Raw genomic sequence first — 72,089 nt, forward strand, 5'->3', positions numbered from 1 at the left:
GTTATTTTTTATCATTATTTTCCTTTTATGGATCATGCTTTTGGTGTTAAAACCAAGAATGTGTTGCCTAACCAAGATCTCAAAAATATTTTCCCATGATTTATTCTAGAATTTATACTTTTAGATTTAATATTTTGTTCTATGACCCCTTTTGCTCTGATGATTACATATGCTGCTTGACATTTCATGGTTCTTCTTGTTTACTCTGAATTCCTTTGGATCTTTCTTGAAAAGTAGTTAATGCATAAATAAATATGCAATACATATCTATGCAAATATGTGTAGTAAATAGAGATAGCATGTAGTGTATATATTTATAATACGTAAATGCATATATTTATATAGAGAATATGTGTCTCTCTCTGTATATATATATTTACATATTTCTGGACTTTCTATTCTGTTACTTCGTTTAGGCCAATACCATGTTGTCTTGATTACTTTAGTTTTATCATAGTCTTAAATCAGATTGTGTAAGTCCTCCGATTTTATACTTTTTAAAAGTTGTTGTGGCTATTCTAGGTCCAGCTGGAAATTTAATGTGGATTGTATCGAAGCACAAACACACAATTAAGGCAAAAGTGATATCTTAATAATTTTGATTCTTCCAATCTATGAACTTGCATATTTCTACAGCGTTTTAGATTTTTAAAAATTTTTCTCATCTCTGTTCATAGTTTTCAGTGTACATATTTTGAAAACATTTTTCCTTATTGTTATTTCAAAATTTTGGTGTTTTAATACATATGTTTCTGTAATTTCAGTTTCTGATTTTTCTTTGCTAGTATATAAATGCAATTGATGCTTTTATATTGATTTTATATCCTCAAACTATGCTAAACTTTCTAATTTCTTGTAGATTCCTAGGACATAATACATAGATTATGTTTTCTGCATGGAACAGTTCCTTATTCTTTCTTTTTTGTGTGTATCATTTAAAATATTTGCTTCCTAGCCTTTTAGCACTATTAATCGCCTCCAGCAAAATATTGACACACAGAGACTTCCTATCGTTTCTCCTGATGTCCTGGGCAGGGGAAAGGGCATTCAGTGCTTTCATCTGTTGATGAAGTTAGCTGTAGGTCTTGCTTAGGTGTTCCCTATGAGGTTAAAGAAGTCTCTTCTAATTCTAGCTTGCATTACCAAAATATTGGCCTTTGTCCCATGAATTCTCTACATTTATTGAGCGGGTCATATGATTTTTCGTCCACATGAGTGTGAATAAGGTGAATTAATTGATTAGCTTTCAAATCTTTAATCAGACATTTCTGGATTAGCATACATTTGATCATGATGTATAATTCTTTTTATATAGTATGGGATTCTGTTAAATTTTTGTCTAGAATATTCACATATAGGTTCATAAGGGTGTTGTAGTTTTTTAACAAATATACGTCTTGGATATTTTTGTCTGGTTCAGTTATAAAATTAATTGAACATAGAAACTTTTCAAATTTCTGGAAATGATTTTGGAGAATTGGTATTATATCTCCTTTAAGTGATTATTAAAGTCACTAGTGAAGCCATCTGGGCCTGGAGTTATTTTTGTATGAAATTTTTGAACTATAAATTCAATTTATTTAATATTAGCTATTCAGGCTCTCTTCTTGAGGAAGCTTTGCTAGTTTGTTTCTTCAAAGTAACTGAATCATTCTATCTTGGTTGTAGAATTTATTGACATAAGCTGTCCACAGTATGCTCTTATTGTAGGCTAAGGTTAATGATATGTGTAATCTTTAGTGATGCCACTCTTGATATTTTTAGTTTATGTCACCTCTTATTTTTTTCCTGATCATTCTGTCTATAGATTTATCAGTTTTATTTCCTTACAGAATAACTTTTTGTTCCTTAATTTACCTTATTCTTTTTGTTTTCTATTCCACTGATTTACCCTACTTTTTTGTTTGTGTCCTGTTCCATTGCTATCTTTATTACCATTTTATCTTTATTACCATTCTCCGGTTACTTTGTTTTTAATTTGCTCTACTGTTTTTATTTTCTAAGGGGGAAACAGAGTACTTCAATTAAAGCCATATCTTCTATCCCATTACAGGTGTTTAGAGCTCTAAATTCCTCTCTAAGAACTTCTGTAGATACAGCCCACACATTTTAAATTCTTGTGCCTTCACTTTCAATCAGATGAAAATAATTTATATTTCACTTAAGACTTCTATACTTTCCTCCTAGGTTATTTGAAAATGTATTATTTTGTAATATTTTTTGATAGTGCTGTTTAAGCATGCTATATCCTCTTTGATATTTTAATTTTCAAAATACCCTTCAGCAGGTAGTTACAAAATAGATTTCAGAGTTCTTTATGGACTACCATTCCACTATTTCAGATTTTCTTTCTAGCTGCTCCAAAACTCAGGAGGCTAAAAGAAATATCGATATAGTGATTCAGCAGTTAGACTTGTTTGTTAAATTCTATTTTCTCTAACTCCTCCTTCTCTTTTGATCCTTCTCCCAATCTATAGGGATCTTTAGGCAATGCCTAAAGATCATTTTGAGAGGTGGTGTTAATAGGAAGGATAGGAAGATGTAATTAATTGATAACCTTGGAGAGACTAGTCTTCTGGACCACATCTGAGCAACAAAAGAGGTTTCCTGGAAGCAGCTCTTAGGTCTTCTTATAGGTAGTCTTAGCTTCTCCACTACAGAAATAATTTTCACAAGGGCAAGCCTTAAATCAAGGGCTTGGTCTATTTTCTTTGGTGTCCCCAATTTTTGAGACAGCACCCAGGGTTTCCCAGATGGGAAAGCTTAATAGTTACATCTTTTTTTCCTTTAGACCTTCAAGGGTCTCTACCAATACTTATTAATTATCAGCCCGCCATAGTCTGAGAAGTATCTGGGTATTACATTAAGCTATATAAAATTACAAGGCCATGTTCCAGTTCTGGTCTCCAGAGTTTGGGTTGCTTAAATGAGCTATCCACACAGGTTTAGATTGGATTATACAGGAAATTTAGGTTCTAGACATCATAAACCTTTCTTTGATCTCAGGCAGTGGGTGAAGGTCTAGAGTACATACACTACCACCTTTTACTCTGTTTTCTGGTTTACCTTAATCCCAGCCAGATTAGCTTTGCTTTTTTCTCTAATTGAGGCTTGATCTCATTTTTGGTTAACTGTTATTATATATAGCTATGCTAACTTTCAGGGCTGCAGAACTCTATTTCCAGGATGGGAACTACCCAAAGTTCCAGAGAAATACCTGCTGATATACATATAGCTCAGTGTCTCAGAATCTAGAAATATACTTACAACTTCAGACTAAGTGTGGCTACTATAAGGGTTTACATTCTAGGCTCCAATCTTCTTATAAGTATTTTCTGAAAGAGATTTAGCATATTTATTACATTGTTTCTGGATTATTTTGCACACCACATTGTCTCCAAAGTTTATTTAGTTTGTTGTGTGCCCTTTAATGTCCTTTCTTTTTGCAGATGCACCATATTCCATCCTGTAAATGTGTCACCATTAGCCAGTCTGCTTTTCAATCAGTGTACCATCTTGCTCCTTCTATCTATTGGGCATCATGGATAATGTCCAAAACAAATAAACCATGATTTACAGTACCCTCACTTGGTTGTAGAGAAAAGGGTATTGAAAACAATTGTGGATTTGTCTATTTCTCCTGCAGGTTTATCAGTTTTTCCTTCATATATAATGATGGGCTGTGGTGCTCTGCGTAAAGATTGAGGTTGGTATATTCTCTTGATGAATTAATCTCTATTAAAATAAGAAATTACTTGGTAGTATTCATTCTCTGAAATCTACTTTGCTGTTCATATACCCATTCTACCTTTATTTTTATTAATATTAGCAGGATATATCTTTTCTGATGCTTCTCCTGCTGGAATTTGCTGATTCTTCCTTAGCCACTGAAGACTCAGAAGGGTCCTTTTTACATGTCTCTGGAGTCTCTGAGGAGTTTTCTATCCTCAGATTTCTGCCTTGCAGTCTGCAGCTGCTGTGGCCTCACCATATGCACAGCTTTGTTACCTTGACTCAGGCAGCCCACTGGACTCTGCAAGGTTGTCTATCACTTTGATGTAGCCTCGAGGCCCAACTCATATTATTATTTGTCTCTGAGACCATTCTTCTTCCTTGCCAGATATCAAGTATCTGGAAGCTTTTTATTTTTTTCATATATTTTGTCCGTATTTTTGTTGTTTCCAGGTAAATCTGGTTCTTGTTACTCCTATTCATTAATAAACAGACATCCCTCCTTAGCTCTGTGATAACAAATTCATTGTATATTGATTATAGAATATTTAAAAGATATGTAATTGTTATTTTTGCTTTCACTTTTCTAATATTGTGCCAACAATGGTGTCATTGGACAGACCCTTGGTCACATGGATAATCCCAGATGCAAGCCTGTCTCATATAGTATTTTGTCACATAAATGAAGTTACTGACACTCTAAGATAGTTAAAAATTTGTTAGAAAGAGGGGGAGAGAAATTCATGCTAGAAAAGAAATAATTAGATCTTCAGCACTCCAAAAATTACCTATGCATATATAATAGCACTTTGATGACTGCACAGATTTTCATCATGTGGCTATTATATAATGTATTGTAAGAATATTCTGTGGTTCTACATCAGGCTTTAAATAATGCTTTAAAAATAAAAAAATAAATTTCTGTCAATATTTTTATTTCAATGATATGAAGGCATACAGTAATTCGTTTTATCTTCACAAGCATTCACCTTAGACATAAAATCAAATTACCTTGTTTGTTTGTTTTGTTTTTTTTGCTTTTAGTCCCCTATAGTCTCTCTTGATCAAAGTTTTCACCTGCTTTCTGCCTCTGATGTCTTCCTGTTTTCTTAGGTAACTATAAACCTTAATTCAATCTAATACTCAAGATACTGGCAAAAGATTTCAGTTATAAGAATGGAGGGAAAAATGAACAGCCAGATCAAAAATATACTTCTACCAATTTGGAGTTTTTATTTCCATTTGAGTGCTTCTCATTTTAAGACTATACCAAACTGAGAATAAATCGGTTTGTTAAAATGATAATATCAAGCAATTAAAATGTTTGAGTAAACTCAAAAGAATGAAAACAATTTAACATTTTAATTATTTAACCAATTCATAATAAGCAGTTTGATTATAGAAACAATTTAACTGCAAGACAGAAACTTGGTAACATTGACAAAAAAAGTCATACATACATATTTCAAACAGACTAAGTATTTTGACTAATTTCCTCTGCTTTTCTGTTAATTTGTTTTACTCCTGTCACATGGCTGCAATCATTATCCAAGTATCTTTGTACATATATAGTATATAATTTTGAATCCTGCATGTCATTTATCATGACATTTCCAAGTGTTTTTTAAATAAAGTATTCAGAACAATCATTTATAATTGTCTATAAATATTGAGTAAGACTTTGAAATGTCACGCACAAACTAGATAATTGCATATCCTATGAAATTCTAGGTATTGTTAGAGAACCATTTCAAAATATTTTATTGTATATTTGTCTGAGTTTTTCATCCCTTTTAAGTTACTTTACAACTCTGTCAGCTTTAGAATACTGATATTTATTCTTTATTTTTTCTGATGGGAGATTCTTTCCATCCCCAACACCATGGAAGAAACTAGTGTTGTATGTATTAACAAATATAGCATTTGTGATAACCTGTTCATGTCTATTCCTATAATTGAATTTTTTTAATATTCTACTATTTTCACTTATTAATTAATGAGTCAAATCAAATCATTGATCTGTGGTCATTTTTATTTGTATGGGTCATTATTTTGCCAGTTTATCCACCAATTAAAATTGTTCAACTACATAATTCTATATTGACAGCAATCTGGATATTTGATATTTGCCATTATAAATTTATTGGGATATTATATCTTCAGGCATACCACTTTTTTTGTTCTGCAATTTCAAAAATGTTATTTAGGAAAGATTTAAAAGTAATGCAATGAGCCAAGAAGATAATTTTTTTATGGGACATGACACAAATTCTTAATTGCTTAATTGGGACTTTAGTTCTGAGAACTTAGTTTACCAGTACAACTGATCAACTCTAATGGAGAATATTAGTTGCAGAAATTTTGACTGTAAAATATTATTTCAAAAGTGGTTCTGCTATGGGGCTACTATGATAAAGCCTTTTTAGCTGCATAACAGATATTTTAATTCCAAATTTTGATAAATATGCTATGCATACTAGCTGGAAATTGAACATAATTTCAAGCGTGCTCAGCTAATATGTTTGAAACCTGTGTTTCTCCAGGCTCTATTTGCACTAATTCTTAGGCTCAAACTGTAAATACTTTCTTTATGGCCTCAATTAATGAGATAAAAGGATGTCAAGGGCATGTAGCATAAGACTCATTTCTGAAGTTAAAAATAAATATTAGGTACCACCAAGTGAGTTCTCTTGCATATGTGTTTGAATGTATGTGTTTTAGATTTAGCAGAGAAAAGTTTCCTTAAGCAAGAAGTAATTATTTAGCTTTTTCCCCCTAGTACTTGGTCTGAAAAATCAGCCTTTTAACATAAACTTAAGCACTTGGTGATGAGCCACAGTGGCTCAGCAGGCAGAGTTCTCATCTGCCATGCCGGAGACCCAGGTTCAATTCCCAGTTTCTGCCTGTGCAAAAAAAAAAGGTTGGTAGTATTCTAATGTTCAGGAATTAGATTTACTTACAGACTGAGAAAAATAGAAATTCTATATTCATATTTTTATTTTTTTCTTATATTTTTTATTCAAGCAAATTGTAAAGTTTCTATTGTTTGTCAGACTAAATATTGTTAGTTGGAAATCGAAGTACAAGTATTATGTTGCCCTTGCCTTGAAGACATTTTAGAAAAATTGTATTAAATAAAAAGTACCACGGAATCAGGAAATGGAGGAGCCAACTCTCTGGAGACATTAGAGAAGGATTCATAATCAGGTACATGTTTGAGTTGGTCTAGAAAATGTGTAGCTGTGTTGACATTTCTGAAGTGAAGGAAGTGGAGAGAAATTAAGGAGTCATAAGAGTTGAAGCAGGAGAGTAATGCTGGACATAAATAAGACCAGCTTTGTTTGGGATATTTAGGTAATTTGATCTTTCTTCATTTTAGATATGTAGAGAGTTGAGGGATATAATTAAATTGGAAAGAATGATGGCAGAGAAGAAACTGGAACAGGAAGGTGAGTTAGCTGGTGTTTACAATGACATTAATAAAAATTGCTGTTGTTTAAATTAAGATAGCCAGATGTATCAAATTGTTTTCACAGATGATATTTTAGAATGAAATGGAGAGAACAATGTTATAAAAATTTGATGATCAATATCAGGTGCCAACTCTCATCTTGTATTATCAAACAAGGCTTCAAAAAAAGATCAATTCCAGCTTTATTATTTTTAGTATTGTGATGGGAAATACTTGAAGGTTTTTAGGCAGATGTAAATATTTGCCTCGGTTGGGTAAGTATCTAAGAATAAAATGACTTGATCATATGTAAAGATGGTCTAGATTCATAAGAAACTGACAAACTGTATTCCAAAGTAGCTGTACCATTTTGCATTTCCACCAGTGATTAATGAGAGCTCCTGATACTCTGCATTCATGTCAGCATTTGAGATTTTTATTTTTTAGCCTTTCTAATAGGTCTCCTTTGTTATAAATTACAATTTCATAATAGCGTACAAAGTTGCCACATGTATATGTATATGCTCTGGTGACGTGTCTGTTCAGATCATTGGTCCACTTTTAAATTAAGATGTTGACTTTAAATATTCCTTTGCGTATCTGGATGAAAGTCCTTTATCAGCTGTCATTTTGAACAGACTAACTACACTCATCTGGAAGAGTTTTCTGACAATTCTTGAATTCCCTAGGATCGATTTCCTACCAGGCTTTTCTGCCCCTGTGCCACATTATTAAAATGCCTAGCAGAGTCCTGTGATAGGTTGAATCCTGCTCTCTGCAAAGACATGCTCAAGTTCTAACCCCCAGTCCTGCACAATCATTATCAAAGATCAACAGTTACAGTTCAACAATTTCAGGTATTTCTTTCTAGCTGTTCAAATACACTAGAAATTAAAAATAAATATCTATGTAATGATTCAGGAGTAATAACCAATTTTAAAATCCTAACTTCTCTGATGCAACTCCTCCCTCTCATTTGATCAATCAATCTTCGGCATTCTGGAGCAATGACCATTCTAACTTCTTCATGCTGTAAAGGGATGTAGACATTATGGGGTAGAGGAATGCTAGTGGTTAATAATCTTGGGGAGACTGATAACTCTGGGTTTCAGGGTTTATCTGGGATAGGAACAATCTGCAGGTTTTAAGTTCCTGAAAGCACAAACATTAATAAGTAAAACTTTTATAGATTCTTAGGTTTTAGGGTCTTAGGTCTTGGAATATCACAGCAATTTGCAATATCTGGCTGAAGCTTACTTGAGAGTAACCTCCAGAATGACCTCTCAACTTTATTTGAAATCTCTTAGCCACTGATACCTTATTTTGTTTAATTTATTTTTCCCCTTTTGGTCAAGAAGGCATTGTCAATCACATGACGCCAGGATCAGGCTCATTGCTGGGAGCCATATCTCACATTGCCAGGGAGACTTGCACTCCTGGGACACATGTCCCACGTAGGGTGCAGGGTGGTGTGTTTCTCTGCAGCATTTGGTTTAGAGGGTGAGAGGTGACATCTGAGCCACAAAAGTGGTGCTCTGAGAGTGACTCTTAGGCGTAATTATTGGTAGGCTTAGCTTTATCATTACAGAAATAACTTTCACAGGGGCAAGCCTCAAGATCAAGAACTTGGCTTATTAAATGGAGAGACAATAATGCTTGAGAGAATATTAGGCATTTCCCAGGTGGGGAAGTTTAGTAGCTCCATATTTTCTCCAGTCCCTCAAACATTTTTTAAAAATTTTCTGCCCCAAATGCTCTGGAATATATAAGTGTATTACATTAAGATATACTGAATAACAAGATCGTATCCCCTACTCCAGTCTAAATGTAGTTAGGATGTAAATAAATGGAACAAACCAAATAAACATCTTTTCCTTTGTCTCACACAGAAGCTGACCTTTTAAAATACAGACAATATAATCTTTTACCCAGTATTCTCATTTATCTTAGTCCTGTCCAAATCAGCTTCATTCATATCTCTAGATGTAGTCTGATAGTTTTTTTAAACAATTGCTGAGGAGGTAATGCTGACTTTCATAGCTTCAGTGCTCTAACTCTTAGTACCCTAAGTTTCGGGGAATGACCAGGTTACACACAAAATGCTCAGTATCTCAGAATTTAGAAATATCAGGTACATCTCCTAAATATGTGTGGCTGCTGCAAGAGCTTACAATCTAGGATCCTTTACAATAGGCCCCAACCTGATAACCCGTGCTCGTGACTTCAGTTCAATGAGCTTTTATATTATAGCTAATCCATATGATTGAGACATAATAATACTTGTCTTTTTGTTCCTGACATTTCATTCAACATAACAGTCCTTAAGGTTCATATACCTAGTGGCATGCCTCTCACAGCTTCATTCCTCCTTGTGGCTACTCAGTGGCCCATTGTATGTATACACCATAGTTCCCCCTTCCAATCTTCTGTCATTGTACTTTTAGGCCACCTCCATTCATTGTGAGTCTTAAGTGTCATACAGGTACCAAAGTTCCAGGGAAATACCAGGTTATACACATAAAGAACAGCACCTTAGAACTTAGAAATAATTAAAACTCAGGAATAAATGTGACTGCTGTAAGAGCAGTCTAAATGAGACCATACAGTATTTGTCCTTTTGTTTCTGGCTTATTTCACTCAAGATTCATTCTTCTCATTGAAGACCTCATGAATGCATTCCTACAATATTCCATCATATGTATACAGCACAGTTCACCCTCCTGCTCATCAGTCGATGAACCCTTTGGCCACTTCCATCCAATGGCAATCATTAGTAACAGTGTCATAAATATCAGGGGCAAATATGTATTTATGGCCCTGTTTCCAGTTCTTCTGGGTATATTCCTAGTAACAGGACTGCATCATCATATGGTGACCTTATATTTAGCCTCCTGTGGATCTGCCACTCTACACTTCATAATGACTACACCTTTCTACTTTCCTTATGAGTATCTTTCTGTTTATTTGTTTAATTTTTTTGAATCAGCAAATTTATTGAGATATTTTTGCATACCATATATTTTACCCAACATATACAATCAGTGTCTCACGGTATCCTCACATAGTTGTGCAATCATCACTCTCAATTTTAGAAAATTTTCATTGTTCCAAAGAGAAAAATAACAGCTAGACACCCACACATAAAAAAACAAAACACAATACACCCCGTATCCCTTATCCCCTGCAATTATTTAACCCTAGTATTTGTGTGGTACAAGTAAGGTATTACAAGTTAAATATAGTCTAATGCATGCAATAGGCAATTTCCCCCCGTTTAGTACTCTATTAACAAATCTTTATACAAGTCTAATACATTTTAGTAGTTCATGAATGAACTTATTTATATTTGTAGTGTTAATTGGTGAGATACACGACTTTAAACAATGCCTTTCAATAAAAATCATCTTCGACACAGCACTATTACTTATACTACCAATAGTGAACTGCCATCACCTCTGTCCATTCCCTAACATTATTAGCCTTGTAAACAATTGTGTATGTTTTTTGGTAATTGCTCCTGTTTTTAACTTTGATCTTTAGGTCCAAATAATCACATTTTAAGATTTTCAGTTTACATTTTTTAAGTGATTCATATTAGTGAAATCATTCAATACCTGTCCCTTTGTGTCTGACTTATTTCACTCAGCATTATGTCCTGAAGGGTCATTCATCTTATCACGTGCTTCAGGACAACATTTTGTCTTACTGCTGCATAATATCCCATTGTCTGTATATACCACATTTTGTTAATTCATTCGTCTGCTGATAGGCATTTGTGTTGTTTCCATCTTTTGGCAATTGTGAATAATGCTGTTATGAACATTGGTTTGCAAATGTCTGTTCATGTCATTGTTTTCAGATCTTCTGGGAATGTATTGAATAGTAGAATTGCCATGTGATAGGGCAACTCAATATTTAATTCAGTTTTCTGAGGAGTGACCAGAGTATATTCCACAGTTGCTGTACCATTTTACATTCCCATCAACAGTTAATAAGTGTTCCAATTTCTCCACATCCTCTCTAATATCTGTAGTTTTCTGTTTGTCTAATAGCAACCATTCTTATTGGTGTGTGTTGATATCTCATTATAATCTTGATTTGCATTTCCCTTATAGCTAATGAAAATGAACATCTCTTCCTGTGCTTTATAGCCGTCTGTATTTACCCTTCAAAAAAGTACCTATTCATATCCTATGCCCATTTCATAATTGGATTGTTTGCTTTTTTGTTGTTGTTGTTGTTGTTGAGCTGTAGGATTTCATTGTATATAGTGGATATAAAACTTTTTTTTTAATCAGATATATGGTTAACAAATATTTTCTCCCATTGAATTGGCTTCCTCTTCACTTATGTAACAAAGTGCTTTGGAATACTGAAGTGTTCAATTTTGAGAAGTTCCCACTTATCTATTTTTTCTTTGGTTACTCAAGCTTTGAGTTTAAGGTCTAAGAAGCTACCTCCTCTCACCAGGTCTTGAAAACTTTTCCCTACATTTTCTTCCAGGAGTTTTATAGTATCAGCTCTTATATTTAAGTTGTTGATCCACTTAGAATTAATTTTTGTATAGGGTGTGAGGTAGGGATCCTCTTTCATTTCTTTGGATAGGGATATCCAGTTCTCCTGGCCCCATTTATTGAAGACACTGTTCTGTCCCAATTCAGTGGATTTGGGGGTTTTGCTAAAAATCCATTGAACATAGATCTAAGGGTTTATTTCCTAAATATCAGTTTGGTTTCATTGGTCAATATGTCTGTCTTTGTGCCAATACCATACTGTTTTGACCACTGTGACTTTGTAATAAACTTTAAAGTCAGTCCCAAATAAATTTGATAACTAGGTTTTTGAAGTCTGCAGTGTGGGTTGTTGGAATTTTTGGGTACAGCATTTTGCAGATCAACTGAGGTAGGAATGACATCTTAGCAACATTTAGCCTTCCTAGCCATGAACACAGAATGTTTTCCATTTCCTTAAGTCTTCTTTGCTTTCTCTCAGCAAAGTTTTTTAGATTTCAGTGTGCAAGTCTTTTACATCCTTGGTTAAGTTTATTCATAGATAATTGATTCTTTTCATTGCTATTGTGAGTGGAATTTTTTTTTCTTAATTGTCTTCTCAGTTAGGTTATAACTAGTATACAGAATCAATACTGATTTTTGTGCCACTTTGCCTAATTTGTTATAAACTCAAGTAGTTTTATTATAGATTTCTCAGTATTTTCCAAGTATAGAATCATGGCATCTGCAAGTAATGAGTTTTACTTCTTCTTTTCTGATTTGGATGGCTTTTATTTCTTTTTCTTGACTAATTGCTCTAGCTACAACTACTAGCATAATGTTGAATAACGGTAGTGACATTGGGCATCCTTGTCTTATTCCTGATTTTAGGGGGAAGACTTTCAGTCTTTCCCTGTTGATGCTTGCTTTGGGTTTTTCATTTAATCCCTTTATCATATTGAGGAACTTTCCTTCAATTCCTACCTACTGAAGTGTTTTCAACAGAAAAAGGATACTGAATTCTGTCGAATGCCTTTACAGTGTCAGTTAAGATGATCATGTGATTTTTTTCAGTTTTAATTTGTTAATGTTTGGATTAACAATGTATTTTCTTGTGTGAATCATCCTTGCATGCTTGGAATAAACCCCACTTGTTCATGATGTATGATTCTTTTAATGTGCCATGCATTATATTTGCGCATATTTTGTTGGTAATTTTTGCCTCTATATAAATTTTGCATCTATATATCATTAGGGAGATTGGCCAGCTATTTTCCCTTGTAGATTCTTTACCAGGATTTGGTATTAGAATGATGTTAGTTTCACAGAATGAATAAGGTAGTGTTCTCTTTTCTTCAATTTCTTGGAAGAGTTTGAGCAGGTATGTTGTTAGATTTTTTTGGAATGTTTGGTAAAATTCCTCTGTGAAGTCATCTGGTCCTGGGATTTTCTTTGAAGAAGGGTTTTTGATGACTGAATCTCTTTAGTAGTGATGTGTTTATTGATTTCTTCTATTTTGTCTGTATCAGTACAGGTAGTTTGTGTGTTCCTAGGAAATTCGTTTAGTTTGTTGGCATACAGCTGTTCATAGTGTCCTCTTATAATTTTTTTTTTATTTTTCAGCATCCATGGTAATGATCCCTCTCATTTCTGATTTTGTTTACTGCTCAATCTTGTTTATCTTCTCAAAGAACCAAATTTTGGTTTTGTGTTTTTATTGTTTTTTTTTTCTCCAATTCATCTATTTCTCTTTTAATCTTCTGTAATTTCTTTTCTTCTACTTGCTTTAGGGTTAGTTTACCATTCTTTATCTAGTTCCTCCAGGTTAGCAGTTAAATCCTATTTTTGTCCTTCCTTTTTTTAATATAGGCATTTAGGACAATAAATTTCCCTCTCAGGACTACCTTTGCCAAATCTCATAGGCTTTGTATGTTGTTTAGTCTTGTTTTCATTTGTCTCCAGATATTCACCAGTTTCTCTTGCAATTTCTTCTTTTACCCACTGTTGTTTAAGAGTATGTTATTTTTTAAAGTTCTGGTTCATTGGTGGATATTGATTGCCAGCTTCATTCCATTGTGGTTAGAGAAAGTGCTTTGAATAATTTGAGTCTCTTTAAATTTATCAAGACCTATTTTGTGCCCCAGCATATGCTCTATCATGGAGAATGTTCCATGGGCACTGGTGTTTGGGTGTGTAATGGTCTGTATTTGTCTGTTAGGTCTAATTCATTTATCAAATTGTTTAGGTTCTCTGTTTACTTATTGATCTCTGTCTGGTTGTTCTGTCTATAAAGAGAGTAGTGTATTGATTTCTCCCACTATTATTATAGAATATCTGTCTATTGCTCACTTTAGTTTTCCCTGTAGTTTGCCTCTTGTACTTTGGAGTGCATTTATTGAGTGCATAAACATCTAAGATCTTTTTCTTCATGGTGAATTTTCCCTTTTATTAATATGTAGTGTCTTTCCTTGTCTCTTCATGATGTCTTTGCATTTAAAGTTCATTTTGGCTGATATTAGTATAGCTACCCCTTCATTCTTTTGGTGTGAAATATCTTTCTCCATCCTTTCATTTTCATGACTTAAGTATTTCTTGCAGGGAAGGTCTCTTGTTATCAAATTCTCAAAGCATTTGGTTGTCTGTGAAAATTTTAAACTCTCCCTCACTATTGAAGGATAGCTTTGCTGGATAATGAGTTATTAACTAGTAATGTTTCTCTTTCAGATTTTTAAATATATCATACCATAGCCTTCTTTCCTCCATGATGCCTTTTTGTGGTGAGTTGCTTTTCTCTTGCTGCTTTGAGGACTCAGTCCTTCTCTTAAGCATTTGACAGTCTGAGTAGTATGTGGTATGTGGAGTTCATTTCTTTCTTTTTTTTTTTTTAGGTAATTTGCTCAAGGTGATCTAACTAGCAAGTGGTAGAGTCAGGAGTCAAACCTGAATTTTTAACCCCCATGCTATGCTGCAGCTCCAGCTGCATTTTCATGTATATTACACAATAACTTTGAGTACACAGAATCAAATTATAAGTGAATAATGAATAATAAAATCATTAATGTGACAATCCATCAATATTGAGCATATGAGGCTACAATTCCACATAACCCATGGATCAAAGAAAACATCACAAAGAAAATTGAAGAATATTTTGAAATGGTGATCAAAAAGCCACAGGTATCAAACTTTGTGGAGCACCAATACAGCAATGTTAGGAGGTAAATTCATAGTTTTAAGGCTTATGCAATAAAAAAGAACAAAGCCAAAGGCAAAACATAGCTTTAGTTGATGGAAATCCTTCTAGATCGTATCAGTACCCTGGGGCTGAGCACAAACTCAACCGCACAGGGACTGGATTCTTTCTTCTTGCTCTTGTCTGTGGTGGGGCTCTTCATTCTCTTGCTCCACTAAAGGCAGAGGAAATTAAACAGAGAGTCAGTGAGGTAAGAGACCCTGGTACCAGCCTACAGTGAGAAGTTTCCCATGTAATTGTAGTCATTGGAATGTATTGGACACTTAAAATTGGTTTAAAATCAAAGTTCATGCCATTTATATGTTACCCCCATATAACATAAAAAAAATTGGTGAACCCCCTCCAGAACTACTCTTTACATTATTCAAAGTTGAATACATGGAAATTAATTTATTCATTCAAATATGAATTTCAGGCAAAGAAAATAGATTAATTATTCAGTAGATTGCTGAGAAAAAGGATATCAAGAATTTGATCCCATGCATTCCTTATTTTCTTATTTTTTAAGCACCAGTGCAGAGAAAAGAAGGAAATGAAAAACATGCATTGACAGGTAAGGTTCTGTACTCCTAACACACCTGCTCCAAGGGTGAATCCACATCTCACAATCCTTGAGGGCTCACACCTCCTGTATAGTCAGGTAAGTCAGCCTTTGATTGCCAACCTTAAGATGGAACATGGGGGACCTGTCAGTTTCCCAGCTTGTGGGAGCCTATAGGAGGCAGAGGGTACAAACTATGTTTGTGGGAACTCACTTAGCTCCTCAAAGAGAAAATCCACACCCTCACCAAATGGAAAAGAGGTCATATATTAAGGCAGGCTCTGGAATAGAAGAAAGATTATAGGTCAGAAAGGACCTTTGAAACCAGGCAAAAGAGGCCCAGCCCCTGGGCAACCTGGCTCTGGCTTCCTCAACTTGGAAAATGCAGGCAGAGGCACAGGGCAGTCCCAGTGGGGATGGGGGTGTCAGGTAACCACAAAGGCATCCGTGAAAATGAGTTTAATCTAAAGATAACTGGAAATGCCTGGTTTATTCTCCTGCTGTACTCTCCAGAAAGCTATTTCCAGAAGCCTCGGGCAGATTCTTAAAATGGTCAAGACTGTGTGTGGAGGGTGCAAAACCCGAGTGCATCCTGCTTCTCACCAAGGAAAACATTTAAAATACACTACTTGCTTGAAGCTACTGAATTTTGTGGAAAGTTGTTAATCATCAAATAACTAATACACCAAACACTCAAACAATGAAATAAACAATACATCTCACAACTGTCTTATTTCCATTTTGCTATATAATCAAAGAATTTAACTTTTCCTCTATGAATTTTAAATTTTACTTTGTGAGCAGGTAAAGTCAATACTCAGGTTTTTCTTAAATTGTGTCCATTGTAAATCATATTTAAAAGTAATTTCTCAGAGTTTTGACAGGTTATTAATATTTTTACAGAGTATCTATAGAATGCTTTATCTCCCAAGTTTTTTACAGATAGATCATTACAGTTTGGGGATTTTTTTTAATGAGAGGAGAGTTGGACATTGGGCTTAAGGTATATTTGTTCCTAAATTGTTGGGAAACATTCTTCGAGATTCTCAACTAATCTGACCTTTAGACCTAAAGTCACCTGGGATTCATATAACGACATTATGTTTTGTATGAGCAAGTACACAAATACATGAGTGAAACAAAAATTTAAAAAATCACAACCTCCCAGGTCGATAACATAAATTCCTATATCTATTTCTAAACACCATCATCCCTTTCTTTGGAGGAGAGGCCAGATGACCTTATGACCTTGGATCTAGCTACTTCCTTATTAGCTTATTTACACACTGACCAGAGGAGGACAGAGAGAAGGGGGAATATAGAAAGCTCTTATTTGCAAAACCAAGAAGGGAAGGAACATATGCTATATGAAGCCATTGCAGAGGGAACCTACCTCAAAGCTAGCAAGAAATTATGATTCCTCTCCATGAGGCCACATCTCCCTTTGGACCCCCACCCAACAGTATGAAGCAGGAACAGAAACAAGTATACAATATCATGTAGATGCCAAGTGGGTTGGGCATTGAGTGGGGGTGATTTGAGCAGTATTCCTATGGTGGACCCTGTGTTGAATGCTGTGAGGCCACATGTCCCAGGTTTAACTTTGAACTTGACAATGAGGTCTCCCCACTAAGTGGTACCTTGCAGAAAGGAAGGGCCTCTCCATGGAGATTCTTCACATTAACTGGCTTGATAATATTGTCACTGGATGAATGGATCACCCATTTGGCACTGGTGAAAATACTCTGCATTCACATAGGTCACCTTGGAAAGAGTAAAGGAGAGAGAGGATAAAATTGGAGATAGCATGGTAAAAAGAAAAAGAAAAATATAGTAGGAAGGATTATAAATGCCTCCATAAACAATCATTAGTGTACACACACACCCTTCATTCCATGATCCAACCAGGCCTTGAAGAGAAACTCTCAAGTGTACTGTGGTGCCATCTCTGCAGAGTTTGCATGGGCTTTTGATTTGAGCTCATGCCTTAGCATGCCTAGCATCAGCCAGCATTGCTCTCCCTGTGAAAGGGAGCTTTAATTCTTGCTTCTGATACACTTGATGACATGCATGTGCCAGATCTCCATAGCACTCTGTGCAATGCCCTTGATGGGGCTGAGTGGCCACATTGTGTTTAGTGCATATTTGGTGGAAACACGTAAATATCCTTCAGCTATACCCACAATAAAAGCCTGCCTTGAACTATCCTTCACAGAATGGTTTGGGCGTTCATATTTCATTGCTACAGGCAGTATGAATCCAAAAGGATTAGGGATGCCAGATGGATCTTCAACTTCTTCCACAGAAGAAGTTGTGTGTCTGTCGGGCTGGAGGGGCAGATGCGAGAGAAGAAAATCTCTAAGGAAATAGCATCAACAAAGAAGGGGGAAAATTTAGTGCCGCATCCCCATGAAAAGAGCTCCTAATTCCATCTGACATGCTTCCATTGGAATTCGCCCCAGAAGGAAAGAGAATTTGGGGTGTCCTGTCTCTTGTAATTTTCATGAGGCTTTCTTTAGTCTTTGCTTTTCTTCATTTTTCTATTCCATTTGTAGCTATTGACAACTCACTTTTTATTTCCTCTTCCTTTTATTACTAAGAGGCTACACTTACCTGTTTTCTCCTTTTTTTCATTAGAGAAGTTATGACTTTACAGAAAAATTATACATAAAATACAGGGTTCCCACATACCCCCCTATTATTAACATCTTGCATTGTTGTACATTTGTAGCAATTGATCAGTGCACATTATAATTGTACTAACTATCCAAATGAACTCTTAACTAGTACATGGTTTAACATAGAGTTCACTGTTGGTGTTGTGCAGTTATTTGGGTTTTCTCCCATATTTTTTAATATGTCTGCAGGTTAGGAAGATTAAAGCAATATCTACAGGCTAGGATACTATATAAAATATTGGCCATCAACCTTTTTATTTATCACAACTTTAAATACATCGAGCATGAGTCATTCAGTACATGAAAAATCCAGAACTAGAGAACACAAGGAATTTGTGCCCCAGTCTGTTAACCTTCTCCATATGTTCAGTGGTTAAAGACTCCCAATAATGTGTTAAATTTTGAGTCTGGAGTCATGAAGCAATACATAATTGGCTTCCAGATCTTTGCTTATCTTCAGGGATGCACAGGAGATGACACAATCAGACAGGATTTCAACAGAGAGAGGGTAATATATAATTTTTCAAAGATAAGGTAACAGCAAAGCCAAGATGTAATCATGTATTTTGCTCCATTTTTACCACTGAACTTTCCCTTTACCAGACTCTTGCCCATATAGACAAGTCAGAGGGCTACAAAGGAAGGAAAAATCAATGGCTGAATAATGAATAATGGTAGCAAGATGAACTGCTGTTGCACACACAAAAAAAATTCTAAAATATGTTGTTTCCCATTGTGACCTTACAGTATATACAACTGAAGGCATCAAGAAAGTTTTTCAAACATGGACTATGACAAGAACAGATATTTCTGGAGTTACTGAACTTAACATGCCTAATACGAGATGTACTAAATGCATGCATAAGCAGGCATCTTCCGATGAGACTACATTTCTCCCTGGATCACAAATTTCTCTCTGGAATCAGTCCTTTTCTAAGGCAACCTTTTTGGTGTGGTCTAACACAGATATGAAATGGTATCTGCAGTTTAAGAGGCCAAAGTCATGATTTTGGAGCACTTTGCAGCTTTCATATAGAAATTCCAGTTGCCCTGGGAGCCTGAACATAACTAAGCCTAGAGTAAAAAGCAAAGTTAAGGGTTTCCTTAGTGAGGTCATGCAGAAAAGGGTTAACTCAGCAGGCCTGGGTTTGTCAAGCCCTGCATATTGCAAAGAAAAGACTGTCTTCAAGACGGATCCTTGGCCAGCTCTTGAGAAATATTCTGATCTCTTAGAATGTTCCACCGGATACGAGTGTTTTTGTATGCCTGAGACCTTGGGTCATGCTGTACCATGTGACCCGTTAAGCTTAGGCAAACTTTCTTATTTATAGTGAATGTCTATATTTGCTTTCTGAGGCTGAAGTCTGAGTACCTGCCTGCTTACATAAAGGACCTCCAATAACAATCGTGAACGCCAAGGCTTTTCATTGGTTTTCAACACGTCACAGATGTTTTCCCACGATGTTCATAGGAGAATTAAATGCAACTCCATTCAGCTCCACTGGGAAGTTTGCATCTTGTTTCTCCTGGACTTTGCCTATGCACCTTTTCTCTTTGCTGATGAAAACCTGTATCCATTCACTGTAATAAGCATAAAGGTGAGTTTACAGCTTCTGAGCTATGGGAGTTCTTCTAGCAAATCACCAAGCCTGAGGGTTGTTTTAAAGACCCCCAGTACAGGAAGTTTGAATTGGTGTTCTTGTTAGGCAGCACAGGAAAAAAAAAAAAAAAAAGATTACAAATACCATCATCATAAAAGTAAGTTGTGTTTATTAAGATTCCTTAAATAAAACAAAAATCCACAAATTCACTATATATATATATATATATATATGAAAAGAAATACAGTTTGAAAAATACGAAATCATCACAATGAATCTAAAAGAAAAATTTGAATATGAAGATGATTATAACATTTTATTGAAAGACCTTACAAATTAAATATATGGAGAGATGCAGCTTATCCTTGGATAAGGACAAATATAAATTTTCATATTTCCCATAAACTGATCAATAGCCATGAAATTATCATTAAAATATCATCATATGTCATCAAGGAAAAGAAAGCTCATTCTAAAGTTTCAATGGAAGGGCACTTGAGCAAAAACTGACAGCAACCCAAATGCCTATTTGACAAGATAACAAAAAAGTTTATCCACGTAACAGAATAATATGCAGCAGTGAAAATTAATCCATTATAACTATAAGCAAAACATAAATAGATATAAGGAATATTTTAGCAAAGAAAAAAGTGTTTCTCAGAACACTTTTTGTATACTCTATGTTTTTAAAACTAAAGCACAAAAACATCAAAACTAAACACTGTTTAGTCTAAAGATGTCTATGTGGGTAAGGAAATCATAAACATATGGAAGAGAACAGTAAACAGAAAATAAGGCTAGTGATTCTGTCAAAATACTTTCAAGGCTGAAACGCCAATAAGTTTATTTCTTGCTCATGTAAAATCCAAAGAACGTGTTTCTAATCAGTATGCACCCCTCCTGTAAGTGGCAAAGCTCCTTCCAACTGGTATCTGTCATCTTTCACATATGGTATCCATGGTTGAGAGTTCATCTGCATCAAGATACAGCACAGGAAAAACCATTCCTGTGAGTGTGAGGTTGTATGGGCTTCGACTTGAAGTTGTCCACATTACTTATACTCATATCAAAGATAGGTGTTAAATATAAGGGATAGTTAGGTTCTTCAAAAAAAAAAAATTGGTAACATTCACTGAGAGCTGCTGAATTCATTATGTGTCCATGGAGATAGAAGGAGCTGACAGGCTCCATCAAAAGCATAATCTCCACTTATAATTTTTTTCAAATGCCAAAGCACTTGGTTTCGGTATTATCGTTTTAATGATCCCTTACCGTTTAGAATGTATGAGTTCAATTTTATTCTCTATTGACTTGTTGGAATGTAAAGAAATCACCATTACAAAGTCAGAGATTTATTGCTCTTAATCAGAAAGTTAAAATGCTACAAGAAATACCCCTTGGTCTTAATAAGGATGTTCCCAGATTCCACTCTACTTATGGGGGTCTTCTCTGAGAAATTTCTTTTCTGTTCTTCACAGTCTGGATCCCAAGTTCAGCCAAGAAAGTCAAGATGACATATGGATATATTGAACACGCCATGCAATTTTTAGTGTATTAACTTGTACAAAATATGTTTGCAGTTTCTAAGCAATGCAATTGTCAAGGTGATTTCAAAATCACTTGTTTAATGAGTGAACTCAAACCTGGACTAAAGATTAGTATTTAAAGAGACAGAACAGTCATTTCTATAATTATCTCAAATGCCTACAAAGTAAGTTTAAGACATACATGATAATTCTAATAACTTATAATTAAGAAATAGCAAGATTTTAACTATTTTTATTATTCATCCAGTTATTGCTCAAAAAAGTCTAAATTTGATAAATACTTTAAAAATCATCATAAATGCATATGGGTGCCTTTCAGACTTCAGACATTCTTGAGAATCATAGAAGCAGTTTTTAAATGAAATGTATGTTCCACACACACATGGAAAATTTCCCAAAATATGTATGAAGCAGAAACACTGTCAAAAACTCAACTTCTGAAGGTCCTGTGAATTAAATGGAAGAACATTTCTAATGTTAATTATCAGTCTTAAGAGAATACAGCCATTGTTATCAGGTATTTATAAAATGTCAGCTGTGAGATAGTGGAAAGATACAATACATGTAATCAATCCTTGCTTTAAACCATGGTTTTGATTTTTAAATATTTGTTCTGATTCATCAAGATATTACTCAAAAAAAAAGGGTTAAACTTTGATAAATACCTTAAAAATCATCCTAAATGTATATGATACCTTTTCAGACTTCAAAAGCAGAAGCACTGTGAAAAAAAAAAATCAGCTTCTAAAAGTCCTGTGAATGCAATGGAAGAACATTTCTACTGTTAATTATCAGTTTTAAGGGGATACAGCCAACGTGAGGAATACCTGAAGGACATGAACCAGGTAGTCAAACCATACTTTAAACCATGGCTCTGATCTGTAAATATATGTTCATTTAACAAATATACTCTGTCTACCAGTCATTGTGCTGCGTAACTACAGGCAGATTGCTTGACTTCTCCGAGCTTTTTTTTTTTTTTTTTTTTGTATGTTGTATGGCAGGGTCACATTTCATTATTTTTCCATGTGATAATCCCGTTATTGTAGCACCATTTGTTGAATTTTTGTTTGTTTGTCTGTCTGTTTTTTGGGAATTGCATGAACGAGGAATTGAATCTGAGTCTCCCTCATGGCAGGCAAGAATTCTACCACTGAACTATCCTTGCACCCCCTCCAAGCTTTTTTGTTACATACAAAGTAAGGTTAATATTTTCTTGCAGGATATTGTGAAACCTGTACTAATGCTCAAGGATAAGAGTGAGCAAAGTGAATACAAGATTCTTACTTCTCTTTGAACATGAGACCAAATGTCCAAATCTGAGATTGAGAAGTCACACACTTCTCTCTAAAGTAGGCTAAGTAAGGTATTGATTATTCTAAATAGTTTTATATTAGCAGATTTCTTTCATAAATTCAAGAGCCACGTATTTCTAATTCAACAAACACCATTGGTTTGGTGTAAGAAAATGGTTAAATCAACCTCAGACTGATTCTCTCTGTACTGTTTACACAAGTGCCTCACATTTGTGCTTCTTTTCCACACTTCTATCATTTTACCCTCATGAAGTAGCTAGTTCCCCAAACGTCTGGCAAAATACAAAATATCAATTCCCAACATGCTTTATTCAACTCAATAGTATATTCACTTTAACAGTTACGTAGTGTTCCATTGATAAAAATTCCACAATGTTGTTATCCAATCTACTCTTGATGGGATTAAGGTTGTTTCCGCTATTTTTCTATTAAGTTCAGTTCAGCAGTGAACACATTTTATATCTGCTGGTGGGTGTGCATAACATTCTCTCAAGGGTATCCAACTGGAAGTGGCTTTATTGAGCCATGAATAATTTACACTTTCACCTTTGTAAGATGCTATCAAATTGCTTTTCAAAGTGATTTTTCCAATTACTGGAATTGCCTTTTCCTTGGCTGATTTTGCGAATCTTTCTGATTTTGGCCTTCTGTTGGACATAGAAATAGTATCTTACTGTATACTTAACTTTCCTTTTCTGATTTCATGCAAGGTTGAATATCTTTTAATGTTTACTATTCTAGTATAGAATTCTAGTATTCTAGTATTCTAGTATTCAATTGCATATTCTTATAATTTGCCCTTTTCTATAGTTTGTTATTTTTCTGTTGTTTGTAATTTTTTAAAAAAATATTTCGAATACAGAACCATTTCATTCTATATATGTTATCTTCACCCACTCTGTGGCTTGTGCTTCAGCTTTATTAAAGTGATTTTTTTATCCAATACAGATTGAATTTTGAGATGGCAAATTTATTTCATTAGTCATGTTTTATAAAGTATTCTAGAAGGTTGTCTATGGTAAAGCATTTAGAGTAAGCTCCTATTTGTTCTAATAGTTTTATTTTTCTCAATTATGTACTTAACCATCTAAAAGGTCAGAGTGCCTTTCAGTCCCCACCTGTTAAAGCAGCACTTGGAAGCTTTTCTCACTAAGAAAAATGAAATACTGCAGCATCGGAGGTCCCTGGATAAATAACATACTTTAATATTTTGTACCCAAGTCATTCAGGAGAAGATTATATTTCTTATTATGTTAAGTTTGGGTTTTAATGTAAATACACAAAGCAAATGTCATTTATAATCAAAACTATCCATAAAAATTCCTCAAGAATGACCAACGTAGAGAGCCAAGATGCTATTTTATCCATGCAATTTAGCCATTTTTCCCTCCGTTGTTGGGCCATATTGCTTTTATTTGGCAAGTTCAAGTTTATGGGGAAAAAGGTGGGATTTTATTTATAGGAATCGATGCAGATGTGCTGAGACATTCACACTGGGGACAACTGAGAATTGAGACAGACTGGAAGTAACTTTCTGCCTCTATGAGTCATAAAATATGTCTAAATAAAATGATGATATGCTTTAAAGGACAAAAGTACAACTCCTCAGAACAATTGAGGGCAAAAATGAAGAAATGCTTAGATATTCCCAAACAATTTTCACCACTCAATGGCTTTTTTAAAATGAGTTATATAGAAATGTTAAAAAAAAAAAAAAAACTAATAAAGTTTCCCCAATCAAGTGGTGATGGATGTCTCTTTTCTGTCATTCTTATAAAAGTGTGAACACAAAGATTGCTCAGTATAGTCAATGGAAGGTTAGAAGGTCAAATGAGGCTTTACCATATTCTTTCGAATTTGCTAACAAACTTGGGGGTTGGATTTGGAGGATGCTGTATATCTGGGCATTTGGCTTGGTAGGAATCTCTGTTTTATGAAATAAAAGATTCCTAATTTTCTACATGAGACTTTGGCAAGCATCAGTGATGGTGCCCCTGTGTATTCCTTACATTTAATCCTTAATTTCATCTGACTCCCACTTTTGCCTTGAGTCCATCGTCCTCTTCAATCAGCCAAGCCCAGAGGATAGTAACCCTATCCTGTAATGCCTCTACTGACGTTAACTAAAAATGTTACGTTGATTCAGATAGTCACTGTGCATTTTTATCACACTGATAAAAAAGAAAGATTTATCACTCAATAATTCCTTTTCTTTCTCTAAGGTATTGTGTCTCTTGCTGTTCAAATTCCAATTCCTATCATCTTTCTCCTTGATTCACAGAATAGCAAAGCAACTCGTCTTACAGTAAGAGACTACTTCTTAATAAGGAATTAAATCTTATAATGGATCAAGATATACCATTGTCACACATCTATGTTCATGTTAGTGCATGATATAAAAAACTGCAGTGTGGGGAATGGAGTAAGCACTGCAAAATTTACAGAAGAATACCTGAAATGTGACTATAAGATGCTTTTCAGATCAGTAACAGATATTGGAATTAGTGAGATTTTGAATACACTAATATTCTGGCACCAAATGTTTACCTGAGCTAAACTCTCTCATTGGAAGTCCCATCTGAATATATCAAGGAATTCCAAAGTTTTAGATAGAAGCTTGCTGTGGTCCAGTGTATTTATTATGAAGTATCACATACCAAGTTCCACACTTTGGGGAATAACAACAGCCCAAGTTAGCTGAGCCTGAAACACAGAAGAAAGTGTTAGATTTTACATTCATATATCTTTTCTCTTTTCCCCCAACCTTGACGTACAAGGGGGTCACTTGCTGTTCCCATCGTCAGTTAGTCCTGGCTGGAACTTATTTGTATTGGATTCTTCTTGACTCTTCGGCAACATTTTTAACCTCTTTTAAATATCCATTTCCTCATCCATAAAATAAAGCTATTGTAAAGAATAATTATATGATCTGCATAAACACTTAGCACAGTACCTAATACATAAAAACAATCCATGGAAAGTAAACTAAACCAGAAAATTGGAGCACTTTCAAATTCTTAGCTAAGACGTACAATAATCAAATGTGATTTATTTTCCCTTATTTATTCTCTAAACCATCTCCTTGGAATACCTTACACCTCTCTTTTATCCAAGGTTAAATGCTTTCAGATTAGTTCAAGCATCATTTTTTGATATTGCATTATCCCAGAAAAATTATGGGGAATTAAACCCAAAGGATTCCCCTTATCCCTGAAGTTGTTCCTTTCACAGGTGATATCGTGTTTGTCAAGTATAACAGTGCTTTCCCTTTGACTTGCTTTATTTAATAGGAAGCGTGTTCATTCTGTATGAAAGTCAAGTGAAAGAAGATCAGAGTTTTAAATATTCCAATTATATCCAAAATCAAATAGTTTGGAATGTTTTCATTATGTTACCATGATAATGTTCATAAACCAAAGGATGTTTTGATGATAATGTATATCTTGCCTTCAGGAAATCAGCTACATTGAATTCATCAGTGCTTCCAAGGGGTGAAAATATTTACAGAATGCTTTTCAATGAGCATAAGGTAAATGAAATAAATATGTTTGAATGTATAAGAACATGTTTTTTTTGTCTCAAATACATTTTATATTTTCCAACTAATTTATAAGTGATTGTGCTTCTAAATAGTGACCAGGCAGAGACAAATTCTAGAGAGCCTTCACCCATAGGTGTTTTTACTAGACAGGATCTCAGCTGCATGAGACAGCACTTCACTTCACATCATGGAGAACTTTCTTATGAATCTGAGGAGCATCTGTGTTTCTTGGCTGAGTTCAAGCTTAACTATGTCAGGCCTGGGTTACTCCTACATTCTCTTTTTTGTAGTGGGGTCTTCATTATATTGACCCTGCACCAACAGAGGAATACCATTTTCACAATATTTGTAAGATATCTGGAAAGCAAAGAGGAAAGGCAGGGATGCTTTGGACCAGCTCCCAGTAGAGATTCACTGCCTTCTCCTGCTCTGCTTCCCACATTTCTAAATCGATTGTGTTGGGCAAGAGGAATACCTTAGACCAGGGTGGGGGTGGGGGGGAAACAAACAAACAAAAAAACAACTACTTTCCACAAGAACAGGTTGGACAGGGCAGATCTTAAAATGCGAGCCAAATCTGAAGATCATATATTTGGCTGTGGTGTAGGACTCCAGAATAAAATCTCAAACATAGACATTTTTTGACTCTGGATTATAATATTGAGAAAATTTAGGATATCCTCAGGAGAAGAGCTTCCCTTGAAACTTGTTCCCCAGTGCCTTCCCACATCTGATGTCCCTGGGGAAAGCTCTACTTTCTGTAAGAACTGATATGGGGAGAAATGCTGAGGCTCTGAAGACTTAGATTGTATGTTATAGTCCAAGCTGGGAGTTGCTCTATGCTCCTGAAAGAAGGAGATGCAGGGCTCTGTTCAAAACTGGATGGCTGAATAAAAATCAGTTGAGTTTGGAGTGATGAGAAAGTTTAAGTTATGGACGATTACGGTACCACAGCACCATAAATGTAATTACTGCTGTAAGATTGTACATTCAAATATGATTAAAATGGCAAATCTTGTGTTCAATGATACCACAACATCAAAAATCAATTTAAAAATCTCCTCCAGAAAACAATTCTTTAAATTTTTCAAAGATATAGAAATTAATTTATCCACTTAAATATGAATTGAAGACAGAATTATGAATTCATTGGTCACAAAAACATTCCACCATGTGTCAAAAGGGGACGATTGAAAATTAGATCCCATGCCTTCCTTATTTCCTTGTTTCTCAGTATCAAGACAGGTAGAGGAAGATGGAGAGAAAAGAATGCATTGTCGGGGAAGGTTCTGTTCTCTCAAGACACCCACTCCAAGGGCGAAGGAACATCTCAGACTCTTGAGAACACATTTCACCTTCACAGTCTCTATGGGTGCCAGGTGTCAAAAGTAGCCCTCAGAGAGCAAAGACCCCAGGAGGCATGAGCACAGGAAAGACAGGCAAATTTTTGGGCACTCTCAAATCCTTATCTGCTAGTCCTTGAAGTGAAAGAAGGAAGATAGTGGTGATGGGGCGTGTATGAGATGCCATGAAACAACTCTCAATTGGTTGGAGAGGTAGGAATTCTGAGGTCTGCTGTGGACGAGGAGTTTAATTGCACAAAATCTGTGGTCCATTCTTTGAAATAACTTGTAAAACTAATTCACCTGGTATTTGTGGGCACACACAAGCTACTTGTTTGAAAGCCATTGATAAATGGTAAAACATTATACACATGTGAGTTCTCTATTTGCTATTGTCTACACATTTTGGAGTTCTTAGGGTCAAATTTCCCAAAAGTCTTCCCCAAACGGCTGTGACATGCAGTTCCATAGAAGGTGTGTTCACTCCTCCCTTCATCACAGTAACCCAGCCTCCTCATGTCCCAGCATGGAGAGCTAGCCAGGGAGGAACTGTGGGAACACCAGATGGGCATTCTCCTCAGTATGGGATTCAGTTGTTCTCCTATTTTCCTATTGAAACTTCTGGGCAGAATTGAAATACCAACTGAGAAGCCATGGATGCAGGGAATCATTTGGGACATGATGCACCAGGAGCTCCTTCCTAACCGGGCATGTATACCTGGGCTTCTACCTGTGGCTGCAGTTGCTACTTTCTGTCTCCTGCAGCACCCTGTGAAAACACCCTGGAACGGGCAATATTACCAAAACACCTCCCGTCATCCATGGGCATTTCCAGCTGTCCAAGATGACCATCTGCCACAGGGGGACTGTGTGGAGGATGCTGCTTCTCCTGCTACCCCTTTGGCATGTCAATATCTTGACCTCCAGGGTACCTCCACACCCTCTGAGAGAACAGATAGAAGCACCTATGGTTGAGTCCTCTCTAAAACTTGTCTCTGTACACTTATTCTTTCTTCCCGGGCCTCAAGTACCTGATCCTCTGACCCTCTGGGAGGTCTTTGACAACCCCTGACATTGGATAGGCACATCATCCCTCACTACACTATTCTCCCTTTTATTCAAACTCTCCTAGTTATACCATGCCCCTTTCTCCACACATCCACAGCAGTCACTTCCGATCATTTGCCTTATCCCGCACACAAGAGCTACCCACCTTTGCATGCTCCCACATTTCCATTCCCATTTTGCCTATTCATCTTGAAAGTCTCCTCACCTCTTCCCCAAAGATATCTGCAGCCATTCATGAATCAAAGTTCATTTCATTATTTTCTTATCTCATTACCTCCTCTACCAGCTATTTCAGCTTTGCCACCAGAATCCTTTCAACTGCCAGACCCCTACTCACTCCATTTTTATCTTGCCTCAACCTCAAATTTGGGGTCCTCTCTGTCACCTGAGCACTTGCTGCTTTAGGATCTGACCACCCAGTCCCATTTCTGGCATTCAGCTTTACCTCTTGGTACCTCTCAACAAGCAGGGCACTTCTTGCTAGTGATACATGAAATGGAATTTCTTCCAAACCCACAATATGCTTTTCCTACCATCCACCAGATTGCACTCAACCCTGGACCACCAACACACACTTATATGTCTCTGGACACCACCTCCTCTCCCTACATCTTGCGCCAGGACATCAATACCTCAATATTGACAGCCCATGCCAGGAACCCTAGTGATTTATGGATATTCCTTCTTCTACCACAATTCATCTCTATACAACCACCAGGAGCCTTTGATTTACCTGTGCAGCCAATCAATTCTAACCCCACTAAGTTCCACTTCACTCAATCCCTCCTGGTTGGACCCTTTCTCTCCTAGAGAAGCAGCCTAGAGATGGAAATCATGGCATGGAACTCTCAACCCAAGCCCAATACCCTAACCAGGCCAGTGATTTACTGGACAATCTTAGGCACAAGATTCCACGAGTACCAGCACAGAACACTCAAGATTCCACAAAGGAAAAAGGGGAATATTGTAAGGAAGAATTCTCAATGGCTTTGGCACAAAAGAAAAAGCAAGGGAAAGGAAGGATGACAGAAAAAAGCCAAGAAGCTAAGGCAGTACCAGTCCCTGGGGTGAGCCCAGGCCCAGGGAAATGACAGCTGAAATCATGGGCTCCTGGGAACCTGAAGATCAGGGAACACAAAGCCTTAGGCTTGATCCCTATAAAGAAAGAAGGCCTCAGGCGGAAGATTCTGGAATACCTAGAAAACCAAACCGGAGAGGAAAGCCAGGACCCCAGAATTTCATCAATGGACACCCCTTGGTCTCCCTGGCTCTGTTCTCCATAGTACACAAAAATGAAAAAAGAACAAACAAAAAAGCAGGCAGGCTAAGAGGTACAGAGTAGTCCCTGCAGAGACAGGTACAACAGGAAACATCATAGACATCCTGACAATGGGTGTGATGTGAAGATACTTCCAGCTGCCTGCTGTATTTCCTTGTTGCAACAACTAATGAGCTCCTGCCAAAAGCCTTCGTTTTTCTTCTCCAGGTTAAGAAATCGACTCTTCAGGACAATTTTGGAAATAGGCACTACTCTGCTTTGGAGGATGTTATCCATCCACTACAAGGAGAAAAATCTCTAGTATCAAGACATCATAATTGTACACAATAAAAATGTGTTCTTGTTTTAAGCCACTGAGTTCTGTGGTAAATTGTTATTCATCGAATAGCTAATAAGTCAAAAACCCAAACAATGAAAAGCAAGCAACAATCACATCATCCTTCTGCATCCTACAAATTCCCCACTTCCATCTGTATTAATATGTTCATAGAATTCCCCTCAATTTAAAATTCTTAAATGTTACTTTTTGCATGGGTAATGAGTTGACCCTCAGTCATGTTCTTAATTTGTGTCCAGTGTGAATCAAATTTAGGAGCAATTTCTCAAAGTACTGACATATTATTCATAGTTTTATGTAGAATCTATGAAATCATTTGTTCTTTTCTTTAACAATTTCCTTTCAAATAAGCGATGGCAGTTTTTGGCTTTGTTTTGTTTTTAAATGAGAAGAGAGGTGGGCAATAAGCTAAAGGGATATTTGTTCCTGAGTAGTTAAGAGTGAGACAGTCTTAAAGATTCTCTGAAAATCCTGACATTTAGAATTAAAGTTCCTTGGTATTTACATAATGACCTCATGCTAAGTATAAGCAAACATGCAAATATATAAGTGATTAAAGAGCAGTGAAAAAATAAAAACCAAGCCAAACAAAAACAAATGTCCTAATATTCCGTTTTCTTTTCTGAAAAGGAAAAAACAATCATGAAATTTCACTCCTGGATCTAGCTATTTTATTAGAAAATACTTTACACATTATACACTAACTAGCATTTTCTATTATTGTCACTGGAATAATTCATGAATTGAAAAGCTATTTTCCCTATTCAAAGCTTTAATTTGGTATTTCTTAAATGAATTTAACTGTTTGAATAAATTTTGGACTTACTAATAAGGTTCAAAAATAAAAATTATCTAGGATCATAAATGCATATATGGAAATCAAATTCATTGAAGTTCTTTTTACATCCTAGCATTCAACATTGTTCACTGCTATCTAATTAATCATTTGGCTTGAAAAAGGTAAAAACCCATGTTTCATGGTTACAACAATGATACCTCACTCTTCCTTTCAATGATTAGTACCATTGTGTAGAAACTATTAACATGGTACATGAATGTCTATGTTTGTAGAAATTTGGAGGTTAAAAAGGAAAAAATAAAGAGTTCTGGCCATAGTCCCCAAGGCAATGAATATTATGAGAGATTTCATAACAATCACATTGTTATATGGAAATCAGGAATGCCAATGTAATTAACGCTGCTGGTCAACGGATTTTGTTTTAATCAAAAGGGAGATTTGTGCCTATATCAAATCATATGAACCTTTTAAAAGCAGAGAAGTGACTCCAGCTGTCAGAAGAACAGTGATTCAGAGAGATGGTGGAACAGAGCGACCCACAACAAGGAAAAGGGGGCATCAAACCTTCAGCAGCAAAGAACTGGGTCTGCAAAGAATCTGAATGAATTTGAATGTGGATTCTTCCCCCAGAGACCTCAGATAAGAACTCAGCTCAGCCCACACCTTGATTTTTGACTTATGGGAATCTGAACATAATCCTGCTAGAGGCTGGGGAAACTGGCAGGCTAACGGCTTGAAATAATGGCAGGCAAAGCAGACATAGTCCTTGATCACCATACATTTAAGCTATCACCAAAATATGCAATTGGGAAAACTTTAGTTTGCAAATTCAAAGGGTCCTAGTAATATTAAAAATGACCTAATTTATAAACCACAAATTAAGAACATTCTATTTGATAATATGGCAAACTGTTTTATGAACCCCCACAACCCCTATATGTTAGATATTATAAATAATCCCTTTTAAGAAATGAGGTAACTGAATTTAGAGAGCCTGACTTATTTTGATTCTAGAACTTACGATATCAACTTTTATACAATACCACTAATGAACTGAGCCTAAATTACCAGAAGTAGCTAGAGAGAAATGCAAATGTCAGAAAATGGAAGAATTAGTAGGATTTGGGTTTTTCCTAAATTAAAGAGCAAACCATTGAAAAGTTCTAACCACAAGAGTTGCAAAATATGATCAATATTTTAAATCAATTCCTCTAGAAGTTTGGAAAAGAATGGATTGTAGAGAAGGGGGGCTACTTTTGGAAAAGTTCACATGATTTGAAAATTGAATCCATGTGTCCGGTTTTAAGGAATAGGTAATGAAATGACGCCAGGGTTTTCAACGAGAAATGGATACAAGTATGCATGGCAGAAGAGTTCAATTTTATTGTAGAATTTATGTATTTACTTTTGGGGGGAATAGATCCTGTCTCCCAAGGATATGACTTATTATAGCAAAGATTCCCTCCTACAATAATTTATAATATAATTTCCATAATATGTAGAATACAAAGGATTCTAAGGATCCAAATAGCTTTTTTCTCAAGCCAGAAATTCATTATTTCTTTCAAGCAAAATATTCTTCATTTGAGAATTTAAGATCTAATTCTTATGTTTATTCTTAAATACTAAAAATATGTTTGGGGGGTACATCAGTGAATTTGATTATCAGGATCATGGTCCTGAATTTTTCTTTTCTTTCAATATGACTATCATTTTCCAACCTGTAGAACAAACAGTTTGAGCAAATAAATCAAGCTATGACGAATAAGGTTATTTTCATGAATTTGTCTCTTTTTAACTAAGCCTTAACCATCTGTTCTCTTTTCTTTACATGTTCATGATGTGCATAATTAACTGTGCAATCATGTCATAAAAGGAATGATATGAGTGACTTCAGTGCATCCTGACATTCTTTATACAATACATCTGTTATGAACAATTTTCTTCCAAACACGTTTCAGGTACAAATCAGAGAAAATCATGTTTTCTTTGATTGACTGCTTCTAAAATTCACAGAAACAGAGGCAAATTGAAGATTCTATTTCCATTGAAAATAGACTATAAGTTATGAGCAAGAATAAGGCTACAAACTGTCGATATTATCCACAACACACAGATTATAATAGAGTTTAATTTATACCCAGGTAGCTTATCTCCTACAACTCAATAAACCCTCCTGAACTTAACATTCTTCAACTTGATGTGCTCCTTTCCCCTCTACCTCTTATAACACGCTGTTTGTTCTGCTTGAAATATTCTCATAGATTTGGAAATTGTCTCTCTCAATAGGACATCTTTCTAACAACCTTATACTTAATTTATATTTACCAAAGCTCATTTTCTCCAATAGAACAGAAGCTCTGGGAAGCTAGGGGTATTTTTGTATCCAAAGAACGTAACTAGTGAAAGATGATAAAAAATATCCAATGAATCAATTGAATTAATAAACAATAAATTGAATTATCATCTCTGAAATTGAACATCAGTAAACATGACTAAAATTGCATATAATTCACTAAACAATATCTAGACATGCAGCCATCCTGGTAGGAGCTTTGTATAAAGCTGCCCATGCCTACATGTAAAATGGGAATTATCCTTACAAATGTGAGTTTCAGTGCCATAAAAAAAATAGCAATATAAGTTGTGGCTTTCAAGTTGTGAATTGAAACAACATTCATGCACTTTTGTATTTGTTTACTAGAAAATAAAATCTCGAAGTTTCATGACAGGAAATATTTGAGAAAAATGTAATCAATCAGCTTTGAAAGTACCAACACTGTGGGTGAGATACTAGATTGAGTTTTGAATAATCTGGTTTTGTCTGGCCAGAGTGATAGTTTCAGCAACTATTCCAGCCACATCCAGGGATATAGCAATTTTGCTAAATCATGCAATTAAGACGGGGGCCATTTTTTCAATCCAGAGGATTTGTTTGAGAGGAGAAAGCTACACTGGTATAAAGGGTAATGGGGAGGGAGTGCAAGGGTGGCTCAGCGTAGAATTCTTGCCCGTCATGCAGGAGACCTGAGTTCGATTCCCGATCTATGCACTTCTGCAAACAAACAAAAATTTAACAATTGGTGCTATGATAACAGAATATTCACATGGAAACAACGAAATGTGATCCCGCCATACAGCACATGAAAAAAAAAATGGTAATGGGGAATCTTAGTCCACTGAACATAACCTCAAAGGGATGTATAATGAGGAGGTAAAAGTATATAGAATATAAAATGTCTAATGGTTTCTCTGCTCCACAATAAAATTCTATACTATGGTTATTGAGTTGTGAAAAAGTTTTTATCCAGCATGCATTTTATTTAATCCATGAGTTTAAACTGTATGCTCATTGGGGCAATGCATGAAAACTAAGTATGCTCTCCCCATTATAATCATGTGTGATTCAGGAAACTAAAGGATAGGAGCAGTTTGGGGCAAACCATGGAGGGCATCTTGGAAAATAGGTGTGTGAGTGTAATTTTGTTGAGGTATTAGCTGCTATATTGAAGTAATTCTCAGGGGAGCATGGATAGGATATGAGTGTAGGAATGGATTAGAGCATCAGGATGGTAGGCTCAGCTGTTACTAATTCCCAAGATTTGGGGAGTAACATCTGTTAGATGTATGTGAATGAGAGGTAGGAGCGAGAACTCAGGCTGATGGAGAAATTAAGTCAGAATTCTTTGCATCTCATTATTCAGAAACTAGATCTACATATCTCTGTTAGCTCTTGAAGTTTATCTGGGGCACAACACATAAAGGCTAATCCATCTTGGGCCATGCATCCAGAGTCTGACCACATAGCTGATTTAGGAAGAATGCTGAAATGCCTATGAGATTGACAAAGCATATAAATCTTTTAAGCAACCTAATGTCTTTCCCTTTAGCTAATAATGAGAACTCAGCTACAAATAAATCTAGATCCTGCATTAGTTAGGGTTCTCTAGAGAAACAATCAATAGGGAACACTCACAAATATAAAATTTATAAAAGTGTCTCACGTGACCACGGGAATGAAGAGTCCAAAATCCGCAGGGCAGGCTGTGAAGCCGACAACTCCGATGGAGGGTCTGGACCAACTCCACAGGAGAGGTTTAGCCTGCCACGCAGGAAGAGCCTGTCTCTTCTGAATCCTCCTTAAAAGGCTTCCAGTGATTAGATTGGGCATCACTCATTGCAGAAGACACTCCCCTTTGGCTGATTACAAATGGAATCAGCTGTGGATGCAGCTGACGTGATCATGATCTAATTCTATGAAATGTCCTCATTGCAACAGACAGGCCAGCACTTGCCCAACCAAACAACAGGTATCACAACTTGGTCAAGTTGACACATGTCCCTGACCATGACAGATCCCAAGGTAAAATTTGAGTACAGGCTATTAAGAATGAGAAAAGTTCCCTCAGCAAGAATCTTTTAGCCCTAATGCCTTGGCCCTGATCCTGGACTTCTATGTAAACCCCTAGGACAGTCATCTTATTTAGGCTCTTTGCTCTAGGTTAAGGTCTATGCATTGGTAAGCTGGCCTGAAGAAATATGTAATGGTGTTAGATATTCCAGATCTTGAGAGATCCCATCCTTTGGGGAACAAGTGTGATCAACTGGCTTCTATAGGTACTCTTGGGAAGTGAGGCTGTGTCGTGGATCAAAAACAAGTCCAAACACCCAAATTAACAGACTATCAACCACCAAAAGGGTGAACAATTACATTTGATACATTTTTTGACCCAGCAGCCACAATTTCAGGAAAATGGAACATTACCAATGGGAGTGGGGAGCTCTTGGTATGAGCAGATCTTGGCTCTCCCTCTCTATCTGGATATGTCTGGATCGTGGGTTCGTTGATATTGAAAAACTTTCTCTAGTCATTTCCAGATATGACTGGCATTCACCATGTTCAGTTTATTGTCTCCTTTTTTCTTGGTCATCATGTTGACCCTGGGGCAAAAATTTCTATTTCTTACAAGTGGTCAGAAAAAAAATAAGATCCACCAGCCAGTTTTCTGGAGAAAACTGACAATGACCTAAGAGAGGAAGAGCAAAGGCAGTTTCTACCTGTGGATGCCACAATGGGGTATGCAGGAGTTCCTTAAGACAATCTATGTTAACTGGGTAATAAGATGCTACTACTGCCTTTAATGAAGCCACCAAGCTCTTATGGGAAGGTAGAGTCATCAAAAATATCAAGTGAAGAGGAGAGGGGGTGAAGGTGTTGAAAATGGAAATGTAGTCATCAAGGACATGAAAACTTTTAAATTTGCCCTTGTGAAGGAAGACAATGGAAGCTTAAGGAAGTTATTGAGTGGCATCTTCGTGAAATTAACAAAATTAAAGCTGAATGAAGAAAAGAGAATTATTTAAGCAAACATTATCACCTTTGCTGTTTGAAAACTAATTCTTTGAGGAGACCATTGTGTTTACCAATCAGTCCTGCCATCTGGATACAGTACGCCAGGTGACAATTTCAATGAATGCCTTATTCTAATGCCCGGATTTGAGCAGTTTGTGAGGTAAAGTGGGGAGTTTTTGTCAGAGACAGTTATATCAAGAAATGGAAGAGGGCCCAGGTGGACTTAGTGAAGACCTGAATAGTGGGGTCTCTGTTAGCTAGTCTAGTCTGTAAACCATCATCAGTCTGCTGTAAGTGTTCATAAAAAAGAGCATATTAAGTGGTGCTGTAGAAGGGAGGCAGGAGCCTTATGTAATTGAACTGCCATCTAGAATAAGCCAATTGGGCACAAGGAATTAAATACCACCCAGTGAATCTCCAGTGTTTAGTTCTATTACAAAGGAGATAATTATCAACTGCCAGTTAACCTGTGAGGATCCTAGAGTGAGGCCCCAACATCCAACCAAATCTACTAGGGTCTAGACACCTTGGTGTACTAAGGTTTCATTTGCCTTGATGGCAGGTTGTAAAGGTAGAGTTGGGGAGTTTGTAGAAACAAGTTGACTATTGCTAGTTTCAAGAGTAGGGCCTTTAAATCTGTAACTTGTATCCTGGATAAGTGGTCAGCTATAGCATTAAAGTGAGCTTCTGGAGTGAGGATCTAGTGTGTGCAGAAATGTGGATAACCCAAACAGGAAGTGAAAAATTCTGTCAACACTTGCCAAATGCAGGCAACCCAGAGTGGTTTACCTTGTAGTAAAAAAAAAAAAAATGTTCTTTTTCCCTTGGCCAGAACTGATCAAATCACTAGGCCATTAGTGGTTGTCTAGGAGCCAGTAAAATTACAAACCTCTAGTAAGCCTCTCTTCAGGATGCCTTAGAGAGCCAGGTAGACCACTTTCAGTTCAGCCACTGGACCAAACCCTGGAATGTCTTAGGTTAAAGATGTACCTGGTGCAGGGTAGAATGTCGTTGCTCGCCAGCATGCTCCATTACATGTAATGGTGGCTGTGCCATCGGTGAAGTAGACCGACTCCCTTTTCATGCCAGGCAGTTGATCCCAAGGGGCTCCCTGCTTTTCCAGGGGAGCAGACAGAGGGAGTGCCTCTACCTCCACCATGGTTGTAGGCAGGGGACTGAACATGGATGGGGGAAGCCACATCCTTCTGAAGTCTGAAAAAAATCCATGGTGTCAGGTTTAGCTGTATCCTGAAAGTACCATTTCCATTTGACCAGATAGGCTTTGGTGGCCATGCCAAGCAACCAAGATGAGGGGTCTTAGACCCAGGGCATAATAGGAATCCGTGTCCATACACCAACCATTTGAGAGTCTATAAAGGGCTTCAGTCTCCAAGAGGATCCAGCAGGTAGCAGGTACTTGTTTCTCTAGGGCAGAGTACTCTGAAGTGGTTTGTGACAGTTGCTTAGACCAAAACTTATGGGAAGCCATTTAAGGCCAAGTTTGGTCCATATTCCTTGGCAGCCATGCCTTAACTCAAAATTCAGACTTAGGTGGTGCACCAGAGGTAAAGCCTGTTGGATTCACTTTAGCACTCACTTCTGGGATGCCCCTCACTGGAAGAGTAATGTAACGAATTGGTTAGGACAAAATAAACAAATGGGAAATATGTTGTTTCCAGAAGGTGAGCAAACTCAGAATAAGTTTGAGATTGCTTTAAGGTGTGAAAGGGCCACAACAGTAAAAGCTGTTGTTTAGTGGCTTCCAGAGTTGTTCAACACTCTGGTGGCTACATGATACCCAGGAACTTGACTGACCTGCCAAAGCCCTATAAGTAGTAAGCTGTGAGGAGTGATGGTCCAGTCATGGTATTGCAGGTAGTTTATAACAGCTGCCAAATCCTGAGCCACCTGTTCTTGAGCGGTGATGCAAAATGAAATGTCATCAACAGAATGCCAAAATTTACACTTTGTAAATGATGACAAAGATAATGGATCAGCACTGCACTATTGAGTTACTCCAGAAGGAGCAGGTGAATATATATTGGGTAGCTTCAAATATGATGGCAGATTGTGTTTAGGATGATTTAGAAATGGGAATGGCATAAAACATACTGGCTAGATTGACCACAGCAAAATAATTACCTGGAATAATTATGTTAGGAAAGGAAACATTTATTGGAAGGTCTGTAATACTGAGGTTTTGATAATCAACTGTGACTTCTGATTCTCTTTTATCTGCCTTTGAAACTGGCCGTATAGGACTACTGAAAGGAGGAATCATTTGAATGTTAATAACTTTGAGAAATGCAGTTTTAAAAACAGGAAGCATTTCATCAGCACCTTGTCTTAGATGATATTGTGTATGTTAAGATTTACTGGCAGCGACAACTTGACAGGCTCCTGTTTTGCATGTCCTCCTAGCAACACCAAAGATAGGATCTTGTTCCATTTCAGCACACAACTGGCAATGATTTCTATTCTATAATTGGAAAACTTGAAGACAAGGGGGCTACCACAACTGGTAGCTGAGTTAATTTAATTGTGCCAATGATGATACTGAGGCCTGGAGTAGTTTGCCTGGAGATACCCTTGTGGATTAAAAAGAACTGCATGTGTGAATGAGAGGAATTACAGTGACCTGGGTGCCCTGTCTAAAGGGCCTCAAAGTGTTGATTATGTGGGCTCCATTATATCAGTGATGTTGTGTATGGACAATTGTCACTGGGTAGTGGGCCAAACTCCAGGAAATCATTGAATCCTTAGGGTATGGAGTCTGGGGTTGTCATTGGTGGAGATCAGAATAAGAGACCTCATCAACCCTCTAGGTGGTAATGGAAAGGTTGGCATAATGGAGTTCAATGCTATATGAAGAGGAGAGACCCTCTGACAGGTGAGCCCTGGTTAGGATTTGTTCCCAAATCTTATAAGTACTCTAAGTTCTTATAATTTCCAATTAGATTGTCTAGTAATTAAGTTATTAGGTATGCTAAGATCACACAATAGTCAATAGACGGGCCTCTGAGGGTCCCTGGCTGGGGAAGGATCCATCAGGGTTTGGTCCCTCAGTTAGATCTCTGCCCATTTGGGAGTTTTTGATAAGGAAATTGGTTGGTAATAACCTCAGGGATCCTTACGATTAGAGTGTTCTACAAAATGATAGGCACATAAAACCTGCCAATTTTATGGAGAAGAGTTCAGGCCTCATCCAGGGTCCTCCACAGGGAATCTTCTTTGTTTCTGTGGGTTGAGGCTTTTCCAAAGGCATCAATATCCAGTGTAATAAGGGGAATGACTCAGTTAATTTAGTTAGAAAGACCCTTGTACTTCTGTTTCATCCCCATCTGGGTCCTCCACGTTCTCCTATGGGAATAGCCAGTTTGAACAGAGGAGATACAGATTTTGTGTAAAAACTTAGCATGTACCAGTTGTGGATTTCTCAGGAGTCTATAGAATTTTTTATCTTGGGTTACACCCGCGAACTGGCACATCTCTTGTACCAACAGTCATAGGTCTGATCCCACTGCAAACACACATGGGAGCCAATCCGTTCCCTTCTCATAGTCTTTTTGAGCAAAATCCCTTGGAATAGACTGAACCTCTATACAAGTAAAATTTCAAATTCGGGGTTCAAAACAATCTTCCCCTGACCATCTTTATCCTTTGTGTATTTACCAGACAGATTTCTCTTGGTTCTCTGTTGCCCTGTTTATAAGCCACTGCCTCTCTTTCTTCATAGCCAACTTCAGAATAGTATATGTCAGCATCCAGGAGAACTGCAGCTGCTTTTGTTTTAGGAAGGCCAGCTGGACCAGAGACTGACCTACTAGGTTCTTTGTGGGTTGAAGGGGCACAGCATTGAAAAGAACACACTGGCTGTGAATTTTACAGTAAACAAGGAACTTAGACACTGCTCCCTCTCCTCCTTTTGCTTGAGAGTTTGTGCCGCTCTGAGGATGTGTCCACTGGGTCGAGGAAAGGAGCATGATAGAAGCAAGGTAAGCTTCAATGTAAGCAGCAAGTCTGGAGCCAGCGGCATTCACCACACAGCTGTTTTGAGGGTACCTTCTAAAATTTCAGTGGGTAGTGAAGGAGGACTCTGATTTTAAGCTCCATATAATTTGAGATGAAGAATGATAGCAGAACTTGAAACAAACAGTAGACAACTGCAGTCAGGAAAAACACAAGCATATTAACAGGAAGCCATACCTTCCCAGGCCATCTCTGCCTGTGGTTAAATCCAATTGTTAACCAAGAGCAGTCTTATAGCTTTCTTGTCTTGTCTGGGACTAAGCATGCTGCTTTCTGGGCCAATTGTCTTGTTTATATTTCCACTTGTGTGATATGGTAAAGCTGGACCCAAATCAAGAGAGAGAAACCATAGAGATTTAAATCTTATATTCCTCACAATTCCACAAGAAGAACACAGTTCACCAAGCAGGGACACACAGGAAAAGTACCAGGGACAGTCATGACGACGAGAGAACAGGAGCAGTGCCAAGTAAGTGCCTACACTGTGGTTTCCTCGGGACACATATAAGGGTGAGGTAGGGATGCATTTGTGTGGAATTGGCTGGCTGTATTTGAAATAACCTCCATTTGGAGGTTATTTACTTGTAAACAGGCTGGGTTCACAATTGTGTAGAAGTAACAGATGTAAAGCTGAGGTTTGGTCACCTGTGGGCATCGATTAATTTTCAGGCATTAATTTGCAGAAATTAGGAAGCATGGTTAATACAGAAGACAGACTGGCCATTTGTTACAAAGCTAACTATGCCCTTACAAATGATTCAGAAATCACATTCCTAGATATTTGCCCAAATGTGAAAAAATGTATGTCCACTTGCAGACTTGCTCGCCAATGTTTATTGCAGCTTAATTCTTACTTGCCAAAACTTGGAAGCCACCAAGATGCCTTGCAGTAGGTGGATGAATAAACAAACTATGGAACATGCATATAATGGAATATTATCCAGCAATAAAAAGAAATGAGTTATCAAGCCACAAAAAGACATAGAGGAACCATAAATACTTATTGATATATGAAATAATTCAGGCTAAAATGGCCACACACTAAGTAATTCTGACTATATTACATCTTGGGAAAGCAAAAGCAATAATGACAGTAAAAAAGATCAATGTTTGCCAGGGGATCAGGGGGAGAGGGGGAGAAAAGGAAGGACAAACAGGTAGAGCAGAAGGGATTGTTAAGTGATACCATTCCACGTGATAGTGTAATGTTGAGAACATGACATTATACTTGTCAAAACCCATAGAACTCTATAGCACAAAGAGTGAAGTCAGGGCGGGCCACGGTGGCTCAGTGGCAAGAACGCTTGCCTGCCATGCCAGAGGACCTGGGTTCGGTTCCCGGTGCCTGCCCATGTAAAAAATGAAAATTAAAAAAAAAAAAAAAAAAAAGAGTGAAGTCAAATTCAATCTATCCACCTTAGTTAATAAAAGTGTTTCAATATTGCTTCATCGCTTACAGTAAATGTATTCACACAAATACAAGATGTTAATCACAGGGAAAATTGTGTGCAGTCAAGAGGGAATAGTTGGGAACTCTCTGTACCCTCTGTTTAATTTCTTTTTAATCCTAAACTGATTTAAAAAGAAAGTTTGATATGAAGGGAGAGAAAAGAATAGGTTTGAACAATTTTATCAAACATTTCTCTCGATATAAAGTGCTGCATTCTATGACACATATGCATACATTATTGCAAAAGCATATAGGTTAATGACAAAATATGTAGCATATGTTGAGTCTAACACAAGCATTGGTGAATTTCAAAGAATTGAAAAAGCATAGAAAATATCTCTGATTTCTCCACTAAGTAGAAATAAATAATGAAAGCATACCTAAAAAGCCCCCAATATTTACTATATTCAAGCATACTTCTACATAACTTTTGATACAAGAAGAAATCATGAAGAGAATTGAGAAAGCTTTTAGTTCTGAATACTAAGAAAAACACATATATCAGAATTTGTAGGAGTTGCTTAAAGCAGTGCTAAGAAGGAAATGCATAGCTTTAGATATTTATATTAGAAAATAAGAAATAAATAAAATGAAACATTTAAGGATCATCTTAAGATAAAGACATAAAGAAAAATGAAGAGAGAGAAGGGAAGGGGGCCAAATTACATCCCAAAATAAGCCAGCTTTGGATATTTCAAAGGATTCACAAGAATTTACCTAGCATATGCATGCAAAGCTTCCATCAAAGGGCAAGATTATGGTACAGCAAAAGACAGAGAGTGCACACAAGCATAAAGGCCTCTGAAGCGTGAAAGCAGTAGTTCTCCAGGGTCCTTTCTTTCCACAAAGATGCACTTCATGTCCAGATTATTCCACCAAGAACTTTGCAATGAATTGTGGGTTCAGGAAATTTTCACTCAAGACCTAAGATTCTAGTGGTAATTTTATGACTTTTTGGCCACTTAGTCAAATGAGACTAGCTAGTTATATCACATGAAAGCCACCAGTAAACAAAGCCTCCCAGTAAATATCATTCTTATAATATTTTTACATAGTTAAAATTCTAATTTTCTGTGCAAATATTTTAAATGCGGAGGGGAGAGATGCCTATATGTGAGTCAGTGGCAAATCAGAAACAACCTGACTTTGCACCCCTGGAACAAAGTGGGTGGGGTTCAGGGATGATGCTCAACATAGTACATTTAACAAAACTGTACTGCACCAAAAAGAAATAGCCACCCCCAAATGTCAATAGAGGCAATATTAAGAACCATCCTACGTCGAGGCATGTCAAAAAACCCCTTATACAAGGAAGCTGAAATTGAGGACAAAAAAGGCCAAAAGGTATAAATCAATACCTTGAGCAAAATTTTTAGGATAAATTTGCATTTCAAGGACAATAGAGGTAATGTATCACTAGAGTACCTACTAGATATTTCTGCGTTAAGGTGAGAAAGGGAAAGGATGGATTTGGAGAAAGAAAAAAGAGGCAAAGAAAGAAGGAGAGAATTAGAGGCCAGGGGAATATGTCAGTTGGGGAAAATGATAAGGAAGGTAGAGGAGGAAGGACTGCGAGTACCCTTACCTCTTTGCATCCCATTTCCCATCCACATGAATGCTTTGTGAGCATTCAAAACTTTGTCATGTCAGACTGAAGCTCTGGGCTAAAGTGAGCTTCCTCAGTGCCCAGATGCCTGAAGAAGCACTTCACTTAGGATCACGGAGCAATGCCTCTATAATTGGAAGAGCACAGTTGCCCCATGGCTAAATTCAAGCTCAACTCCATGGGACCTGGATGTGTTCTGCTTCCTCTGATTCTACTATAGACAGAAGAAGATAATATTCCCAGAGCGCACTGACAGAGTGCATCTCACAATCCATGAGAGCCCAGGCCACTTGGCATGAGGGTATGATTATAGGAAGAAACCTAAACCTGGGTCGCTCTCACTTCTCTGATCTGCCCATCCTTGGAATGAAAGATGGAAGGAACTGGGATACCTGGCATGTGTGACATGATGTGGGAGAAGTCTTGGTTGGTTTTGAAGGCAGAAATTCTGGACCCTAATGTGGACAAAGAGTTTAATTGCACTAAACCTAAGATTGTCGTCTGAAATAACAGTGAAATATCTAAGTTCAGCTTAATTCATATGGTATTTGTAGAATTCCCATGAAATAAAGACCTCAATACCTTCAAAACATCATGTGTGAGATTCTACAAGGTATCTAGGACAAGTATCTAGGGGTGACTTCTCCAAAGGCCATGGGGTGGGACTGAAATGTCTACTGGGAAGTTAAAGATGTGGAAAATGGGTTGGGACATGGTGCCCTAGAGGCCCCTACCCTGGCCGGGCCTTTTGGGCCTTTGTGTACCCCTTCTCCTTTGGTCTACAGTTCTTGAATATCTCTATACAAGAATCTTGGAATGGCCAATAATGGCCAAGACACCTCTTGTCATCCATAGGCATTTCCATCTACTCAAAAAGATTATCTGCCTGAGGGCAACAATGTGGAGGATGCTCCATCTCTGACCTCTTTGTGTCTGACCTCTAGGTACTGCCACAGTCTCAGAGACACCTTAGATACATCTATGGCTGAGTCCTCTGCAGTACTTGTCTCTGCCCACTCACTCTTTCCTCTGGGGACCATCAACTTGCCCTTCTGTAGGAAGCTCCTTGTTCTAGTTTGCTAGCTGCCGGAATGCAACACACCAGAGACGGATTGGCTTTTAATAAAAGGGGATTTATTTTGTTGGTTCTTCAGAGGAAAGGCAGCTAACTTTCCACTGAGGCTCTTTTCCTACGTGGAAGGCACAGGATGGTCTCTGCTGGTCTTCTCTCCAGGCCCCTGGGTTCCAACAACTTTCCCCGGGGTGACTTCTCCAAAGGCCTGGGCTAAGCTGCAAGTGCTGAGATGAGGAATGCCGAGCTGCTTGACTGTGCTACATTGCATTCTCTCATTTAAGCACAAGCCAATTAAGTTAAACGTCACTCATTGCAGCAGACACGCCTCCTAGCCAACTGCAGATGTAATTAGCAACAGATGAGATTCACCTACCATTGGCTCATGTCCACAGCAACAGAACTAGGAGCTTTCACCTGGCCAAGTTGACAACTGAATCTAACTACCACACTCCTCAAACACTGTTGTGTATGACAATCACTGGCAGGTAGTGCCTGAGGAGGCCCATCATCCTTTAATGGCTCTGTCCTGTCCTCCCTCATTTCCTCCTTTTTCCTTCTTCCCCCCATATCATACCCTGGCCTCTGGCCTCATGCCCTACATCCCATGACTTTCACTTCCATTTCTAGTCTCATTCTTGACTCCAGAGAGTCTCCTTCCTCCTCCTCACATTGACTCCCATATTCCCATCTCCATTTTTCACATTCACCCTGAGAGTCTCCTTATCTCTGCCTCAAGTATTCCCCTTGACATGAAGCATATTTCCATTTTTACTTAATTTCCATTCCACCTGCACTCCCGTCTTTGCTGCACATGGCTTCTGACCCATTCCACCCTGACTCCCTTCTTTTTAGCTCTTCTTCACTCTCAACTCCAGTTTCCTCTTTGTTGTCAGAGTACTAGTTGCCACTTTACCTGGCCCCACCTCCCCTTTCCTTTCCTTCTGTTTGCCCTCCCCTCTGCCAAACTTTCTACCAGGAGTGCACTTTTTGGTTCTGAAGGCTTCAACAAGAGGCTTTCTCCAGCCTCCAAAATATGCCCTTTCCTCCTTTCCACAAGCACACCTTCATATCTTGGACCCCTCCCCATCCCTGGCTTCACTCCACCTGTGGACCCCACCTCTTCTCCTATCCACATCATTGGTCCCTCCTATCATGACCTTCGCAATGAACCCCAGGGGTGCACTGGGTTTCCATCTTTCAGCACCACCCATTTTTGCATCCCCACCAGCTGCTGCTGCTCTCGCTGTGCACCAGTACCAAGGTCCACTGAGAGCCACCCCTTCTGGCTGGCCTTTTGTTACCCAAAGAAGCCTCCTGCTAAATACAATGTCAAAATCCACATAGATCCTCAGCCCCTGGTCTGTCCCATTGAATTTGCCTTAAGATCAGGCAGGTCACCTTCTGAGCCCTCTCATTTTTATCCCCAGACTGGGACTGGTGGGGAGCAGCTTACCAGTTGATGGGAGTTTAGAGGGAGCCCAGCAGAAACAGTATGGAATCAATGGGACCTTCCTAGACAACTAGTTATAAGGAGGACATAAAATAGGAGCACACTCTCAACGGCTCTCAAAGAGAAGAACAATCTGTACCTCAACTCGGAAAAAGTCCATGGGCAGGAAGGGCTGTGGGACCCACACTCTAAGAGAGTAGTCCATTCCCACCTCCCACTGCCCAGATCAGTGAACTACCTGAGAAACCCAGATCCCATATTTCACCAATAATGAAACAAAACATCCATGTTCTCCCCAGAAGTAAAAATGGAGCAATATTATAAAGAGGTATTTTTCAGTGACATCAACCCCGTAAAAAAGGGGTAAGTAAGACCCAGGGCAAATATATAAGACAGGTCCAGGCCCTATGGTAAGTCCAAGCCCAAAGGAAATGATGGCTGAAATCCTAGGGTCTGGGACCTTGAATGTTAGGGGCACAACAAAGCCTTGGTCTTAGTCCCTGAAAGCAAACAGGTAGTTATTCTAAGATACCCAGAAAGTTACAACAATGTAGAAGTCCAGGCCATATAAACATCATGAGATGACTATACCTGGGTTTCCCTGGCTGCAGACCCTGCCTCTTGTAATACCAGGCCATAAATGCATCCTCCATCCGCTCCAAGAGGAAAAATTCTCTAGTATTTAGCTTGCTTTTAGAAAGTATAGGAATGGCCTTGGGACGAAGTAATGGGTGAATAATAAATTTCGTTTGTTTCATTTTAAGCCATGGAGATTTGTAGGGATTTGTAATTCAACTACTAATAAATATGTGAAACACCCTAGCAATGAAAGCAAAAGCAATCTTATCAACCCAGTCCCCGCCCCCTCCCAATCTCTCACAGCTACCCTACTTCCATTTCTGTTAATATAATCAGATACTTTCAATTTTTAATTTGTGCGTCACTTTTTAAGTGGGTAGCAAGTCACCCTTCAGCCATTCCCTTAAATTGCATGCTGTATGAACCATAGTTAGCAGCAGTTCCTCAAAGCATTTATAGATGACCAATCATTTTATGCAGTATCTATGAATCTTTTCTTTATAAATTTTTGTTCAATTTTGTTTCTCAAATAAATTATTGAAGTTTTTTGGGCTTTGCTATGCTTTGTTTTGCTTCTAAATGAGAGGAAATTTAAATATATACTGAAGGGATATTTTCTAAATTTTTTATGTGGCAACAGAAAACTAATACTGATACCTAAAGTGATGTATCTTTCCCAATAGAATTTGAATAATCTGTAAGGATGGAGTAAAAGCACCACTCATTTGAAAGTAATGTTTTACCTTGAAAAACTGATCTGCTAAAAATAAAATCTTCTTGAAAACAATCATGCAAATATTAAATGATAGAACTTACTATATATACAATTTATTTAATTTTCATACATTGTAAACTGGTTGGAAATAGTTTCCCTGACTTTTTGGCAACCAAATAAAAATATTCTTTAAAAATTTAGATGCTATCTCTTGGGAGTCAAAGTCTGATCCTAGGAAATCTGTCCAGACTAAGACAAGATAGAGAGGGAAAGGAAGGTCCAAAGACCTTAGAACAGTTATTAACAGTATGTCCAGGTATAACTGAAAGCAGAGATGTGTCTGCAACTGTAAGGGACATGCAAGGGACACTGTAAACTCTCCCTGAATTCAGGAAAATAGTTGGCATCATGGTGCAAGTTTTGTATAATGACTGAGGTTATAGGAATTAGAAAAAAATAAACTCACACTCAACACACAATGATCCATTTTCAGAAGGGGAACCTAGATGGCTCGGCCTCTTTGAACATTACCCATTTTGTATTTTGATTGAATTCCAAAATCAGTAGAAATGGTGAATGGGGAGTGTTCTAGTTTGCTAGCTGCCGGAATGCAACACACCAGAGACGGATTGGCTTTTAATAAAAGGGGATTTATTTTGTTGGTTCTTCAGAAGAAAGGCAGCTAACTTTCCACTGAGGTTCTTTCTTACGTGGAAGGCACAGGATGGTCTCTGCTGGTCTTCTCTCCAGGCCCCTGGGTTCCAACAACTTTCCCCGGGGTGATTTCTTTCTCCATCTCCAAGGGCCCGGGCTGAGCTGCAAGTGCTGAGATGAGGAATGCCAAGCTGCTAGACTGTGCTACATTGGGTTCTCTCATTTAAGCACAAGCCAATTAAGTTAAACGTCACTCATTGCAGCAGACACGCCTCCTAGCCGACTGCGGATGTAATTAGCAACAGATGAGATTCACCTACCATTGGCTCATGTCCACAGCAACAGAACTAGGTGCTTTCACTTGGCCAAGTTGACAACTGAATCTAACTACCACAGGGAGTTCAGTCAAGTAAAGTATAAATATGCTGGTAAAGAAAGAACAAGGGGAAATGAAGCAAGGTTGAAAAACTGTCTGATTACTTCCTGCTGCTTAGCTTATATTTTCTTTAACTGATTGTACCTCCATTCAATTTCTACTTTCTGAAAGCCTTACATTTTACCACTTTGTGAAGGATAATTTAAGTCATAAGGAATAGTAAGTGATATGGTGAAATATATTTACAGGTAGTAAAGGTGCATGATCTTATTGCAGAAAATTATATAGCTCTGTTAGTTAATTGTGTTTATAATGGTTATTTATGTATCTTAAAATAAATATTCCCAGCATGGGCCCATGAATAATCTGCCAGCTTCCCAGGTGTTTGCTGCCTGTTGGGAGTCCAAAGGTAGCAGCCAGTGCCAGCAAGACTTTGGGCTGCAAGGAATAGCCATAAAAAGAACATAGTTTCAATGGCAGAGAATGACCACTAAATGCCCCAAAAGAGAGTATTTTCGTGGTGAGAAAAGACCAGCACACCCAAGTCAGAGAGAGAGCTCTCTTGCTCAGGTCAGTGAAATTCCTGAAAGTATGGAAGTAAGAACCCTCCTTAGAGTGCTGCCACAGAGCACACAGGTTCGTTTCAAAAGGAAAATGGGGGAAAATACGAAACTCTTTCCAGTGGTTTCAGCCAAAGTTGGGGAAAAAGGAAAAAGGCAAGAAGACCAGGGTAAATAGCCAAGTCAGGACAATCCCCCATGCTAATCAGATGGAATGAAAGATGACATGATGCCTGGGGATTCTGAAGCTCAGGGAAACTATAAAGTCTTGGGGCTGGTCCTAGAGGAATAATAAGACTTGGGTAAACACTACCAGCATGCAGGGAAAGTGAGGTCAAAGAGCAGCTCCAGGCCCATGGAAATGTTTTACATGAAAATTCTTGTGTCTACAGAGCTCTCCCCTAACCAGAAAAAAAGAAATGGGAAAGTCCTGCATCTTGTAATCATCTAGCAGGTTCTGAGGGCAGAGTAATCCTAGCAGGAACAGAGTCTTAGGAAACTGAGAGACAAACCTGCAGAACTTTTAGATACAATTATCAGCTGTTTGATTCATTCCCCTTTCTATACTCCCAAGTTTAGATCAAGGAAGCCAGGTTCCTCAGGACACTTTCCCAAACGGACTCACCTGTTTTTGCAGAAGTTTTCCATGAAGTCAGCCAGGATTTTATCCTTCGTCCTATTGGAGAAGCCAAACTTCTAGGGGCAATGGTTGTACACACTTAAAATCTTATATCCCTGGTCTAATAATCCTCTGAAGAACATGATCTCTGTTTACCACGATCAGTGACTGCTACTATTCCTTAGTACATTATTTCTTCAAATATTCACGTGCAGTCTGCTGTTTGTTTTCTTTTTAGAGGTATATGTTCAGGGTATCCCAGGTCTTTGGGCTTAGGGACTGCAATGATCACTCCAGCTCCTAAAGGGGCCTTCTTTGGCTTTCAAAAGTGATAAGACCCTGGAAGGTGCTAAGAGTGCTGCTTCACACACCCCCATTTCTAGGTTTCTCCATTGCACCTGTTCAAGGTCCAACTAATACACAATTTTATTTTTTTCCATAATTCACTAATTATAAGAAAAAATATTTATCAAAAATACAATGTAAATCATCAGGCACTTTTTATAGTTAGAAAAGACATAGATAAACTGAATTCCTCTGCCACTTTACATTCTTTAATTTTATGCAAGTGTGTGTGCAGAAGTGGTAGAAATATGTGGAGGTATAGGGATCACAGTGGTTAACCCAACTGGAAATATCTCACTCAGCTTCCAAACTGGAAAGATCCAAGTGAGTCACACTGCCCAAAGTTTGGAAGTAGAATTTAGGAGCGGTGGGGTCTTACATTATTAGTTGTAGAGAAATTGAATCCATTGGTGAGTAATAGCTGGCAGCTTCCCGATAGCCCTTTCACGTTATGTTGGAATCTGGGAGAGCTACCTTGTTCCCACCTCAGAACATAGCCTCAATAGAATTCTATAGAGGCAGAGCAAGTTGTCCTTCCTCCACTATCATGTACTCTAAAAGAATAGGGAAGAGAAAAATATCCAGCCAGTTAGGATGTGGACACAGCAGGCAGGGAGGCTGCTATGGCAACTCTTCACCCAACTGGTTCAACAGAAATGTTTGCCTTGTTGAAAAGGCTGTTAATGCTTACTGAACTTTCTTCTCCCAACCACAGAGAAGGGGAAGGCAGCCTGATGTGCATGGTCAAGGTGCCTGTATATATGGATTGACCTGGGCTAATAGGCTATTAAACTCTGTATGCCTATGGTGAGTGGAGGAGGCACCTTAGTTGTCTACCTCTCACTGACAAAAGGAAGTCAATGAGAAGGAAGAGTAGAAAAAGCTCTATTAATAAAACAGGGAGAAGTAGGAGCTTGCTATTTACAGCCTTGAACAGGGACTCTCAATATATGGAGAAGAAATACTCAGGTCATATTCCTTATGCAGGCTTACAGTAAGTAAACACAGTATTAGATGTCTAGACAGAGACAAATCTCTCAGCTCAGGGCCAGGAATAGGAAACATTTCCAAATGTGGACATCACATATGTGGGGAACTGTGTGTTGGGGGGCAGATAGGATTGGGAGGCATTGCCAGAGGGAGCCTGTGTTGAATGGTGCAAGTCATAGGGATAGGATAGGTGCTGCTTAAGTATATGCTACGTCTCCACTTTAACTTTGAATTTGACAATAAGTCTACCAGCTGCATGTGTACCTTGAGGAAGAAAATCACCTTTCCTTGGAGACCCTTCACCTTGGCTGGCCTGGTAATAGTATTGCAGGTCAACTGATCATCCAGTTATCAATTGTGAAGATATCTGCATGAAGCTACACAGAGCACCTTTGAAAAAATGAATCAAAGAATGAATTTGAAGTTGAAGGTAGCATGAGTATTAAGAAAGGAAGAATAAGGATTAGGAGGAAAAGATCAACCAGCCAGTGAGAGGGATTGGGAATGCATCCAAAAACACTAATATCACGCACAACCACATGTGCACATGCATACCCACACATTTATCATCAAGTCCTTTTTCCTTAGGCGGGATCAGAGTTCTGAAGTGCACATTGGTGCCATCTCTGTGGAATTTGGGAGGGAGTTTCCTTAATCCTTAGAAAAATTGACTGCAAAATGTCTGAGAGCAGAATTGACCCCAGTGGGGGAAGGTAGGCTTCATTCCTTCCTTCTATTCGCACTTCATGGCAATGTGCAAGATCTTGTCAGTAGGTTGAAGCTGCACCAAAAGTGGGGAGTGGCCATATTGTGACGGTACAGTGGTTAACACGTAAATCTCCTTCACAGCAAACCCACAGGGCTTTAAGCATTGCTATGCCCTGCACTGGGTGGGGGACTAATATTGGGTCTCTAATAAGATCAATGAATCAAAAATGAAGAGGCCAGAAGGATCTTCATTGTTTTCAACACCCATGTACTCTGAGTCAAAGCCTCTAAAGTGTCAATCAGAGCAGATGCAAGAAAGAAGTTATCAAAGAGAATATGGCTCACAAGAGAGTAGATAAATTTTATGTTCTAGGTCCAGTGAAAGAAGCTCCTAGATCCATCTGATGTGCCACCACTGGACTTGGTCCTAGATGGTAGGGAACGATAGTGTAGTTGGTTGATTTGTGAAATCAAAGTATATGCCCATATTTCAAATATGTGAATTCCTATTTGAAAAAAAAAATGTCTTTGTCCATGTAATCAGGTTAGTGATCCAATGGCCAAATGTATTTATAAGAGAATAGAAGGGAGAGGACACAAAGAGGGAAGGCCGTATGAAGAGGAACATAGAGATTAGAGTAACAAAGCTACAAGTTAAGGTGTGCCTGGGATTGCCAGCAGCCCCAGAAGCAAGGAGAAAGGTATGGAACAGATTCTAGCTCAAGACTCTAGAAGAAACCCACACTACAGACACCTTGATTTCAGACTTGTGGCTTCCAGAACTGTATGAGAATACATTTCTGTTGTTTCAAGCAACCTTCAGTAGTATGGTATTTTTGTTATGGCAGCCCTGGGAAATAAGGGTGGGGAAGGAAGCTGTCAAAAGAATGAATGAAAGTTCCTGGGAAGCAGCCCAATGGAAAATAGAGGGGCTGATTGGAGGCTAGGGATGTGGAAAAAGTATTACAATTTGTGAAGGACTTTTGCAAAAGTATGAGGTTGACTGTACACTTGAAGAATAAATTTCATGAATGCTGCAAAGATCCGTTTTGTGCAGTCTTGACTTTAGGACTTATGTGAAGAGTCAGCAGGCAATATCACCCTTTTCCTTCATCTCCCTAACCACTACTCTAATAGTCCCAAGATCCCAGCACTCACATTCCCATTGCTAATAAAAAGAAGATCCTGTTTTTAAATAGAAAACATTTAAGGATAATATCAAGCATTACTCAAATTCGCAAATGCCTGTTTCTCTAGTTTGTTCCTGGCATCTATTATCTTGTTAATCCTGCAATTTCATTTGCCCTTCTGCCTCAGTCGACATCAAGTTTTCTGTTCTTCTGATCCACTCATTTCCTCTTCCACTATTGTTATCCTTCTCTAATGAGACCTATGCTATAAGAAGGGAACTGAAGTGTTAGAAATGAAAGATACCTGACAGATCTTTTCTGAAGCATTGACATTTTACAGATGAAAAAGTAGCAAACGGTAGAAAAGGACTCATCGAGCTTTACTAAACTAGTAGCAGCAGAAGCAGCATAGCTAACCCCCTTTGGCTCAATAAAACCATCTCTGGTTAGATTAAAAATAAAAGAGAAAAAACGTTTGTTCCTCTAATTTTGACTTCAAATCAATTTTTATAATTGCGGTATGTACATTTAAAGAAAAACCTTCAATGTTTTGCTACTTATTACTTTTGGTGATTTTCAGTGGAAGGCAATAAACTAAAATAGTCTTTACTCTAGTGTTTTTAACCAGAATAACCCCCTGAGAAGTCTGAAAAGGTTGAATTTAAAGGTAGAGTCAGGGGATTATAAAGATACTTGCAATACTGCTACAATATTGTGAATAAAAGAGAGACCAAACCATGGCTGCAGAAGTGAAGTGCAAATATTTACTTCTGGTTCCACCATGTGAGGAGTGAAAAGCCATTACACTGTTCAAAATCTCATCTAAGTAAAGAAGAGCATAAAATTATGAGGAAGCATGAAAAAAATGGGATTAAAGCAGATTGAACTGTAAGTATGAGGTGCTTCCTAAAGTTTCTGTACTGGAATCATTTCTTTATAATTGTATTCAAGAAAAATATATTGAATTTTTATCATAGGACAGGCAATGTGCTAAACTAGAGTAGCAATGGAGAGTAATGCCAAAAAATGACATTATGAATTGTGCAATAAAATTGCAGAGTTAGTCAATACACTGAAGGGTATATACACTCAAGTAAAGGATCAGGGCTCGTGAACCATCCTAAGACATCCCTTCTTATGATACAACTCACTATGCTTCATTAAAATTAAATTTTCTCCCATTCTAGGTTTAAAATATTTGAATGAAGATTTCCCATACTCGTTGTATCTTTTGTGCTCAAAGCATCGTCTGAGAAAATGAGGGACTAAACAAGTGGTTATAGAATACATGCCTATAATGATCAGAACATGAGATATCTAAATTTCAGATTGTTAATATTTGCGATTGATAGCCAGACCCCTAATGTTGGTGCACACAATACGTTATCGATGTATGGCAAAGGTAAAGGTCAGAATAAATGAAGGATTGTCCACATGATCATTAAATTCACTCTAGATGATGTAAAGAAATAAAGAGGCAGAATATTTTTATTACAAAGCAATCAAAAACAAAAACCCATGCCAAAAAACAGGTGTAGAAGACCCAAGGAACCAAACCTCAGAGTCAAGTCACGCACTGAATGAGGAGGGGTGGCAGGATGTTCTACTATAAAATGAATGATGGATGATGTGTTTACCTCGGAATTTTAGGGGCTGGAATTAAAAAAGCAGCAGCGGCAACAGTAGCAAAAATAACAAAAAACAGGGGTAGAGTCGGGGTGAGACCAGGAAAAAATACTTTTAGACATTTTATTGGCATAAATGGAAAGATGAAAAAAAATCAATTCTATGATTTTGATCATTATTTAGTCTAAATTCAATATAATAAACATTCTGCCTTGTAAATCCAATTTTGCAAACATTGATTTTCATCCCGAGCTGACATTCTGCAATAGCCTAATATTATACACTTCAATATTATATCGGAAGGGTATTTCTGAGTTTCTATTCTTATATTTTAATAATAAATTTTGCTGAGTTTTCAATGGCAACTATCTGATGGCTTTCTTTTATATGCATAACCAGCTTTCAGCATAGTTCATGGATTTGCATAAGAATGAGCTCTAGAACAATTCTTGCTAAAAAAAAAGGGTTAAGTCTTTAGTAAGTGTTTCCTGAGTTAAAGCTTTTTGCAGAGTCATCTCAATCTTTAGAGAAGTTTTGAAGGTTGCATAAACTTTGGAGATTATATATATCCAGAGAGAGACAACTTTAAAGGGTCATTCTAGCTCCAGAAATTCCCACTGGTCACCTGATGCCTTGGTTAGGATTGAATCAAATCTCAACTTCTGTGTCTCCACAATTGTATGTTTTTTTTTTACCTCACTTTACCTGGTATAGCTCCCTAAAGCATTCCTTAGAAAACAATTGCATGCACATCTCAGTGTCAGAGTCTGTTTTCTAGAGAGCCAAACATTCAACAACTGGTGCTAGGAGAAGTTCGAAAAAACAGGCATCAAGATGGAATTTTGAGTTTGCTAACCCCCTATCTTGCTGGTGAGAACGTCCACAGGTGACAGATGAACAGAGAGCCCTGACACAGGAGAGCAGTACAATTGTAAAACGCTCCCTGGTGCTGAAGTGAGATGTTTTTCTAATGAAAGAGAATGAATTGGCTAGAGTGATTTTATCAGCTACATTAGAAATATGGAGGAAATAGTGAGTATAAGGACAATGAAATTGAGTTCCTATCTTTAAGCTCAACTGATGCTCTGGGAAATAACAGCTATTAATTAGCAATTAAAGGTTAAATGTGAAAGCCACGGAGGACTTCCTTGGTGGTCTATAAATAAGCTCTCACCTCCTTTACCTGGAGACTAGAGACCTCTGAAGAACACTCTCCAAATTTATTTGTAAAGATAGGTAGGCTCTAAAAACTGTCTAACAACCAACAAAGCAGACCTATTCTAGCAAGGTCAAGGCCTGGTCAGAGAAAAAAAAAATGGGATCCTGACGCTTGCTATGATGATATTGGCAGAGATTCACTGGAAATTTTGAAATTCCAGATCCAATTGAATGCTTTGGGCATATCTAAGCACAAGTTCCATTAGGTCCCTTTTCTGAACTTCTCCTAGCTTTAGGGATGGTACCTGCTTATTGAAAATCGTAACTCTGTGTTAACCTTAAAATTCCTTTTACCTTTGCATCCAACATTTGCTTACCCAGTTTCTTATATTAAATTATCACTGTTAAAATAATTACTATACGTTATCTATTTTCCTGACTGGCCAATGATGAATACAACTACTAATGAGAAAAAGATAGATTATATTTATTAGATATTATTTGTCACCTGTCTTTTGGCAAAAATTATGATGATTAATAATACCCAGTGTCAGTCATGGTGTCAGAAAATATGTACACTTATTATACATACTCTTTTGAGTGTAAATTAATGCAACATTTTTATAGGGCTATTTGAGAGCACATATTAACATATAAAATGTGTATGCCATTTGATGAAGCCATTTTGATTCATGGTACCTTCTATAGAGAAAGACTTTTACCTGAGAATAATGACACAACTGCCTAACATTCATGACCGTATTGTTTGAACTTAAATTATCATAACAGAAAATTTGCTGGATATTTAATTAAACCATGCCATTTCTGTAATATAAAATAAGCACAATCAATGAGAACTGACATCAATTTCAGTATGTATGGTGATTCCTTTGGAATAATACAGCTGTTTAAAAACCCATATAACCCAATTATATACAGGGACAATTTACATTTATAGGTGTATTATATTTATATGAATTTGGAAGATTACACCCCAAACTTGTAATGTTTACTTCTTGGGAGGGAACTGAAAGTAGAAAGTCATCCTCCAGTGATCTAGAACAATTTTACTTTACCTGAATTGATTACATTTTAAGTGTATTAAATTGCTTGAATGCATCAATGCCAATATATTAAACGGTTCTTGTGTAATTACAGCACAATTTAAAGTTGTTAAAGTCAAAATCATTAAGTTCACTCCTTCTTTGCTGTGCTAAACCTATGTGGCCCCAGGGTTTAAATTTGCTCTGGGAGAGATATGTCTTAGATTATCAGGGTGGCTATGAAAAATTCCACATGCTGGTTTGCTTAAACAAGAAGCTATTGTGTCACAGTTTGAAGGCCGTAGGTCCAAATTCAAGGTATTGGCATGCCACGTTTTCTCCAAAGCCTGGGGTGGCTTGCTAGCAATAAATCACTATCTTTACACATGGTCATCTCTCTCCACCTGTGGCTTCTACCCCTCCTGCTAGGTTGCCTCTGTCTAGATTTCTTCTCTTTATAAGGACTGCTTCATCTAAATAGATCTCTGAGGATACCGTTTACAAATAAATTCACACCCACAAGACCGGAGCATGTCTTTATAAGGGACGTAATTCATTCTACCACAATAGCAAACATTTGAAGGAGTCTGGATTGCGTATTATTATTATTACTTTTTCTGAAAGAATTTTGACTAATTCAAGGACACACACACAGGCAATATTAACAAAGTGAGGGATGAAAAATAGAGGTAGAGTTAAGCACTTCATACAGCAGAGATAAGGGACATTTTCCTCAACCTGGCGTTTTAAAGCTGCTTTCCTAAAGATGATGCATGAACTGAGACTAAAAGGACAGTTAGCAGTTTACCAGGTAAAGGAGAGTGGTAAGGAAATTCCAGGCAGTGAAATGAAGAGCAGAGACAATGAAAGTCTTGAACAGACTGTGTGGAAGCTTCAGGGGAAACTGCACACATACCTCTATTGCTTTTGGAGTATCAAACAAAGAGCACAAATGACAAGAGACGATAAAGAACGAGGAAGAAATCAGCTAGTGGAACTCACCCCAGCTGTCTCCAGTGACTTTGCAAAAGATTTGACAAGACCCTGAACTTACAAGATCCAACACTGCTTTAGCCTTGTGAAGCTCTCTGGCCCAGATGCTCCCCACTGTGTAAGACTCTAGATTCCTGGATGCATAAGCTCCCTCCTTCCTTCCCCTTACCTTGTTCCCCTCCCCTGACCCATGGAGGGTTTCCTGCTGCAAAGGACTTCCCTTCCCATGCAAACCTATTAAAACATCACTTCCAATAATTAGCTTATTATTTTCCTGCCATCGAGTAGTCAAATAGTTGTCATGTATGCATCAATACCTCAGTTGAAAGCAGTTGCTTCAGACTTTCTGTCTTGCTCTAAAGCCTGTAGCTCCATCATGCCTGCTGGAGGCCTCTCAAGGGCATCAAAAGATGTAGTCCTAGTCAGAACACATTGTTGAAAAGGATGAACCTTTTTAGAAGACTCTTACAAGTTTAGTCTCTGAGCTACTCAAGAGCTCATAAACAAAGTGAAATGGTCAATGACAATAACATTAAGTGTCACTGATGCAGAGAGCTCTAGCATTTCCAAAATGCTCCTACAAGCCATTTAATCTTCACAACAGATCTTTGGGTGAGGTACGCTAGGTGGCATCTCAAAGACGAATCTGAGCCTTTGTGAGTTACCTTCTACAGTCAACCATTAGTCCTTCCTCTTCATCTCACACTGCCACCTAGTGGACAGGACACTTACCCTGCTCTATTTGAGAATAGAGCAAAGGCTCAGAGAACTATCTTTGTTTTCTGAGAAGGACTTAGTCTAGTTACTGACATCTTCAGAAATTGGGGGCCTGGGAATTCTTGGAGATATGATGTTAAGGCAACCCTTGGAAAGTCCAAATTTGAATAGCAAGACTTTACCTTTTAACATTCCACCTCTGTTCTTCTTTCTGTCTGTGTATTGTTGCTGAAAGATAAGAAATAAAGCACTGAGGACCAATCCTTACTCTTCTCTATGTAGGCTGCAAACATTCATTGTACATTAATAATATGACTTTCTACATGGAATTAATGGAGAGGTCATGCTGGGAGAATGTACACCTGATATTGACCATAGATCTGACTCCAAGTTCACGTTCTTTATTCTACTACAATGTTTCATCTGTAGAATGGGCTTGGATGAAACCCAGAGTTGTGCACCCCAGAGCAGCTAAATCAGGACCCACAGATGCTTAGAGAGGGAGCCACTGGCATCAGAAGTTGGAAGCTTCAGAACCAGGAGCAAGGACCAGCAGATGCCAGCCATGTGCCTTCCCATGTAACAGACATCAGCCTTTCTCTGGAGTCAAGATCTCTGTCTCTGGATGCCAAAGTCTGAACATTGATGGCCGTAGAACTGTAAACTTGTAACCTAATAAATCCCCTTTATAAAAGCGAACCCATTTCTGTATATTGCATTCCAGCTGCTATAGGTAACCAAAAGAGTAAGTTATGACTAAAAAAAAATAATAATTACTCCCAAAAGAGTCATTGGCAGAAAATACCAGAAAGAGATGAATCACAGATGTTAAATTCTACCACAAGCATCAACAAAAATAACAGAAAACCTCCCAAAGTCCTCCGGGTAGTTAAATGGAAGTAATGAATTTAGAACTCACTTATAAATTTTGATTAGCCCTTCTAGATTTGTCCCCAGATAAAACTGTGTGAAACTATACAATGAGTACAGTACTCTGAATGGTAGCCCTGAATAACACCTTTTTCTGATTTATAGTGGTTCCTTTAAAAACCAGTATGTGCCAACCAATGATTTAAGAATTTTACAGATATTAGCACATTCTATTTCTATAACAGAAAATTATGGGTGAAATCTGACCCCACAATCACAGAATTTAGTCTGCTATGTAATATATAGTATCACACATATGTCCTCTTAAAAGAAACTGGTGAAGAGAATTTATTGAACTCTTTCCTATAAAATAAATCAAAGCACTCCATTGGAGTAATCCTTTATAGAGTAAAAATTGAGTCCTATACTGTTTCAGATAGAATGTGAATCTTAACTAAAAAGTATCATTTTTTTCATTGTGTCCTCACTTTTCCTTATCTTCTACCGAGATAGGTCAGTCTGCTTTCTTAATATCAAGTAATTCATCCCCTTTTCCTTATCCCAGTCCTTAAACTTAATTTTGGCACACATCATCACTCACCTGGATTATTGTAAGGGCCTCCTAACTGCTCCTGGTACTTGCTTCTCTGTAAAACCTACTCCACAGTGATCTTTTCAAAAATGCAAATCTGATGAGGAAATGTTCTAGCATAAATTTTCAATGAATTCTGATTGCCTGCAGCATTAAATTTAAAGCCTTTAACATGACATACAAATGTGTGATTATCTGGGCCTCTAGCTTTCTGCTAACCAGTTTCCTGTTTTTTCTCATTCATCCCTGTACTTCGTCAACCTAAGCTATCTTCTCTGTCCACAATGTACCCAGCTCTTTCCTTTTTCTGTGGATTTGTGTATGATATTCCTATTACACAGAATGCATTCTCTCCTTCAATCTGCCATCGTTGGTTTCTAGCTTCTCCAATGCCATGGCATCTGAGTAGTTACCTTCACTAGCCTCGACCCAAGCCTCCCAGACCCCATCGCTCACAAACACCATTTAGATATAACTCCACGGTGACAATTATCAAACCTGATTCATACGGCCTGTTTACGAGGCCTAGTACTCAAACACGGACTTATTTTGTGACTTGTATGGGCCAGTGCCAGAGTAGGTGCTTGATTGTTGAATGTGGAGTGAGTGAAGACAGAGTAGCATAGGGGCAATTTGCTTTCCAGTCCTCTTAAATTACCTTTTTTATTAGCATGTTTTCTGTGGTCCTTTGCAATATTTATGCAGATTAGTTTCTGAGAGTGCAATTACAAGCACAATAGCTATCTGAGAAAGAGTTACTTTTTATTGGAACATTAAAGATTACAGCTTTGGAGAATGGGATTTTGGGTAATTTGGCAGTCTACAGAGATTGCCAGTTGTGGATGATTCTCTTTCTTGCTGAAATCGGCATTCCTTTGATAACCCTGCTTTCCAAAGTTATTACTAGGCTCATCAGGTTTCATGCATTGCACCTAAAGTGATATAACAGTACCATGAAAATTTGCCATGTGTGGGTTCCTAAGCTGATTGTCATTTTGCATTATCTTACAGAAGAGGCAAATAAACCACTCAAATACATAAAACATTGTTCCTGTATAGCACTCTTTTGTAATGATGCAGAATTGCAAGATGTACAATTAGGTTTTATGGCACTCAGATTTTGATTTATATTATCTGTAGGAAAGAAAAGAAAAAAAAAAAAAACTCGATGGGACAATGAAAATGAGACAAGACCCTATCAAATAAATCTTAGCAATACACATTCAAACTGTCATGCTCTGAAACAGATATAAATACATGAAAGACGATATCGCTGCTGAAGTAATGGCTCATTGGGATGCGTATTTGCTGAGAAAAGAACCTCTCAATCATGTTTTGCTTACAGGGTCAAATTGGCTGTGGAATAACACCAACACCTTTCCATAAAAGTTGGATATTTAGTTTAAATGAGCAAGCGAATCGGCAATGTTTTCAGATTCACTGTGATACCACTAATATGCTTACAGAATTCCTCGGATGCTTCTTGTTTTGAAAGGCCAAATGCATTGAGATGGTGAGTTCAGCAACCCAAGCCTCTAGTATGTTCTACATGACCTGAAAGTTGTGCAGTCTACATCTCATAGCACTGTAAGAGTCATGCTAAATATTTATATATCTGTCACTGGTTTTCTGTTTGCTTCCCTGTAGCTATGAGAGAATAGACGTCTACTTTTTAAATAAGGGTGGCAGACCTTTCATCTGCTTTTTGAAACTTTTGCAATCAAGATAATGTTGATGCTAGAGCTCTCTTTGTATTATTTTAGGATTGCAAATTTCAGCAGATGTCAAGCTCTGAAGAATCACAACCAAACACTTTCTAGGAAGGATACTGGCTCCTTCAACCTTGTGGTAATTTTTTTTTGTATATTCATAAGGTCTCACCTTCTAGCTAAAATGTGGCTTGTTTTCTCAATTTTGTGTGTAAATCAGCTGTTTTCATCAATATGGAGCACCCCATTCTCTATATGCATCATGATGATTGTGTGACATATTTACTGAAAATACATTCATCCTTAAGGCAGATGACCTTCTAGCCCCCAGGGGTGACTCTTTATCATCTGATACCAGTGACTCCATGACTACATTCTTTTCAATCTCTCTTTCTTTTTGTCTCTTTGTCTTTCTCTCTTAGAATGATACTACTTCTTCGTGGACTTCTCATTCATTTCTGACAGGTCTTTCCCAGGTCCTTTTTCTGACTCTTACTCTCCACTTGTTCTTGTTTTAGCATTTTAGAGTCCTCTAGAGCAAAAATTCCATGAAAGTATTTTTGACACTATTTTTCACTGCTACACCACTGATATATAGGGAAATATTTGCATACAGTAGTAGATGCTTGTGGTACATTGACTTGTGTACCCCCTCAAAAGAAATGTTCTTAATCTAAGTCTGCATTCCAGAAGGTGTGACCTGATTGTAAGGAGGACTTTTTAAAGACTCTATTATTTGGAAAGGTGTGGCAGCATCGGATCAGGGTGAGTTTTAATCTTTATTACTGAAGGTCTTCTAAAGAGAAGAAAAGGTAGAAAGTCACAGAAAGCAAAAGGAGGAGATCAAAAACATCACCATATGACAGAGGCAGAGATGAAAGACAAGGAACCCCTAGGATTGTGGGGAAAGCCATCCCCAGACACTACAGACTCTGGGAGAAAGTATTACCTTGCAGACACCTTGATTTGGAACCTCTGGCCTCTGAAACCGTGAAACAATAAATTCTTGTTGTTTAGGCCAGCCCATTGTGTGGTATTTGTCATGGCAGCCCTGACAAACTAAGGCAAGGCTCCATAAAGAATTACTGAATAATAATAAAAGACCAAGATGAATCCTTTGCCTTTTCTTCCATGGAGTAATCTGTGTCTATCCGTCCAGTTATTTGAAATACCATCTATATGCTAGTGACTATTTACCACTTTGGGCCTTCCAATCTTACCTAATTACTTACAGATCTCTTCACTGTCACTACCTGTCTTAAAGGATAGTCTAGGCCTTTTGCTGGGGATTCCCTTAGTACAGCCTGTTTATTTCCAAATTGATTGTTCTTACTAAATTTCTATAGCATGGATTCCTTGTTTTCTACTTGAAAACCGTTATAAATTTTTGCCCTGCCCCCCTCTTTTATAGCAAAGATTCAGACTCTTCTTTAGACTCCAGGGTTCTGAGCATCCATTCCTGCAAGAATCTGTCTTTTCTTACACATTGTAGTATCTTGTATGGACTTGGGTGTGCTGGTTTGAAAGGAAGTATGCCCCCTAAGAAAAGCCATGTTTTAACATAAATCCCATTTCATAAAGGTAGAATAATCCCTATTCAATACTCTATGTTTGAAACTGTGATTGGATCATCTCCCCGGTTGATGTGATTTAGTCAAGAATGGTTGTTAAACTGGATTAAGGGATGACATGTCTCCACCCATTTGGGTGGGTCTTGATTAGTTTCTGAAGTCCTATAAAAGAGGAAATATTCTGGAGAATGAGAGATTCAGAGAGAGCAGAGAATGCTGCAGCACCACGAAGCAGAGAGTCCACTAGCCAGTGACCTTTGGAGATGAAGGAAAATGCCTCCAGGGAGCTTCATGAAACTGGAAGTCAGGAGAGAAAGCTAGCAGATGATGCTGTATTCACCATATGCTCTTCCAGCCGAGAGAGAAGCCCTGACTGTGTTCACCATGTGCCTTCTCATTTGGGAGAGAAACCCTGAACTTCATCGGCCTTCTTGAATCAAGGTATCTTTCCCTGGATGCCTTTGATTGAACATTTCTATAGACTCATTTTAATTGGGACATTTTCTCTGCGTTAGAAGTGTAAACTAGCAACTCATTAAATTCCCCCTTTTAAAAGTCATTCCATTCCTGGTATATTGCATTCTGGCAGCTAGCAAACTAGAACATTGGGTAAGTATTTTAAATTATGTCTCATGAATTATCTCTTAATAAGCCAGCCTCTCATTTTCCTTGATGCAATGAGTCAACCAAAACCCAGATTTTTTTTAAATAGCTTTTAAGCTATTTGACAAATTATTCCCTCTCAAGTATCCTTATTTTTATGTAGTGGCTTACAATAGAATTCGATTTCTCCCTAATAGAGCTTAGTATTTTTCCCTCAAGGCTGCTTCTTCTACACCTCTTTTATTATATGTTTCAACTGTAATGATGCATAATTGTGTGATACACAGTTGGATTTTATGGCAGTTCAATTTTTATTTTATCATTTGAAATAAAGAGAAAGAAAAAAATTGGATAGATATTGGAAATGGGATAACATTTTATGAATATCAGCAATGTAATTCAACTATCCAGACTTTGAAATAAATACCAAAAAAAAAATCACTTTGAATCACATTTGAGGTCTGCTTTCTGTTCTCTACTTGTCAGAGAATGGACAAGCATTAGGAAAAATTGCCCTGTGAGTCAGACAAAGGTACAGGCCTTTTTGGAAGCATAGCTATAAAGGTGAAATATTGTTTTAAAATCACTAACCATGTTATTTTTAAATACATGATAGCTAATGGTACAATTTTAAAAATGTTCTTTCATCAGTTGTAACAAATGTTCTGCAACAATGCGAGATGTTAACAACAGGGTGGTATATAAGAACCCCATATTTTATGCATGATTTCTTTCTTTAACATTATTTTTCTATGTATTAGTGGTTGCTTAGTTTCACTTAGTATCATGAATCACTCCAAACCTCTCTCCCTATTATATTTCCATTTTACGTAGTTTTTCACTTCAGAAACATGGAAGCTATTTTAAACAAATGGCCCATGGCTAGTCTCATCCAATCTATTGTATATATCTCTGTTTCCGACTCTAAAGTATATCTTAAATCCAACTACTGCTTTTCTCTGCGTTCCTTTATTTTAGCACCAGTGTTGGTGTTTGATTTTCCTAAGTTTCAATGGAAGGGGCTAATACAGGAGAAAATGCCTATAACAGAAAGAACACACATTCCATGCATTAAAACCAAAATGAGCCAGTATAGCAACCCTCAGATTGAATCTGAAACAAGCTCAACTCTGTCAGGATAACTAAAAGAATAAAATTTGGCAGGCTATGAATGTTGAATATCTAGACATAATCCAGCAATCAAGTTTTATAGTTTCAAATAACACTTACCTAACTGGTAATTCATTTAACAGATATGTATTAGACATCAATGCTCTCATACAAATTGCATACTAATAGAAGAGAGAGATTATAAAAATCATGGAGAAGATGATGATATGTATATTATGGAGTGAGTAAAGCATAAAATGTGTTTACATGTGCAGGTGGTTTATACATGTAAATATGTAATAGTCCTTCTTTAATACATACTCTGTGTGTGTGTATGTATATATATATATATATATATATATATATATATATATATATATAAAATGTTAAATCTTGACACTAGGCTAGCCATATTGCAAATGCTCAATAGCACATGGTATTAGTTATTTCTTTACTGTACAGCATAGCTCTAGCACTGCTAAGAACCCCTGACATAGTTAAATTTATTTAAATGAAAGCTAAATGAGAAAAGATCTGTAAAATTAAAATCAGTGAAACAATGAGATATTACTGAAATGGTAAATAGAGCCAGTCTAGGGAAAATGTTCCTGTTTCTTTCCAGGAAAATGTAAGCCTATATTGTGATGATTAGTTATGCAGTCAAAGAAAAAATATATGTATAAATAAGCAAAGAAGTTTTTTCTTATACATTTAAATGATTACCTTAGAGGAAGTCATCAAAGTAAAACTTACATAAACAACATGAGAATATAAATTGATGAAAAGGGAATAACATTTCTTTAGTACACGAGTCTTCAACCTTGGCTGCACATTAGAATTACATGGGAAACTTTCTAAAAATCCCAATGTCCGTGCTTAACCAGTGTTGGTGGGAATGCAGAGTGGTGTGATTATAATGGAAGACAGTCTGGCAGTTCCTCATAAAGGTGAGTATAGAATTGTCATATGATACAGCAATCCCTTTACTAGGTATATATTCAGAGGAACTGAAGGTATGGACACAAACGGACATTTGCACACCACTGTTTATAGCAACATTGTTTATGATTGTCAAGAGCTGGAAACAGCCCAAATGTCCATCAATGGACGAATGACTAAAGAAGCTGTGGTATATACATACAATGGAATATCACACAGCTGTAAGACAGCATAAAGTCATGAAGGATGTAACAACAGGGACGAAACTTGAGGATATTATGCTGAATGAAATTAGCCAGAAACAAAAGTTTGCGATGGTTGGTGATTCATTAATTTGTGCCTCTCACCTCAGATTGTGGAGGGGTATTAGAAGAGTCAGAGATGTCTTCAAGGTCCCTAGTTTGTTTGATGGCATCTAATGCCATAATCAAGACATGATATGCAGGAAGTTGGAGAGGGAGAAATTAAGTGATCTCATTTTGAATTATGTTTGTTAGGGTGCCTGCAAAGCACCCAGATAAATATAATATCCGAAGTTGATTGGCACAAGAAATATGAAATTGTCTACATTGTGTGATCTGCAAGTTAGAGATATTTTTCCATTTTCTAAGCCTTTGGCATTATTGTTTTATCTTTTCCTAAATGAATACATAAGTTTTCTAAGCACCTATAAATGTTCTGCAGAGTAAATGTTACTGGGTAAACTAATTACATTGAAATGACCAATAAGATTGTTGGGAATAGAAAATAATGAACTGATATTAGCTATGGTCCTTCTGGGAAAATGACTTGGGTTCCATATTAATATCACAAATAAAACTTGTAATCCCAAAGAAGTAATGCACAAAGTGGGTAGAAGAGTTTAGGTTTAGAGGGTGAGACCACTTGTAGTACTGTAGTACTGTACTGGGTTCAGGCCCTGACTCTTACTCATTGGCTCAGTTCCTTTGAGCAACAAATATCAGCACAAATATTTACACAGTGCAGATACCAGTGTGGATTCTACATTTTTTTAAGGAGAGACAGCAGCAGAAATGTCAGCAGTTTGGTCCTTGATGAATCCTTCCCATGTGCTGCAATGTAGGAGGTAAAGCCTGCTCAGTTAAGTCCAGCGCCATTTGGATACATCACATTCAGTACAGATGAATCCCACAAAAGCAAAATATGATATCTATTGGGAATCAAAAGTTTTGGTATTAAAGTTCATCCAGAAAAGAAGTCTGTGTCTCAAAGGATTTTCTATGAATTGAGGGTAGGTAGGCTAGACTCTAGATAAGGAGAAGCACTGAAAAGAAGGAAATCCAATGCTTTGTTGGTTTTATTCCATTTTCTAGTATTTCATTTCCTCCTTTTTTTTCAAACTGGGACAATTTCTAGTCTTCATCTATGTTTAATTTAGATGTGGCTTAACTTTGAGGCCACCACCCCTCTCTGTGATTCCTGGTAATAGATGCCCATGACCCTGCTTATGGTTTCTGAATTATACAGATGACTCCTATTCATATCACTGTTTCTACCATAAGTGACTTAGTGCCTGTGGCAACAATGCTCTGTTTCTGAATATAAGCCTGCTATCCACCATAAAGCCTGACCACTGGGCTTTTATGAAACTGAACCAGAGAGAATTAGAGGAAAACATAAATATCTAGACAATAGAGCAAGTTAAGAAGGTAAATAAATTGACTATTTAAACTCTTTATCTCTACAGTTATCAATACCAAAAGTAGTGCACAAAGGTTTTTTTTCCAAACCTTAATACTCAGAAAATAATCTAGGCTATAATCTTGGAGAAAGAGTTCCAAATTTAATTAGTTCCAAAAACACACATAAATGCAAAAGTGTTAAAAATTTGCTTAAATATGAGAATTTTAAGAATTAAGGTTTTTTTCCTTATTCACCCAAAATAATGAAGGATTAAATATGTTTCTGAATATTTTTTAAATAAGAAACTAGACATTAAGAATGCACTTTTAGAAGCCCTCTCCAAGCAGTGACAGAGTTTGGCATATAAAACCTATGAATCTTCATTAGCTGTAAGCTGGAAAACCAGAAATTGTAGTAGACAAATACGTTGCACTCGCCAGCAGATATGTATTGAGAGGCAGTGTTTGCCTACTTGAATTTTGAACTAAACTGAGTGACCTAATTATAAAGTAAGGCTTTGCTGAGAGACCCTGTGGTGATAAACTATCTTCTGATGAGCCCCTTACTTTGCTCTTAAGTGGAGTGTGATAATTCATTCCTTTTTTAGGTAAGTGACAAAATGGGTTAATTTTCCTTTATGACCTGCTCAGGTGAAATTAATAGGCATATGATTTTATGTAAATGAATTTAAATTTATTAATGGGTTATGTTACAAAATGCCAATTGCAACCATTGAAAAATTTAATTGAGTTAAATACTGTTGGTTCATATAAGTGAAAATTACTCAGAAAAATAAGAGCAGGAGATGAGCCAGTTGAAAACAAATATGGGAAATCTGTAATCAAAATTGTCACAAACTAACACCATATTACTTTAAGGACCTAAAATTTGTATACTAGAGAAGTGTAGCAAGTTTTATATTGTTTAATATGAGAAAAATACTAAAAGCCCTCAAACAGATTTGTGAAAACTGAAATTGCACTATGGTTTGTCAAGAACTTTGTTCTTCTCTTTACATCTTCCAGTATATGATCACTCTAAAGAAGAGGAAAAAAATAGGAGGGGTGAGACAGTGGGAAGTACAGGAAAGAAGAAGAAGGTAAAAGAGAGGAGAAAGAGAGAATTGAGAGAAAGGCCAGTGAGGAGGAAAGGAGTAGCAGAGTAGACGAGGAGAGGTACAGGACAAGGAAAAAATAAAGGAGAAAGGTAATAAAAGATAAACACTTTAATGGGAATTAGGAGAGATTTGACAGGGAGAGAAGATAAGAAGAAAAGAGTGGGAAAAGATGGAAGAGATAAGGTAAAAGGATAAGATTAGGAAAGAGAACGATATGAAAGAAGTAAAAGTAGGAAGGACAAACAAATACCTGAAGAAGATGATTCATGGAATAGTTTTCATTTCCAGTCACTACTCAAAATATGTGTAACTCATTTAATTATTGAAGATGAAATAACAAAAGTTAAGAAAAAATTAAGGAAGATATTAATGGTATACCACTCTCTATAGTCTTTTGAGATAAAGTATAACAGGAATTTTTAGAAAATCAAAATTCTCTATATTTAAAATGTGTGTGCATGGCTTGCTATGGACACAATCTCATCACAAATAATATCCACTTTTAAGAAACTATTTTTAAAAAGCTAAGTTAAAGAAGTTAACAGCAACCCATTGAATTGGAATTTTATTGAGAAATTAAAAGACTCTTCAAAAGCTAGTTTAGGTTAAACACAATAAATCACTAACTTTGTGAAAGAGTTAGCTAATATCATTTGTCAAAGAAAAGAAATAGAAGCCTTTTGGCTATGTCACAATCAGAGATTCTAGCCTAGCTGGGGAACAGGCTCATAGCACAGTGATCAAACCAAAACTTCAGAATGTACAGATTTTGCTTCCCAACAGTTCCAAGTGTTTTGAAGCACGTGAACTGACATCAAGGTAACAAAGTTCTCAGCCATTTATATCCAATGAATAAGGTACTGCAAAACTTATTCCAACCTCAAGTGACAATACTTTTGTGTTTTCAAGTTTCTTTTTCTTTCGATGAGTTAAGGTTCTTCATCATTCCATTGAATTATAGAGCAGCATAATAGTGTCTGGTTTTTCACAGGAAATCTAAAGGACACAAGAGTGAAATTACACTCAGGTTTACTTCAGAGTTATCGTGAGGCCTAGTTTTGTCTTTGTCACCATCAAAAATTGTATTCTGTAAAGGAATTTATTTTCTTCTGTGGTTCAAATGCAAATCCTGAAAAATTCACCATAATTAACTTGGAAAAGTACTAACTGTTCATTAATATGACATTATCATAAGCGTTATTATATACCTAGACAGTGAAGAAAATTATTTTTATCTAAAATGAATAAGCAATCAGTCTTCTAAAAGAAACTTTTGAACAGTATCTGTCATCCTAGAAAAAATGATTTAGATATTAATTAATGAACGTTACATCCAATGATGTGGGATAAATATTCAACAACTGGCTCTCACAAAAATAGAAGTAGCTTGAGGTTAAAACACTTTCCACAAATATTCCCTACCATGAAGATTACAAGCTTCCCATTTGAAGTCCCTGAGAGTGGAGTTAGAGTTGTGCATGACTGCCAACTGGCTCCTGGGAGCCTGTTGAACCAGCTCTAGTACACGACTGATTTTATCTTTGTCATCATTGAAAAATACACAATGACTTGTATAAGTTATTTGTCTAATACTTTCTCCAACATATTCTCTTTTATTGTCTGAGAAAAAACCCTAACGCTACTTTTCCTTAAAGATTTTCCATTCTATTTAAGAGAACGACTTCTACTTGTACAATTTATTTATTTTTTCAACTTTACACCAATCTATCCATGGGCAGGCACCGGGAATCAAACCCGGGTCTACGGCATGGCAGGCGAGAAGTCTGCCACTGAGCCACCGTGGCCCGCCATCACCTATACTCTTAATGAATGCCCAATCTGTTTCTAACACAAACGTGATTCACTCTTCTACATATGCTATCTATATATTTCTGCTTCTGTAATTATATATCTATAACATTTATATCCATATAAACACCTCCACCCATTCTTTCCCCTCTTGACTCTAGGAGTTTACTTGCGTCCAACAATTTTTTATAGTGATATAAAGTTTTGCTTAGAATACACAACTTAAGGCAAATGATTTAACAATTCAGTTAGACATATTTAATACATAAACATGAGTGGGTGTATATATACATATATATTAATGTCCTGTTCTTATAAAAAGTGAAAGTTTAGTGCAATGAAAACTCTAAGCACTTACAATGATTTGCCAGATATTGCTCACGAGGAAAAATCACATTTCTGATGCACGATTTAGTTTCTGGATGGTTACCTAGATGAAGTCAAAGGTGTACAAAATTCCAAAACATGTCTGTCCTCTACTGATTTTGTTTCTCCTAACTCCAAAATAATAGGTCATTTTTAATTGAATGAAGGATTTGAAACAATCAATGAAGTAAAATACAGAAATCTAGGTCCCAGGATAATATAGAGACTGTGATGAAAAAAGTACTGCATTTAGTCAGCTTCTTGGTGTCCAAGGCAAAAAGAAAAAAAAAAAAATAGATACACGTATCCTTTTTTTAAAGAAAAGTACTATTTTATTTCCAAAATTCAAAAATGGAAATTTCCTCATTGTCTTATTCAAAGTAGGCTTCCTTGGGAAACCTTAGCGTAAGGGTCAGCTGTAGCTTAGATATTATCAGATAATAATTTGGTCGTAGTTTTGAATTTTAGCCCACATTATATATTATGGCAGTGTTTATCATACCATATTTATTACCCTAGTCCTAAAACTTGATAATCACCATAAAGCCACACTTCTCACCCCCAGTGAAAAAATGGAGAAACAACATTTATACAGAAGGAATGAACTTCTATTTTGAAAAAGTGATTTTCATTGTTATCAGAATTGTTTCTGATAAGCTGCCTTTAAAATGTGAAAAAATGTCTTTGTCAGGGGTCCTCTCCCTGCCCTGTGAAACCATGTGTTCAATGTGCAGTAATGAGAAGTCGAGATGCCAGCTTGGGAAAAAAAATTTAGTCCACTAACGTGCAATAAATAATAACGTTTGGAAGGACCTGGAGAAACACGTGAGGCCAAGACAGAGTTGACCTCATAAACCACTGTGAAAAACCGTAATCAATTTTTATCTTTGGTTTTCCACTTTATGCCCCTTTGACCCTCTCCCTGTTATCATAGAACTCTTTCATAGAATTCTTTCACTCCCTTATGCACTACAAAAATATTGCCCGAACATTCTGCTGTGCAGTCAGATGAATTTCTTTTCATTTTAGTGCTTCTGTGCTGGCCACAGAGGGAGCAGTATTTGGTGGAAAGAGTACTGAGGCTACAGATCATCCTTTCATTGAGTGCACATTTGGAGGGACCTTAAAAATGATGTACCAAATATATAGGAATCACATGAGCGTACTACCAAATGCAGAATTGAGCAAACTATTTATTGCTGAGTATGAGGAAAGGAAAGAACATACCCATTTCACAGTCTAGTTGCTGAGTGCATAATGACATCTGCATCATCTACATGTATCTATATGCATCTACTGTAATCCATTAAATAGAACAGCACCACAGAGGATGAACTCAGGCAACTTGACAGCATGGTTCAGAGGATTCATTATGCAGTAATTGGTGTCTTACAAGGTATTAGAATGTGGTTCCATAGAACACAGGAGCAGATGGACCCATGCAATGAAGGATGGGTCATAGTCAGTCACTTCAGGGAATTCTGTCAGTATATACCAAGCCCCGAACAGCAGAGTGAGGTCAAAGAAAGAACTCTGAATAGGTAGAATAATATTGGGGGGGGGGGGGGGGGGAAATGGCAAGCCTCCAGTTCTTGGCCAACTAGAAG

Source organism: Tamandua tetradactyla, chromosome 2, assembly GCF_023851605.1.
Source record: "Tamandua tetradactyla isolate mTamTet1 chromosome 2, mTamTet1.pri, whole genome shotgun sequence".
Lineage (NCBI taxonomy): Eukaryota > Metazoa > Chordata > Mammalia > Pilosa > Myrmecophagidae > Tamandua > Tamandua tetradactyla.